Below are 72,089 nucleotides of genomic sequence, written 5' to 3' on the forward strand. Positions count from 1 at the left end.
CTAATCTTTATTATATATCTCGCACACGATTACATAGATAGATAGATTGATGGATAGATCGCTAAGCAAACACTCGAAGAGAAAAGATTCGAACTAAACTTTTATTCAACTAGTCCAAAAGATGACTAATGATTGAACCAAGATAAATAAAGGAAAAGTTAGTGGTGGTGATACGATACCGGGGCACCTCCCCCAAGCTTGGCACAAGCCAAGGGGAGTTCCCATACCGTGAACTCAAGTCTCCTTTGGTGGGGAAGATGATGATGGTGGTGGTGAAGTAGCGTGAGTGTTCTTCTTCCTCAGCTTATGCTCGAGGATGGAATTTTCCTCCCTCAAGTCACCGATCTCCTGCTCAAGCTTTAATATCTTTTTGCATAAGTCCTGTTTGTTTCTCGGCAAGAGACGAAAAGGGATAAACTGGATCTTAGGTTTCTTTGCTTTATTGGGGAGACTTGACTTCTTGAATTCCACATGCATATCCCTAGGTTGGGGTAATGGAACTTCATATTCATCTGAGCTTGTCTCTTCTTTCCCTTTCAGACCATAGTCTTCTTCTTCCTCCGTGGTCCAACCATAATGTTCCACGTCTCCGTAAACTTTGGGGTTTGCAATATAATCAGCAACATAGCTCTCACACTTTGAGTCTTGAGATGACATATTTTTAGATCTACCAGACAAACAACAAGAAAGAAGAAGATAAGATTTCTCCGTGATACGGTGGTCAATATGTTCGGGGGGTATATAAAGATTTTTTATCTTGGGAAACAAGCAAAATGAGGGGAAAACGGGCCGGGAAGGTTCCCGAGGTGGGCACGACCCACCTGGGCGCGCCAGGCAAAGGAGGCGCGCCCTGGTGTCTTGTGCCCTCCTCGGTTGTGTTGTTTCTTATTTTTCTAATTTTTGTAATATTCCAATACTGACAGAAAATAGTTTTACGGATTTTTTGGAGTCCGTTTACTTACCGTATCACGTACCTCCTCTTTTTTCACGATTCTGGAGTGTTCCAGAAGGTTTGTTTTATGTGTTCCTTTGGTGTCATGGTTTGAATAATATTGTTTTCAACATTAATAGGCATACCTGAGATATAATGTTTAATTCTTTGCCCATTAACCACCTTCGGGTTAGTACCTTCAGCATTATTTATTTTGATAGCTCTAGAGCGATAAACCTCTTCAATTATATATGGTCCTTCCCATTTAGAAAGAATTTTTTCTGCAAAGAATCTAAATGAGAGTTGTACAAAAGAACATATTCACCAACTTTGAATTCCGCTTTTGGATTCTTTTGTCATGCCATCTTTTAACTTTTTCTTTAAATAGTTTGGCATTTTCATAAGCTTGGGTTCTCCATTCATCTAGTGAGCTAATATCAAATAACCGCTTCTCACTGGCAAGTTTGAAATCATAGTTGAGTTCTTTAATTGCCCAATATGCTTTATGTTCTAACTCTAGAGGCAAATGAGAAGCTTTTCCATAAACCATTTTATAAGGAGACATACCTATAGGATTTTTATAAGTTGTCCTGTAGGTCCAAAGTGCATCATCTAGTTTCTTAGACCAATTATTTTGGGACCTATTGATAGTATTTTGTAGTATTAATTTTATTTCTCTATTGTACTCCCTCCGGTCCTTTTTTCTCTGCGTCTAAGACCAAACTCGCATACCAAGACGTGGGTCGCTGGCTGTTTTCTGAACGAGATTGCTCCTGTGGCCCTACACGCATGAATGAGATCAGCTGGTGCTAATAAATGTGCATGCAACCTTGATTGGCTCTCCTTCCTCCTCGCTCGTTCCTAGCGCTGCATGCAGACGTCTATCTCTTTCTCCGAGCTGCATGCGAGCCAGCAAAATTCCAGTTCCCTCCTAAACCGAGCAGGACGCCATGGAGTAGCTTCAAAAATTAGTTTGCCGCCACGGATTTGTAATTCCCTCCAAAACTAAGAGACCACTCCATAAATCAAGTCCCATGAAGAGAGCAAACTGCATGCTTCTCCTCTGTCTTGCCGCACTTCTCTTGTTCGCCACGAGCATGCATGGAACATGGATCACCGTCCTACACGAGCGGCGTCCTCCGTGAGTGCATGCCCTTCCAACGCAAGCGTCAGAGGATGATGTCCACTTCCTCTGCATGTTGTCCTTCGCTTCCACCTAGACGACACCGTCTTTCTCCTCTTGGCCGCCCACCATGAGCACGCCATCCTTCGCAAGCTTGCTGTCCTCAGCGTGCACGCAGACTGCCGAGAGGACGCCACCGGCAGCAAGCATGCCGTTCTCGATGTGCATGCCGACTGTCATGAGCACGCCATGGTCTGCAAGCTCGCCGTCCTCTGCGCGCACGCTGCCGCCGTGAGGATGGCACCAGCCGCGAGCACGCCGTAGTCCGCAGGCTCGCCGTTCTCTGTGTGCACGCCGCCGCCGTGAAGAGATGGCACCGGCCGCGAGCACGTCGTGGTCCGCAAGCTCGCCGTCCTCCGCGTGCATGCGGCCGCCGTGAGGATGCCACCGGCCGCGAGCACGCCGTGGTCCGTAAGGTCTCCGTCCTCTGCGTGCACGCCGCCGCCATGAGGATGCTACCAGCCAACAACACCCCGTGGTCTGCAAGCTCGCCGTCCTCTACGTGCACAACGCCCAAAGAAGTGGATCCATACAGACATGAGATGAGGAGGTGAAGTGATAGGACAACGAAGCACAACGCCCGAAGAAGTGGAGGGGCAAAGTTGGAAAGAAGCGGTGAAAAAGCCTCACGCGCAGAGCATTGCGGGAAAAACGGGAAAAAGTTAAACGCAAACTAAATAGGACCGGAGGGAGTAAGTTCAACTTGACCACTTGATTAAGGATGATAGGGTGATGCAATTCTATGGTTGACATCATATTTAGCAAGCATTTTACGGAGGGCATCGTGAATAAAGTGTGAACCACCATCAGTCATTAAATATCTAGGGACTCCAAACCTTGGGAAAACAACTTCTTTAAGCATTTAATGGAAGTGTTATGATCAGCACTACTAGTTGGAATAGCTTCTACGTACCCACTTAGTAACATAATCAACAACCAAAATACGAGTATACCCATTAGAGGAAGGAAAAGGTCCCATATAATGAAAAAACCCCAAACATCAAATGGTTCAATAGCAAGTGAATAATTCATAGGCATTTCCTGATGCTTATCGATATTACCAATTCTTTGACATTCATCACAAGATAAAACAAACTTACGGGCATCCTTGAAGAGAGCAGGCCAATAAAAACCAGATTGCAATACGTTGTGAGCAGTTCTATCTCCCGCGTGATGTCCTTCGTAAGCTTCGGAATGACATTTCCGTAGGAGTTGTTCCTATTCATGCTCAGGTACACAATGTCTAATACTACCATCTTCTCCTTCTTTATAAAGATGTGGGTCGTCCCAAAAGTAATGTCTTAAATCATAGAAGAATTTTTTCTTTTGTTGGTACATGAAACTAGGTGGTATGTGTTTAGCAACAATATAATTAGCATAGTCAGCATACCAGGGAGTGTTATGAGAAACATTTATTGCAGCTAGTTGCTCATTAGGAAAACTATGATCAATAGGTAGTGGGTCATCAAGAATATTTTCTAACCTAGACAAGTTATCAGCTACGAGGTTCTCATCTCCTATCCTATCAGTAATATGTTAATCAAATTCTTGTAGCAGGAGAACCCACCTAATGAGTCTAGGTTTAGCATCTTTATTTTCCATAAGATATTTAATAGCAACATGATCAGTGTGAACAATTACTTTGGAATCAACAGTATAAGATCTGAATTTGTCACAAGCAAACACAACTGCTAAAAATTCCTTTTCAGTAGTTGCATAATTTCGTTGGGCACTGTCTAGAGTTTTGCTAGCATAATGGATAACATTTAATTTCTTATCAACTCTTTGTCCTAGAACAGCACCAACATCATAATCACTAGCATCACACATAATTTCAAAAGGCAAGTTCCAATCAGGTGGTTGAACAATAGGTGCAGAAGTTAAGGCTTTCTTAAGTGTTTCAAAGGCTTCGACACAATTATCATCAAAAACAAAAGGAACATCCTTTTGTAAAAGATTTGTAAGAGGCCTAGAAATTTTAGAGAAGTCTTAAATTAACCTCCTATAGAAACCGGCATGACCGAGGAAACTATGAATACCTTTAATATCTTTAGGTCATGGCATTTTCTCAATTACATCAACTTTAGCTTTATCCACCTCAATACCTCGTTCAGAAATTTTATGCCCTAAGACAATACCTTCATTAACCATAAAGTGACACTTCTCCCAATTCAAGACAAGATTAGTTTGCTCACATCTCTGCAAAACTTGATCAAGGTTGCTCAAGCAATCATCAAAAGAAGTTCCATAAACATAAACATCATCCACGAAAACCTCAACAATCTTTTCACAAAAATCAGAGAATATAGCAGTCATATATCTTTGAAAGGTAGCAGGTGCATTGCATAAACCAAAAGGCATATGTCTCTAAGCATAAGTTCCAAAAGGACAAGTAAAGGTGGTTTTCTCTTGATCAGGTTGTGATACAGGTATTTGAGAGAAACCAGAATATCCATCAAGAAAGCAAAAGTGTGTGTGCTTAGATAATCTTTCCAACATTTGATCAATAAAAGGTAGAGGGTAATGCTTTTCTAGTTGCTTTATTTAATTTTCTAAAATCAATTACCATTCTATAGCCAGTAACAATTCTTTGTGGAATAAGTTCAATTTTATCATTAGGAACAATAGTAATACCTCTTGATGACCCACAAGTATAGGGGATCTATCGTAGTCCTTTCGATAAGTAAGAGTGTCGAACCCAACGAGGAGCAGAAGGAAATGACAAGCGGTTTTCAGCAAGGTATTCTCTGCAAGCACTGAAATTATCGGTGCTAGATAGTTGTATGATGAGATAATTCATAACGGGTAAAAAGTAACAAAAGTAAACAAGGTGGCCCAATCCTTTTTGTACCAAAGGACAAGCCCGGACGAACTCTTATATAAAGCAAAGCGCTCCCGAGGACACATGGGAATTGTTCTCAAGTTAGTTTTCATCATGCTCATATGATTCGCGTTCGTTACTTTGATAATTTGATATGTGGGTGGACCGGTGCTTGGGTACTACCCTTCGTTGGACAAGCCTCCCACTTATGATTAACCCCTTTCGCAAGCATCCGCAACTACGAAAGAAGAATGAAGATAAATCTAACCATAGCATGAAACATATGGATCCTAATCAGGCCCATACGGAGCAACACATAAACTAGGGTTTAAGCCTCTGTCACTCTAGCAACCCATCATCTACTTATTACTTCCCAATGCCTTCCCCTAGGCCCAAACAATGGTGAAGTGTCATGTAGTCGATGTTCACATAAAACCACTAGAGGAAAGACAACATACATCTCATCAAAATATCGAACGAATACCAAATTCACATGATTACTTATAACAAGACTTCTCCCATGTCCCCAGGGACAAACGTAATTACTCACAAAGCATATTCATGTTCATAATCAGAGGATTATTTATTATCATTAAGGATCTGAACATATGATCTTCCATCGAATAAACCAACTAGCATCAACTACAAGGAGTAATCAACACTACTAGCAACCCACAGGTACCAATCTGAGGTTTTTAGACAAAGACCGGATACAAGAGATGACCTAGGGTTTGAGAGGAGATGGTGCTGGTGAAGATGTTGATGGAGATTGACCCCTCACGATGAGAGGATCGTTGGTGATGATGATGGCTTCGATTTCCCCCTCTTGGAGGGATGTTTCCCCAGCAAAACAGCTCCGCCGGAGCCCTAGATTGGTTCTGCCCAAGTTCCGCCTCGAGACGGCGGCGCTTCGTCCCGAAAACTTCCTTCTTATTTTTTCAGGTCCAAACACACCATATAGCAGAAGATGGGCATCGGGGGCCTGCCAAGGGGCCCACAAGGACGGGGGGCGCGCCCTCCACCCTTGTGGATGGCAGGTGGCCCCCCTCTGGTACTTTCTTCGCCCAATATTTTTTATATATTCCAAAAATATTCTCTGTGAAGTTTCATGATTTTGGGAGTTGTGCAGAATAGGTCTCTAATATTTGCTCCTTTTCCAGCCCAGAATTCCAGCTGCCGGCATTCTCCCTCTTCGTGTAAACCTTATAAAATAAGAGATAAAAGGCATAAGTATTGTGATATAATGTGTAATAACATCCCATAATGCAATAAATATCAATATAAAAGCATGATGCAAAATGGACGTATCAACTCCCCCAAGCTTAGACCTCGCTTGTCCGCAAGCGAAAGCCGAAATCGAAAAATATGTCCACATGTTTAGAGATAGAGGTGTCGATAAAATAAAAATATAGACATGAGGGCATCATGATCATCTTTAGGACAATAACATATATTATCATATAATTTCTTATGTTAAAGTAACAATTCGTTCACAAAGTAAAGTATGAATCAGAAACTTCATTGAAAACTAACAAACTATGATCTTAGTCATTGAAACAATTGCAATTTATGATAACATCGGAAAGAGTCAATTCAAGAGCTTTTCAGCAAGTCCACATACTCAACTACCATTTACTCTTTCACAATTGCTAACACTCATGTGATACTTATGGGTTCAAAGCTTCAGTCGGACACAGAGAAAGACAGGGGCTTATAGTTTCGCCTCCCAACCTTTTACCTCAAGGGTAATGTCAACAATAATACTTTATGAAAACTTACATCTTAGTGGATATATAAGGGTAGAAAGGTGATGATCACCATGACTCTTGTATAAGGGTAGAAGATAAAAGTAAAAGATAGGCCCTTCGCAGAGGGAAACAGAGGTTGTCATGCGCTTTTATGATTGGATGCACAAAATCTTAATGCAAAAGAACGTCACTTTATATTGCCGCTTGTGATAAAGAACTATTATGTAGTCCGTCACTTTTATTTCTTCCATATCACAAGTTTGTATAAAGCTTATTTTCTTCACACTAATAGATTATACATGTTTAGAGAGAAATTTTTATTGCTTGCACCGATGACAACTTACTTGAAGGATCTTACTCAATCCATAGGTAGGTATGGTGGACTCTCATGGGCAAACTAGTTAAAGAGATGTTTGGAAGCACAAGTAGTATCTCTACTTGGTGCAAAGAATTTGGCTAGCATGAGAGGTAAAGGCAAGCTCAACATGTTGGATGATCCATGACAATATAACTTCTATTCGGATATAAGAAAACATAACCCATTATGTTGTCTTCCTTATCCAACATCAACTTTTTAGCATGTCATATTTTAATGAGTGCTCACAATTACAAAAGATGTCCAAGATAGTATATTTATATGTGAAGCCTCTCTTTCTTTATTACTTCCTATTAATTGCAACAATGACCAAAACTATTCTTGTCAACTCTGAACAAATTTTATTCATCATACTCTTTATATGTGAAGTCATTACTCTCCATAAGATCAATATATAATCTTTTATTCTTTGTTTTTATATAATTCCCTCAAGATCATAGCAAAAAAAAGCAAAGCCCCCAACTCAAAACTACTCTTTGTTATATCACTCAAGGACTCGATTACATAGATAGATCTCAAAACAAAACTCAAAGCTAGATCGTACTAAAATTTTATTCTACTAGATCAAGATATAACCAAAAGGATCGAACTAAGAAAAATGATAAAGATAAAAGTGTGATGGTTATACGATACCGGGGCACCTGCCCCAAGCTTGGCAGTTGCCAAGGTGTCGGGGGTATCGTGCGACATATGCCAAAGGATGGCTTATCATGGTGGGGGAGAGTAATACATCGCCGGTGCCTGGAAACGGGATAAGGCGTAAACATGTGCGTCGACGTATCTTACCTAGGTTTGGGGCTCTCCTAGGAGATAACACCACTAGTCCTGCTCTGCGGGGTCTCCTTATGATCACTATGTCAATAGAGTGGCTACGAGATTGCTCCTAGAGCTGTTTGGCTAGAGGAGGAAGAAGGGCAAGGCTAGCTCTACTCCTCTCTCCATGTGTGTGTGTAGTCTATGATGCTGAACCCTTTGCATGGGTGCCCTGGGGGGTTTATATAGGCCTACCCCCAGGGGTACAATGGTAACCCGGCTGGGTGTAGGACCCGACCGTCAGTGTCTCTGGTGGCCGGCTTCTCCGCCGGCTGCTGGGGCCCGCTGCCTAGTGGGTCCCGCCGGCTGTCTTGTACTTGGCCGACAGGCCGCACCCGCCACTGGCGGGTCCTGCCAGCTGCTTAGTACTGTGGCAGCGCCACTGATGATGCGTGCTTTGTCGGGGAGGGCATGGCTACAGTCCCGCCGCCTGGCGGGCGTTCACTGTAGCCATTCCCCGTCTCTTCTGATTAATGGCGCACATGCTTTGAGGGAGGGGGAGGTCCGCCTGCTAGGAGTTGGCCTCCCTCGTGCCGACTGGTCAGGGCTCACCGCCTTCTGGCTTCTCACGGACAGGTAGGGCCCGCCGCCTGCGGGCCGTACCGACAGCCCGTCGTGGGGGGCATGGCCTCTTCTGCCATGGGTGATGTCACAGGCTGCTGGCAACAGTGCCGTGCCAGGCGAGGGATGTACGCCCAGTATGCTACACTGTGGCCACGTTCTGCCCTGGATTCGGGGGTGGCAGGCTACACTGTGGTCGCACCCCGTCTTGTCGTTGTAATGAGGCGCTAACTTTGAGGGAGCGAGGGGCCGCCTGCTAGGAGTCGGCCCATCTCATGGCTGCCTTCTGGGCCTTTGCCGCCTTCCAGCAGCCGGCCGCTTGGACCATCCGGCCCTAAGAAGGCGGCCCTTTGTCTTTGAGGCTTGAGGGGCGCAGCCGGCCCCGATGTCTTGAAATACCATGGGGAGCAGATGAGGCTACCCGTGGTCATTTACTCCAACAGTAGTCCCCGAAGCTGGTGGGGCGCCGCGGCTGAAAAAGGCGAGAAGCCTCAGCAACTTCCTACTCCGAGTGGTCTGGTGGTCTTGCTTCACCCGTCTTCCAAAGTGCCGACTGGTAGGAGTCGGCTGTGACCAGGCTGGCCGCCTGGTGATTTCGAAACGTCGTGGCGGGAGCCAGGTGTCATGCCAGTCGGGCTCCAGGCTTGCCGCCCGCTATCCGCACGCCACGCGGTGCCAGCCAGCCGGGCCGGCCTGCCAGCCCACGTGCGCAATGGGACGTCGCCGCAGGCTGGGGCTCGCCACTACCGGGCCTCGGCACGCGCACAGATCCGCTGCGGCCGAGGCAGACGGTTGAGATTTCGGGGCACAGTTAATACACGCCGTTACTGCACGGTAATCATGGGATCGTGGGGGAGTGGGCACAGTTAATCCCACGACAGCCCACGTTCTCGCCCCCTCGCCTTTGCTGCCTGGGGCTATAAGTAGGGGGGAGGGGGGCAGACGCATGCATGCCCTCCTCTCCCCTTTCCTGCGCCATTCTTCTCCTCTCTCCGCTGCCGCATCGCCTCTTCCTCTCGTTGAAGTGCTGCCGCAGCTCTTCGCCGTTGAGCCTTTCCTCGCCGCGGCTTTCTCGCTCCGCCACGGCCTCGCCCGTTCGCCGCCGCGCCCCGCCTCCGACGAGCTCCTTCGTCCATAGCGTGCTTACGGGCTGGCAACTGGGACGGCTCCAACATCCACGACGAGCACCTCTCCTTCCTCCATCAAACGCGGTAGTTGCCCCGGGAGACGAACGTGAAGGTGCGTGCCCCCCCCCGAGGCAGAAATCTCGCCTGTGCCGGAGGACGACGAGCGTGTCGTCTTCCGGTCCCATTTCCTTCCCGGCTTTGGCCTTCCCGCAAGCGGCTTCTTGCGTTCCCTCAACTTCTACCGAGTCCAGCCGCACCACCTCACGCCAAACACGGTGGTGCTGCTGGCCGCCTTCGTTACCATGTGTGAAGGCTACCTTGGTACTCTCCCCACTCTCGAGCTCTGGGGAGAGTGCTTCTACCTCAAGCTCGGCACCACCGCGAAGGGCACGACAACCTAGTGTGGAGCCTGCATGGCCATGCGGCGTCCGGGTGCTGGGAATCGCTTCCCTCCCATCTCCCTGCTACAGTCGGCCAAGCTGTGGCAGAAATCCTACTTCTACATCAAGAACATTCATCCCACGAGGGACTACATCAACTTGCCGACTTATGTAGCCGGCCCGCCTGCAGAGCCGCGCGCCGACTGGAAGTACAAGCCAAGCTCCCTGTCGGCCGCCTCCTCCACCGCCCTCGCCCGACTTCAGGTGATGACGGAGTCGGAGGGCCTCAAGGGCTCGGACTTGCTGGCCGCCTACATGGCGCGCCGAGTGCTACCCCTCCAAGCCCGACCCCACATCATCAACAGCATGAGTGGGCACCGAGACCCGTGCCAGATGTGCATGCAGGAGCTGCCGGACGTGGAGGTGGTCCGGCTGGTCAACTACTTCTCCAACTGCAAGTTGAAGGAGAAGGATTGGCGGATTGGCAAGCCGTCGTACGACCGCGCGCACCCGCCGCCTGCGGTAAGCCTTGTAGTTCTTTTTCTTCTTTACTTGTCCGAGTTCTTGCCTTGCCGTCTGATCGGTCGGCAATGTCACAGGTCTTCTCGACCCAGTCGGCCACTAACGCTCAGGGGCCGGGCGACGTGTTCATGCCGGACTGGACGAGAAGCGAAGTGGACGACCCCGACTTGGGGGCGGCCGCCATGGAGGAGGACGATGCCACAAGTGGCGGTGGCGGAGCAGGCGGCTCCGGAGGAGGCGGCGTCAAGGATTGGCCGGATGACGACGAGGAGGAGGACGAGCCGCGCTGCCCGCACGGCGCCAACAAGGCGGGCGCGAGCCCTTCAGCCACGCCGACTGCACCAGGCGGCGCACCAAACCGCCGAGCCAGCTTATTGCTGTTTGGAAGCCGGCCGAAGAAGCCCAAGCACATGGCCACTGCGACCAGGCGGCAGGAGGCCGCCGCGAAGGCGGCCCAGTTCCAGAGAACTCCGAAGAAGCCCCCGCCGGTGTCCACATAAGTGCTTTATTTCTCTTGCGTTTTCTTTTCGTCTTTCTTGCAAATTCTTTCTGAGTTTCCTCTTATCTTGCTTGAACAGGGCCCCACTCTCTCTTGGACGATCCGCCTCTGCTTCCGTGATCGAGGCGGCGGAGGGCTTCGCCAACACCTGCCGCGTGGATCCGTTTGCCGACCTCCAGGAGGCGACGGAGAGGAACATGTGGGAGGCGCGCGAGGAGCGGGAGGAGGCGGAACGACAGAAGGTGGCGGCGACCAAGGCGGCGCAGGCGGACGCGGATGCAGCGGCCAAGGCCCATGCCGACGTTGCGGCCAAGGCCCATGCCGACGCTGCGGCCAAGGCCCATGCCGACGCTGCGGCCAAGGTCCAGGCGGACGCTGCTGCCAAGGCCCAGGCGGACGCTGCTGCCAAGGCCCAGGCGGATGCGGCCGCCAAGGCGCAAGCGGATGAGGCCGCACGCGGCCAGACTCCGCAACTCATCATCCCTCTGCGCGCCGCGCCACCGGCGCCAGAGACCCAGGCGCCGACTGGAGGAGCCGGCGGCGAACAGCCGGTCATGGAGAGGGGAGGGGGTGACGCCATCACCTTGGGGGCGGAGGTGCCCCCTCAAGCGCCATCTGTCGAGGCCCATGGCAGTCAACCTGACGTGCCACTGGCGCTGCCAGCCAGCGGCGAGCTGGTGGTGGGGGCGACTCCCGTGGTCCGCACTCCGGTGTGCCGGCGTGCGACAAAGGCGGTCTCAGCGCCACAGCCGCAGGAGATCGGGGCCGCAAGCTCGTCGGCCCCTGAAGCGGAGGCCACTAGTGCCGCCCCACCGGAGTGGACGCCTGGGGGCGGGACGGGTGTCCTGACCACGGCCGCGCATGACGTTCAGGCCCAGTTTCAGGCCCAAGGCGGCGCCCTCCAGCAGTATATGAAGGCGTTCTTGGCGACACGAGCGGCCGTCCGGGTATGTTTCTTGTGCTTTGTCTTTGCTTCTTGTAATCTTCCGTGGGGGAGTGCCAGCTGCTGAGCAGGCATCTCGGAACTTAAAGGTAAGTTCCGGGTGCTGACTTTTTATTTTCTTCTGTTGTCTTCTTTGCAGGATTACCACAACATTCGCGCGGCCGCCTTCAACTCCCAGGTCCAGGAGCTGGCCAAGCGGACCGCCGACCTGTCCGACAGCCGGAGTAAGCCTCTGTCTTTTCTTTCTTGCCGGGGCGCATCAGCACACCCGCTGGGTGTAGCCCCCGAGATTTAGGCCGACTGCTGAGCAGTCGGGCCGGGTTTTCCGGCAACCACTTTTCCCCTTTGTTGATTTTCTGACTGTCTTCTCTTTTTTTTCTTCTATAGGAGCGGCCGCGGACCTGCAGCAGCGCCTGGGCGAAGCCCAAACCGCACTTCACGCCAAGGAGGAGTGCCGCAAGGTGACCCAGGAGCATGACCGCCTGGTCAAGGAGTTGGTGGACCAGGCGGACCAGCACAAGACGGAGCTCTAGAAGGCGAGGGACGGCGAGGCCACCCTCCAGGCCGAGTTCGAGACTGACGCTCGGGCTGGGCCGAGAGGGAGAAAGCTCTGTCCGACGGCTACGGCGAGATCGAGGACATGCTCGATGGTGAGTTATCTTTTCCTTTCTTTCATCTACTGACTGTTATATGAGCTGGCTTCCGGCTTCATGCTTCTTTTTCCTTCTTGCGCAGAGTACTTCCCTGGTCACGCCGTTGCCGTCAGCCAAGCCATCGAGGCTCGCCGCAACGAGCGAAGACAGGCTAGTGTAGAAATCGCGTCCAACGCCCCTCGGACCCTCGGCGAGCAGCTTCTCACCATTCAAGCTCGTCTCCAGCCGGCTCATCGGGCGTTCTGCCGTCTGCAGCGCATCGGGGCCCAGGTGATTTCTGCCCACTGGCCAGGCATTCAAGCTCCGCGCACCCCCAGTCGGACTGCCGACTGGTTAGAGGTGGCTGTCGGCCGCTTCGAGGCATGGAAAGGCTCCGCAGCTCGGGCAGGCGCACGGCGGGCCTTGGAGTTCGTCAAGGCGTGGTATCCTGGGCTAAACCTAGCCCAGTTGTCCATGTTCCGGCAGGAAGCCAGCGAAGAGTTGGTGGCGGTGGGGCCTACGCTCTCTCAACGCGCGGCAGCGATCGCTGAGTACACCGATACCGGTGTCTTCCTCCCCGAGCTGGACGAGGAGGGTGCCGAGGTGCCACCCAACCGGTTCGGGCTGAACCCGGAAGACGGCGAGGACTCGGCAGAGGAGATCGCCTCCAGCGATGAGGGTGAGGACGAGGAAGGCGAGGATGGTGAAGACGACGCACCGGATGATGGAGCATATGGCCAGCCTCAGCACGATCGGGCCTCGAGCAATGAGCCGCGCGTGACCGCGCCGACTGTCACCGACGTTGACCAAGCTGAGACTCGCCAGGCGGCCTCTCCCCCAGCCGGCGCCGCCGACTCCACCAGCCTGCCGGACCCGCCTACTGCTCCTCTGGCCTAGGCTACCAATTTTATCTTATCTTTTCCTGCTTTTGTAGTCTCTCGAACAAACTTGTTAAATTTGCGCAATTCCACCCGCTGGGGGTGTATTCAAACTTTGTTGAATGCTGGCCGAGGGCCTTTTGCTATGTAAATTAATTCTCACACGAGTTGTGCTTTGCCGAGTTTCGTCTTGTCTAGCTTTTCCGTTCTTTTGGCTTTTCTCCTTTGCCGCCTTCCCTTGGCTACCACCTTGCCAGCCAGACGGCCGCTCTGCGGTCCGTGGCTGGGTCAAGTACTTAGCCATTTTGGGAAGACAAGTACTTTGGCTGTTTAGAAAGTAGCAAGTTAAGTAGGAAGCCGGCCGGCCGGCTGCTCAGCAGCCGGTTGGTGAGGCGAGGAGCCGACTTGGCCTATGTGAGTGCTTTGGTCCTTAGCCATTTTTCATGTGGGCACCATTTCCTACCTTTAACTCTTGCCAGCCGAAAGTTGCTCTACAAGCTACGGCCTATGGCAAGAGGGGGCTTAGATGCCGGCACACTACTTGTCCGACTGCAGGTAGCACCGACACATATAGTACAAGGCGGCAAGCCCTCGGGCCGACTGGTCGAACCCGGTGCCAGGAAGAAGAATGAAATAACACATTCATAGGCATAAAACTTATCATATAGATAAAAAGGGGAGCCCCCGAGTGCTCCTCGAGGGACCCGATGTCTTTGCGCTTAATACAAAAGGTAGCGTGGTACATACTGCATCAACTGTAAAATCTTTGGAGGAGGTTTGCACTCCATGGGCGCTCCTATTCTTTGCCAAAGTCGTCTCTCTTGCGCGCTCTGGGCTTCTGTGTGTCAATGAGGTAGTAGGAGTCGTTTCCCAAAGCTTTGCTGATGATGAAGGGGCCTTCCCAAGGGGCCGAGAGCTTGTGCTGGTCGGCTGTTCGCTGGATCAGCCGGAGCACAACGTCTCCCTCTTGGAAGGATATTGGCTTGACCTTTTGACTGTAGTAGCAGCGCAGGCTCTGCTGGTAGATGGTGGACTGGCCGAGTGCCAACAGCCGGCCCTCTTCCAGCAGATCGACACCGTCTTCTCGTGCTTCTTTTGCCTCCGCCTCCGTGTACATGGTGACACGAGGTGAGTCAAACTCAATGTCAGTTGGGATGACGGCCTCGGCCCCGTACACGAGGAAGAATGGAGTGAAGCCGGTTGACTTGTTCGGAGTGGTGCGGAGGCTCCAGAGGACGGCCGACAGCTCGTCGATCCAGCAGCCGGCCGTGCGCTCCAGCGGCTCGACTAGTCGGGGCTTGACGCCGGAGAGGATGAGGCCGTTTGATCGCTCGACTTGGCTGTTTGACTGCGGATGGGCAACAGACGCTAAGTCCAATCGGATGTGCTGTGTCGCGTAGAAACGGGCCAAGGCGCCTTTGGCAAAGTTTGTGCCATTATCGGTGATGATGCTGTGTGGTACACCGTATCGGACAGTGATGTCTGCGATGAAGGTCACAGCAGTCAGACCATTCAGTTTTTCGATTGGCTTTGCTTCAATCCACTTGGTGAATTTGTCCATGGCGACCAGCAGATGGGTCATGCCGCCGCGTGCTGTCTTGAATGGTCCCACCATGTCCAGCCCCCCACACGGCAAAAGGCCAAGTGAGGGGGATGGTCTTGAGTGTAGAAGCCGGCAGATGTTGCTTGGAGCTGAATTTTTGGCACCCCTTGCAATGCTTGACCAAATCCTTAGCGTCCTCCAAAGCAGTCGGCCAGAAGAAACCATGGCGGAAAGCTTTGGCGACAAGGGATCTGGAGGCCGCGTGGTGGCCACACTCGCCTTGGTGGATATCTTTGAGGATTGCTCGGCCCTTCTCTGGTTCTATGCAGCGCTGGAAGACCCCAGTCACGCTGCGTCTGACAAGCTCTCTATTTACTATCATGTAGGCTCCTGCTCGGCGCTGCACTTGCCGGGCCGAGATCTCATCAGTCGGCAGCTCTCTGTTTACCAGGAATTTGAGGATGGGCTGCGCCCATGATGGCGCTCCGACTTCATCTACTGTCATCACGGCCACTTGTACTAGGGCGGTTGGGTTGGGAGGCGGCGTGTTGGAGTCGGCCGCCGCTTGCTGCGTTGTTGGAGTCCCCGGGCCGACTGCTGGACCACCAAGTCTGAGTCGCCATAGCACAGGATCCGGCGGATGCCGATCTCTTTGGCCAGTCGGAGTCCGTGTACTAGCGCCTCATACTCGGCCACATTGTTGGAGGCGGCAAACTGAATTTGCAATGTGTATCTGAGCTTGTCACCTTTTGGGAGAGGTGAGGACAACGTCGGCTCCCAAGCCGGTGCGCATCTTCGAGCCATCAAAGTGCATCCACCAATGAGTGGAGTCCGGAGCTGGCGGCAGGTACTGGGTCTCAGCCCAGTCGACAAGGAAGTCGGCCAGCGCTTGGGACTTGATGGCGGTGCGTGGCTGGTAGAAGATGGTGTAAGGGGCCAGCTGGATGGCCCATTTGGCCATCCGGCCCAACGCATCTCTGTTGCCTATGATCTTAGCAAGCGGGGCAGTGCAAACAACCGTGATTGGGTGCTCTTGAAAGAATGGCTTCAGCTTCTTGGCGGCAAAGTGCACGCCATAGCACATCTTCTGGTAGTGGGGGTAGTTCTGCTTTGAGGTCGACAACACCTCGCTCAAATAGTACAGAGGCCTCTGGACCAGCTATGCTCTGCCGTCTTCTGGGCGCTCTACCACGATGACAGTGCTGACCACCCGGCTGGTGGCGGCGATGTAGAGGTACATGGGCTCCTTAGCAGCCGGGGCCGCCAGGACAGGCGGGGTAGTCAGCATCTTCTTTAACTGGAGAAAGGCCTCGTCCACCTTGTCGTTCCACTCGAAGTGAGTGGTTTTCTTCATGAGCTGGTACAGGGGAAGAGCCTTCTCGCTCAGCCGACTGATGAAGCGGCTAATGGATGCCAAGCAGCCGGTGAACTTCTGGACATCTCGCAGTCGGGTGGGTCTCTCCATCCTCTCGATGGCTTTCATCTTCACAGGGTTGCACTCAATGCGGCGTTCTGAGACCAGGAAGCCAAGGAGCTGGCCGGCTGGTACTCCAAAAACACACTTCTCCGGGTTGAGCTTGATCTAAAAACGGCGTAGATTATCAAAAGTTTCCTTGAGATCTTCCAAGAGAGTACCGCGCTTCTCCGTCTTCACCACAATATCGTCTACATAGACGTGGGCGTTTCTGCCGAGTTTCTTGAGGAGGCACTTCTACATGCAACGTTGAAACGTGGCACCGACATTTCTCAAGCCGAATGTCATGGTCTGGTAGCAGAAGGCTCCGAATGGTGTGATGAAGGCGGTCTTCAGGCGGTCGGCCGGGTTCAACTTGATCTGGTGGTACCCTGAGTAGGCATCCAAAAAACTCAGCAGCTCGCATCCGGCTGTGGAGCCTATCACTTGGTCAATCCGAGGCGAAGCAAACGGATCCTTGGGGCAGGCTTTGTTGAGGCTGGTATAGTCAATACACATGTGCCACTTGTTATTCTTCTTCAGTACAAGGACTGGGTTGGCAAGCCATTCTGGAAAAAACACTTCCATAATGAAGCCGGCTGCTAGAAGCCGGGCTATCTCTTCACCAACAATTCTTCTCTTCTCTTCCGACAGTTGGTTGAGGGGTTGTTTGACTGGTTTGGCATCTGATATGACATGTAGCTTGTGCTCAGCGAAATCCGTCGGAACACCCGGCATGTCTTTGGGAGACCATGCGAAGATGTCCCAGTTCTCATGTAGGAAATCAATGAGCTCGCTTTCCTATTTGCTATCGAGGTTGGTACCTATGATAGCGTGCCTCTCCGGGTGCTCTGGGTCCAAAGGGATCTTCTTTGTTTCTTTGGCCGTCTGGAAGGAGCCCTGGGTCTCCGACTCTTTGGGATATGGCGTCAGGTTCGGCTGCTTGCTGGCCATGGCCACCACCCGGTCTAGGAGCTTCTTCTCAGCAGCAATCACAAAGGGACTCGGCCAGCTGGCTGCTAGCCATAGCGCAGGCGGCCGACTTCTCGTAGTCTTTGGCTATTGTGATAATGCCCTTGGTTCCCGGCATCTTCATCTTGAGGTAGGCATAATGTGGCACCGCCATGAACTTGGCTAGAGCTGGCCGGCCTAGGAGTGCATGGTAAGGGCTCTCTAGGTCAACCACCTCAAACCAAATTGCCTCGCGGCGGAAGTGATCTTTGTCTCCGAAGAGGACGTCTATCTTGATCTTGCCGATTGGTGAGCAGGAAAGGCCGGGCACAATGCCATGAAAGACAGTCCAACTGGGCTGGAGCTGCTTCTCTTTGATGCACAACTTCTCCATGGTATCGCGGTAAAGGATGTTGATGCTGCTACCACCATCTATCAGAATCCGGGAGAAACGAGCAACTCGCCTCTCTGTTGCAAGGGTGGCATCCAACACCAGGGCATAGGAACCCGGAGAAGGCATCACCTCTGGGTGGTCTGCACGGCTCCAGCTGATAGGCTTCTCGGACTAGTGCATGAACTTTGGGGCATTTGAAGCAATGGCGTTTACTTCACGGTGCTGCTGACGTCGGCTGTGCCGGTCACCAGCCACACTGGTGAAGACGACATAAGCTCCATGTTCTTCGTGGAATTCATCCTGGATGGCACTGACTGCTGGACAGGCCGCCGGCTGCTGGGGAGGCAGAGCCGGCTGGCCAGCAGGCGGAGGCGGCAGTCCCTCGCCCTTGGCAATGTGGACGAGCCAATGGCATTTCCGGGTGGTATGGTTGGACGGCTTCGCGCCACTGTGGAACTTGCAGGGAGCATCAAGGGTCTGCTCGAAGGAGAAGGCGGGCAGCCAAGCCGGCTTGCCGCCCTTCTGACGCTTGGGGCTGGGTTGTCCCTTCGGCTGCTGGTCCTCAACTGTCGCCACCTGCCGGCTGGTGGAAGCCGGTTGCGAGGCCTTGCGCTTAATGTCGTTCTACCACTGGCGCCGACTGTTGTCTCCAGCCGGCATCCGGGGAGCCGGAGGGAGCACCTTCCTAGTCGCGTCCACTTGAAGCTCCGACTTCATGGAGGAGTCGGTTGTGGCGTACTTGTCTGCTATGATCAGCAGTTCGTCGAGTGTAGCCGGCTCGTCACAGATGATTCAGTGCTTGAGTAAGGTGCCCTCTCGGCACCCGGCGGTGAAGTACTCAATGGCTTGCACCTCGTGCACCCCTTCGCAGGAGTTGCGCAGTTCGGCCCACCGCGTCAAGTAGTCGCGGGTGGACTCGGTCGGGCCTTGAACACACAGCGAGAGCTGGCGAGGCTTGGGTGGCCGCTTGTAGGTGCTGGTGAAGTTGCGGATGAAGACTTCGGTGAAATCTACCCAGCTGTTGATGCTGCGGGGCTTCAGGCTATTCAGCCATGTCCGGGCCGTGCCCGGGAGCATGAGCGGAACGTATTTCACGGCAACACGCTTGTTGCCATTTGCTATGTTGACAGCCGTGGAGTAGTCCACCAGCCAATCCTCCGGCTTCACGGAGCCGTTGTACTTGGGAGTGTCTCGAGGGAGCGAGAACCCTTTGGGGAAGGGCTCGTTGCGAATGCGAGGGCCGAAACAGGCGGTCGATCCAGTGGCAGGCGTCGTTCTCTCTGACTCCTTCTCGGCGGCCCAGCCGGTCTTCGAGAGTCGGGTGCTCAACAGGCGGCGGGGAGGCGCGCCTCTCCCTGAGCGGGGGAGGCGGGCGATTGCTCCGCTGTTCCACCGCTTGCGGGTGGCCGTCTTGGTCGCGCTCGATGGTGATGCATGTCCGACTGCGGCTAGCAGCCGACTCTTTGTCTCTCTGGTCGCGGGCGCCGCCTGTCGGCGTCCGGGAGGCCGCACCATGCTCTCGGCGAGGGGGGAGGTTTTCGGCATGCTGGCCGTGTTCTTCCATGCGGCAACTGGCCTGTTGCTATGCGACTGCCGCGTCGATGAGCTGCTGAACGCGCTCCGTAATGCAGCGACACTCGTCACCCTCCAGGTGGTCCAGCTTGTCTGCTGCCGCCTGGGCAGCACGTATATTCTCCATGGGCGTGGCATAGACTGGGCGGTCTACCCCGGACATGCTGGCGACGGCAGTGCCGCACTGCTGCACCGTGCCCACATGGCTGGGCCCGCCAGCAGCCGGCATGCCGCCGACGGTGCGGTGATCTCGTGCTGGTAGGCCTCGGAGAGGCGTCTCATGGTGGCCAACTTCTTGGCATTCTCGACGAGCGAGACGCGACAGGCTTCTAGCGTCTGCTGCGATGGGCGTAGACAGGTCCCGCATTGCCGCCTGCAGGGGGTCCTGGGCGGCCCCGCCAGAGGCATCGTCATGGCTGATGACGAGCACCTCCGTGACGGTGCTGCCGCCGCTGTCCGCTCGAGGGAGCGGGTCATTGATGACCACCACGTTGGTGGGGAAGGCGTCGAGGGATGCCGTGTCGGAGTCGACGAGCATCGGGTCGATGGAGCCAACTGACTCTAGGTCAGAGGCTGGCTCGTTGGCGATGTGGAGCTTGCCAAGGAGGTCGACGAGGCAGCTCTCAGGGCTGGCTGCTTCCACGTCGGGTGCGGGCTCGTCGGAGAGGCGGACCTCGCCGATGAGATCAGCGAGGCAGCTCGCCGCGCAAGCGACTTCTGCACCATGCAGCGCGTTGGCGCAAATGCCATCGGGCGTGCCGGGCTGGCTGCGCTCGCTAGGGTGAAAAAGGGTTCCCGTCCAGAACAGATCTCTAGACGACGGTGCACCTAGCCCCACGGTGGGCGCCAAATGTCGGGGGTGTCGTGCGACATATGCCAAAGGATGGCTTATCATGGTGGGGGAGAGTAATACGTCGCCGGTGCCTGGAAACGGGATAAGGCGTAAATATGTGCACCGACGCATCTTACCCAGGTTCGGGGCTCTCCTAGGAGATAACACCCCTAGTCCTACTCTGCGGGGTCTCCGCATGATCACTATGTCAATAGAGTGGCTACAAGATTGCTCCTAGAGCTGTTTGGCTAGAGGAGGAAGAAGGGCAAGGCTAGCTCTACTCCTCTCTCTCTATGTGTGTGTGTAGTCTATGATGCTGAACCCTTTGCATGGGTGCCCTGGGGGGTTTATATAGGCCTACCCCCTAGGGGTACAATGGTAACCCGGCTGGGTGTAGGACCCGGCTGGCAGTGTCTCTAGTGGTCGGTTTCTCCGCTGGCTGCTGGGGCCCGCCGCCTGGTGCGTCCCGCCGGCTGTCTTGTACTTGGCCGGCAGGCCGGACCCGTCACTGGCGGGTCCTGCCGGCTACTTAGTACCGTGGCAGCGCCACTGATGATGCGTGCTTTGTCGGGGAGGGCATGGCTACAGTCCCGCCACCTGGCGGGCGTTCACTGTAGCCATTCCCCATCTCTTCTGATTAATGGCGCACAGGCTTTGAGGGAGGGGGAGGGCCGCCTGCTAGGAGTCGGCCTCCCTCGTGCCGACTAGTCAAGGCTCGCCGCCTTCTGGCTTCTCACGAACAGGTAGGGCCTGCCGCCTGCAGGCCGTACCGACAGCCCGTCGTGGGGGCATGGCCTCTTCTGCCATGGGTGATGTCACGGGTTGCGTGGCAACAGTGCCGTGCCGGGCGAGAGATGTCCGCCCAGTACGCTACACTGCGGCCATGTTCTGCCCTGGATTCGGGGGTGGCAGGCTGCACTGTGGTTGCGCCCCGTCTTGTCGTTGTAATGAGGCGCTAACTTTGAGGGAGCGAGGGGCCGCCTGCTAGCAGCCGGCCTCCCTGGAGGCCGCCTACTAGGAGTCGGCCCATCTCATGGCTGCCTTCTGGGCCTTGCCGCTTTCTAGCAGCCGGCCGCTTGGACCAGCCGGCCCTAAGAAGGCGGCCCTTTGTCTTTGAGGCTTGAGGGGCGCAGCCTGTCCCGATGTCTTGAAATACCATGGGGAGCAGATGAGGCTACCCGTGGTCATTTACTCCGACACAAGGGGAGTGCCCATACCCATGTATTTATGTCTCTTTCTTCAGAAGTGGTGATGTTGGAGTTGTTGATGTAGTAGGCTTCTTCCTCAGCTTGCACTTGAGGATAGAATTTTCCTCCCTTAAATCATCAATCTCCCGCTCAAGCCTTAATATCTTTTTACATAGTTCCTATTTGTTTTCCTGCAAAAGACGAAAAGGGATAAACTCGATCTTAGGTTTCTTTGCTTTGTTAGGAAGACTTGACTTTTTGAACTCAACATGCATGTCCCCAGGTTGGGGTAGTGGGACTTCTTCTTCATCAGAACTTGTCTCTTCTTTTCCTTTCGGATCATAGTCTTATTCTTCCTCCGTGGTCCAACCATAGTGCTCCAAATCCCCGTAGACCTTGGGGTCTGCAATGTAATCAGCTACATAGCTCTCTGCCTCTCTCCCTCCGAATCTTGGGATGACATATTGCTCTAATTCTGCTGCAGAAACAACTCAAAACAAAAACATGAGATTTTGTCGTGGTATGGTGGTCAAATCCTTCGGGTGATTATATAATGAATTTTTACTGACCAAAAGAAGTATCGTGCAAGAAAACGGAGTCCGGAGGGCACACGAGGTGGCCACAAGGCAGGGGGCGCGCACAGGGGGGTAGGGCGTGCCCTCCACCCTTGTGGATGCCTCGTGTCTCTTTCGGACTACTTTTAATTTTCCTAATTTTTTATTCCAAAACGGAGAAAAATTGCCATTAGAACAGTTTTGGAGTTGGTTTACTTACCGTACCACATACCTATTCTTTTTCGGAGTCTGAAACGTTCTGGAAAGTGTCCCTTAAGTACTCCTCCGGTGTTACGGTGTCAATTATATTGGTCTCAACATTTATGGGATTACTTGAGATATAATGTTTTATTCTTTAACCGTTCACCACCTTCGGATTCGTGCCTTCGGCATTGTTGATTTTGATGGCACCGGAACGATAGACCTCCTTGATAATGTAAGGACCTTCCCATTTAGAGAGAAGTTTTCCTGCAAAAAATCTTAAACGAGAGTTGTATAAAAAAACATGATCACCTACATTAAACTCACACTTTTATCCTCTTGTCATGCCATCTTTTAACCTTTTCTTTAAACAACTTGGCATTCTCATACGCTTGGGTTCTCCATTCATCAAGCGAGCTAATGTCAAATAACCTCTTCTTACCGGCAAGGTTGAAATCATAATTGAGCTCTTTAATAGCCCAATATGCCTTATGTTCTAATTCAAGAGGTAAGTGACATGCTTTTCCATAAACCATTTTATACGGAGGCATACCCATGGGGTTTTTATAAGCAGTTCTATAAGCCCATAATGCATCATCAAGTTTCTTAGACCAATTCTTTCAAGATCTATTAACAATCTTTTGCAAAATCAATTTAATCTCTCTATTGCTCAATTCTACTTGACCACTAGACTGAGGATGATATGGAGATGCAATTCTATGGTTAACATCATACTTAGAAAGCATTTTATGGAAAGCACCATGAATAAAATGTGAACCACCATCAGTCATCAAATATCTAGGGACTCCAAACCTCGGAAAAATAACTTCTTTAAGCATCTTAATAGAAGTGTTATGATCAGCACTACTAGTTGGAATAGCTTCTACCCACTTAGTAACGTAATCAACAACAACTAAAATATGTGTATACCCATTAGAGGAAGGAAAAGGTCACATATAATCAAAGCCCCAAACATCAAATGGTTCAATAACAAGTGAATAATTCATAGGCATATCCTGACGTCTACTAATATTGCCAATTCTCTGGCATTCATCACAAGACAAGACAAACTTAGGAGCATCCTTGAAGAGAGTAGGCCAATAAAAACCAGATTGCAATACCTTGTGTGCAGTTCTATCTCCAGCGTGGTGTCCTCCGCAAGACTCAGAGTGGCACCCGCGTAGGATCTATTCCTGTTCATGCTCGGGTACACAACGTCTAATAACACCATCTACTCCTTCTTTATAAAGGTGTGGGTCATCCCAAAAGTAATGTCTTAAATCATAGAAAACTTTTTCTTTTGCTGGTATGTGAAACTAGGTGGTATAAATTTAGCAACAATGTAATTAGCATAATCAACATACCATCGAGTATTATGAGAAGCATTTATGACAGCTAATTGTTCATCAGGAAAGCTATCATCAATAGGCAGTGGGTCATCAAGAACATTTTCTAAGCTAGACAAGTTGTCAGCAACGGGGTTCTCAGCTCCCTTTCTATCAATAATATGCAAATCAAATTCTTGTAACAAGAGTACCCATCTAATAAGTCTAGGTTTAGCATCTTTCTTTTCCATAAGATATTTAATAGCAGCATGATCTGTGTGAATAGTTACTTTGGAATCAACAATATAAGATCTGAACTTATCACAAGCAAATACAACTGCTAAAAATTCCTTTTCAGTAGTTGCATAATTTCTCCGGGCACTGTCTAGAGTTTTACTAGCATAATGAATAACATTTAATTTCTTATCAACTCTTTGTCCTAGAACAACACCAGCAACATAATCACTAGCATCACACATAATTTCAAAGGGTAAATTCCAATCAGGTGGCTGAACAATAGGAGCAGAAATTAAGGCTTTCTTAAGTATTTCAAATGCTTCTACACAATCATCATAAAAAACAAAAGGAACATATTTTTGCAAGAGATTAGTGAGAGGCCTAGAAATTTTAAAGAAGTCTTTAATAAACCTCCTATGGAAACCGGCATGACCAAGGAAACTTCTTATACCTTTGATATCTTTAGGACATGGCATCTTTTCAATAGCATCTACTTTAGCTTTATCAACTTCAATACCACTTTTAGAAATTTTATGCCCCAAGACTATACCTTCATTAACCATAAAGTGGCACTTCTCCCAATTCAAGACAAGATTAGTTTCTTCACATCTCTGCAAAACTCGATCAAGGTTGCTTAAGCAATCATCAAAAGAAGTTCCGTAAACGGAGAAATCATCCATGAAAACCTCAACAATCTTTTCACAAAAATCAGAGAATATAGCAGTCGTACATCTTTGAAAGGTAGCAGGTGCATTGCATAAACCAAAAGGCCCACGTCTATAAGCAAAGGTACTAAAAGGGCAAGTAAAAGTGGTCTTCTCCTGATCATCTTTTGACACAGGTATTTGAGAAAAACCAGAATAACCATCTAGAAAGCAAAAATGTGTATGTTTGGATAGTCTTTGTAGCATTTGATAAATAAAAGGTAATGGGTAATGATCTTTCCTAGTAGCTTTATTCAATTTGCAAAAATCAATTACCATTCTATAACTTGTAACAATTCTTTGTGGAATCAATTCATTCTTATCATTAGGAACAACAGTAATACCTCCTTTCTTAGGGACACAATGAACATGACTTACCCATCTACTATCAGCTATAGGATAGATTATACCTGCCTCCAGAAGCTTTAATATTTCATTTCATACCACTTCCTTCATCTTGGGATTTAACCTTCGTTGATGATCAACAACTGGTTTAGCATCATGCTCCAAATTAATTTTGTGCAGACATAGAGTGGGACTAATGCCGTTAAGGTCATCAAGAGTATATCCAATAGCAGCACGGTGCTTCAGAGTTTTCAATAATTTCTTTTCTTCATGCTCTGAAAGGTTAGCACTAATAATAACATGATATATCTTCTTTTCATCGAGATAAGCATATTTCAAAGTATCAAGTAATTGTTTAAGCTCAAACACGAGATCACCCTTGGGTGGAGGAGGATCTCCAAGGATTTCAACAGACAAATTGTGTTTCAAAATAGGCCCTTGATTAAAGAATATTTCATCTATTTCCCTTCTTTCATTCATAAACATATCATTTTCATGGTCTAGCAAATATTGTTCTAAAGGATCAGTAGGAGGCACGACAATAGAAGCAAGACCAATAATTTAATCCTTAATAGGCAATTCTTTATCATTGGGTTGTCTATGAAATTTAGAGAAATTAAAATCATGGGACATATCCCCTAAACCAATAGTATCAATATCTTTCTCGTAGTCTATCTTAGCATTAACAGTATTCAAGAAAGGTCTACCAAATATAATGGGACAAAAATTATCTTGTCGGGAACCAAGGACAAGAAAATCAGTAGGGTATTTAATTTTCCCACACAAGAACATCTCTAACAATCCCAATTGGTTGATGGAAATAGGCCCTAGAGGCAATAATAAAATGGTTATTATTATATTTCCTGAATCATGATAAAGGTTTATTATTCATGCTACACAAGCCAAGGATTGTGCCTTCTGCCTCCGCTGCTACGATCTCTGATAACATTGAAGACACAACAGCTACTGCACCACCACCGCCTACCCCAATCCAGGTGATTTAGCATATTGGCACAACTCTTTGTGCCATCCCGGCTTCGGAGCTCTCGGAGGAAGCTCTCCTTTCTGATAAGGAGACGGGGCCATCTTCGGCCTCTGTCTAGCCTTTCTTTTCTTCTACTCTCGCTACCTTTTATGGTTCTGTCAGTCAATTGGAACGTTCTCTGCTGGAATGTCCGGGGTTTGAACTCAGCTGCTAAGCAGCTTGCCCTGACCAACGCCATACACTCTAGTGGGTGTGCTGTGATTTGCTTGCAAGAAACTAAAATGGCCTCTTTTGATAATGCGTTCATTAAATCCTGCTGTCCAAGACGCTATGATAAATTTGCTTGTGTTCCCTCCAGGGGAGCCTCTGGCGGTCTCGTTACAATATGGAACAACTCCATTTTTCACGCAGATATTGTTTCCTCTGATGATTTCGCTCAGGTCATCACTTTCAAATCAATGCAATCCGCTCACCGTTGGACTCTTGTGAATGTATATGGACCTTGCCAGGGGGAACAGAGACTTGCATTCATCCAATGGCTTGTCCAATTAAACATCCCTCACCATGAGGATTGGTTGTTAGTCGGCGATTTTAATTACATCCGCAGCCCCGACAACCGCAATAAACCAGGTGGTAATCTTAATGACATGATAACGTTTAATGATTTCATTCGTTCACAAGCCCTCATCGAATTACCTATTAAAGGTCGATCATTCACATGGAGCAATATGCAGTCCGACCCCCTCCTAGAGCAACTAGATTGGTTCTTTACTAGCTCCAATTGGACTGCTTCTTTCCCCAAAACCATGGTTAAACCTCTAGGGAGACCAGTTTCGGACCATATACCTTGTGTTGTCACAATTGAGACCTCCATTCCACGATCAAAGGTGTTTCGTTTTGAATCTTATTGGGTACAGCATCAGGGTTTCTTTGATATTGTCCAGAAAGTTTGGGGCAGACAAATTCGGTCTGATAATATGGCCACGGTGCTTTGCAGAAAGCTAAAGGCTCTCAGACATGCTCTTAAGACTTGGAGCAGAGGGATTTCTAGACTTTCTATTGCCATTGAAAATTCCAATAAGGCACTTCTTGAACTTGATGAGTTGGAAAACAAACGCCCACTATCATTACCAGAAGCAAACTTTAGGAGGATTCTCAAGTCACATATTCTTCGTCTCCTCTCTTATCAGCAGCAATATTGGAAAAAACGTTGCACTATACGTTGGGTTAAATTCGGAGATGAGAACTCCAAGTTCTTTCAAGCAATGGCCTCTGAAAGGATGAGATTTAACAACATTGCCTCCCTGACCAATGACAATGGCACCATCATGGAGGATCATGCTGGAAAAGAGGCACTCATTTTTAATACCTTCAGGCAAAGATTGGGCTCGGCATCACATCATGAGATGAAATTCGATCTGGACAGAATTATCAAGAAAGTTGATGGGTTAGAGGAGCTCACTGTTCCATTCACCACGGATGAGATTGATAATGTTATTAAGCTCATGCCTGCTAATTGTGCACCTGGCCCGGATGGATTTAATGGTGCGTTTCTGAAATCTTGTTGGCACATTATCAAACATGACTTCTATAAGCTCTGCTACCAATTTTTTGATGGTAATCTTAATCTTGAATGCATTAATGATGGCTTCATCATGTTAATACCCAAAAATAATGCCCCATCATCAATCAATGATTATAGACCAATCACTTTGCTAAATTGCTGTCTCAAAGTCATAACAAAGCTTCTTGCCAACCGACTGCAAAGAGTGATCCTACGTATAATTCATCGAAACCAATATGGATTCCTCAAAGGCCGCACTATCCAAGATTGCCTTGCTTGGGCATTTGAATATATTTACCAATGCCAGGCCTCTAAGAAAGATATTGTATTACTCAAGCTTGATTTTGCCAAGGCGTTCGACACTATTGATCATACAGCCATGCTTACAATAATGAAGAATATGGGCTTTAATGACAAGTGGCTTGGTTGGGTGCAATGCATCTTTGGGTCTGGTAAATCTGCGGTTCTCTTGAACGGTGTACCCGGACGGCAATTCCATTGTAAATGCGGAGTCCGGCAAGGCGATCCCTTCTCGCCTCTGGTATTTGTATTGGCGGCTGATCTCCTGCAAGCAGCAATCAACGACGCCTACACTAGAGGAGCAATCCAGCTGCCTTTCCCCTCGACCATTCAGACGGATTACCCTGTCATTCAATATGCGGACGACACTATTCTCGCCATGCCAGCATGCACAACGCAAGCAAGGATCATCAAAAATATTCTCTCGGACTATGCTACCTCTATCGGTCTCAAAATAAACTTCCACAAGTCTACCTTGATCCCCATAAACTGTCATGAAGCCACGTATAACTGCATTGCAACTATCTTCGGGTGTGTGGTGGGTAAGATGCCCTTCATATACCTTGGTTTGCCTATGGGGACGACCAGGCCAACTGTGCTAGACTTGTTCCCTCTTGTTTGTCGGGTGGAACGAAGGCTCTCTGCTACACTCAACATGATCTCGTATGGGGGGAAACTATCACTACTCAACTCGGTCATCACCTCCCTAATCATCTTTGGTCTTTGTACTCTCAAGCTGCCAGTGAGCATTATTGAGCTTTTGGACAAAATCAGACGCAAATGTTTATGGACTAAAACAACGGATAATGGGGATTCTTGCAACTCTCTCGCGGCTTGGGACATGGTCTGCCAACCCAAGGCTTCGGGAGGCCTCGGTGTCATTAATATCAAGGTACAAAGTGATGCCCTCCTGCTAAAATACCTCCACAAATTCTATAACCGATGGGACTTGCCCTGGGTATAGCTCATTTGGAACACGTATTATAGCAACAAGATCCCCCATGCAACTGATCCCTGCGGGTCCTTTTGGTGGAGAGATGTGATGAGATTAATGCCAATCTATCGAGGGATTACAAAAGCCCAAGTTCACACGGGGAATGACATTCTCTTCTGGAAGGATCATTGGATGGATGGTATTCTGGCAGAAACACACCCGCGGGCTTTTTCGTTCGCCACCCAGGAGGATATTTCGGTTAGAGATTTCTTGGGGGCCACGACTTTGCGCGTATCGTTTCATCTACCGCTTTCGGTACAGGCGCATGCAGAGACTAGGGATCTCCAACGTCTTGTACGTGACATTCAGCTGCACGATAGCCTCTCGGGGAATGATAGCTGGAACTGCACTTGGCTGACTCAGAAGTACTCGGCCAGCAAATACTACAACTTCTACTTCAGGGAGGTCCGGGCCCATCAAACCTATACCTGGCTTTGGAAGTCCAAGGTTACAATGAAAATAAAGGTTTTTGGGTGGCTGCTTCTTTCTGATAGACTTAACACAAGAAACATGTTGAAGCAAAGGCACTACAACATTGGCAACGACTATACTTGTCCTCTCTGCGAGTCCAACGTGGAAGAAACACTTGAACATCTTTTCTTTGATTGTGCTTTCAGCAAGGATTGCTGGTCTGATATTGCCATTTGCTGGAGTTCTCAGGGCTCACGATTGGATTGGATAAGCACAGCAAAAACTGTATGGAACAAGCCAATGTTCATGGCAATATTTTTACAAGCTGCTTGGAGCATCAGGAAGGAACGAAATAATAAAGTCTTCAGAAGAATAGCACCCAGAAAAACATCCTGGATCTCAAGATTAAAGGAAGATCTATCTCTCCTAACTCATAGGGTAGGAGACAAACACATCTCCTTTCTAACCTCCTTTGTAGCTACCCTTTGAATTGTTTCTTTCCCAACCCCCACCCATACCCAAATGGGATGGCATGTACAAATCCATATGTAAATCCCCCCCCCATTTATTAATTTAATTACACAGTAGGAGACTCTCCTACTGTTTCAGGTGTCAAAAAAACAATTGTATTGATCGGAAACTTAAATACATGTGTGAATACATAAACAAACACTATGTCCCTAGTGAGCCTCTACTAGGCTAGCTCGTTGATAAAAGATAGTTAAGGTTTCCTAACCATGGACAGAGTGTCATTTTATAACGGGATCACATCATTAGGAGAATGATGTGATGGACAAGACCCATCCGTTAGCTTAGCATAATGATCATTTAGTTTGTTGATATTGGTTTCTTCATGTCAAATACATAGTCCTTCGACTATGAGATTATGCAACTCCCGGATACCACAGGAATACCTTGTGTGCTATCAAACATCACAACGTAATTGGGTGATCATAAAGATGCTCTAAAGGTATCTCTGAAGGTGTTTGTTGAGTTGGCATAGGTCGAGATTAGGATTTGTCACTCCGAGTATCGGAGAGGTATCTCTAGGCCCTCTCGGTAATACACATCATAAGCTTGCAAGCAAATGACTAAGGGGTTAGTCACAAGGTGATGTATTATGGAACGAGTAAAGAGACTTGCCAGTAACGAGATTGAACTAGGTATGAAGATACCGACGATTGAATCTCGGGCAAGTAACATACCAATAGACAAAGGGAATTACGTATGTTGTCATAATGGTTCGACCGATAAAGATCTTCGTAGAATATGTAGGAGCCAATATGAGCATCCAGGTTACGCTATTGGTTATTGGCCGGAGAGGTGTCTCGGTCATGTCTACATAGTTCTCGAACCCGTAGGGTCCACACGCTTATCATTTGTTGACGATATATTGCTATATGAGTTATATGATTTGGTGACCGAATTTTGTTCGGAGTCCCAGATGAGATCATGAACATGACGAGGAGTCTTAAAATGGTCGAGAGGTAAAGATCAATATATAGGACGTTGGTATTTGGACACTGGTAGTGTTTTGGGATGTACCGGGAAGGAATCGGGTCACTGGAAGGGGTTCTGGGCACCCCCCGGCAAGTTATAGGCTTAATGGGCCAAAGGGAGGGACAGACCAGCCCGCTAAGGGGCTGGTGCACCCCTCCACTTGTTTGGACAGCCCCAGGGAAGGAAAAGGGGGAGGGATAGCCCCTCCTGCCTTTCCCTCTCATGGGAGAATGGAAAGGGAGGGGCGCCACCCTCCCCTGCCTTTCCCCGCACTCCAAATAAGGAAAGAAGGGGACGTGGCTTGGGAGGGACCCCAAGTAGGATTCCTCCTACTTGGGCGTCTCCTTTGGCTGCTCCTCCCTCCCTCCCACCTATATATATGTGGGAGGGGCGCCTAGCACACACCAGACAGTTGCCTAGCTGTGTGCGGCGCCCCCCTCCACCGTTTACACCCTCGGTCATATTTTTGTAGTGCTTAGGCGAAGCCCTGTGGAGATCACTTCACCATCACCATCACCACGCCGTCGTGCTGACGGAACTCATCTACTTCCTCGGCGTCTTGCTAGATCAGGAAGGCGAGGGACGTCACCGAGTTGAACATGTGCAGAACGCGGAGGTGCCGTGCGTTTGGTACTTGATCGGTTGAAGCGCGAAGAAGTTCGACTACATAAACAACGTTGTGAAATGCTTCCGCTTATGGTCTACGAGGGTATGTGGACACACTCTCCCCCTCGTTGCTATGCATCTCCATGGATAGATCATTGTGTGTGCATAGAATTTTTTTTGTTTTCCATGCAACGATTCCCAACAGTGGCATCCGAGCCAGGTCTATGCGTAGATGATATGCACGAGTAGAACACAAAGAGTTGTGGGCGGTGATAGTCATACTGCTTACCACCAACGTCTTATTTTGATTCAGCGGTATTGTGGGATGAAGCGGCCCGGACAAACCTTACATGTCCACGTACATGATACTGGTTCCACCGACTAACATGCAAGTAATTTTGCATAAAGGTGGCTGGCGGGTGTCTGTTTCTCCTAATTTAGTTGAATCAAATTTGACTGTGGCCGGTCCTTGAAGAAGGTTCAAACAGCAAACTTGATAATTCACCGTTGTGGTTTTGCCGTAGGTTAGAACGGTTCTTGCTAGAAACCTGTAGCAGCCACATAAAACTTGCGACAACAAAGTAGAGGACGTCTAACTTGTTTTTGGAGGGTATGTTGTGATGTGATATGGTCAAGACATGATGTGATATATGTTATTGTATGAGATGATCATGTTTTTAATTTATCGGCAACTGGCAGGAGCCTTATGGTTGTCTCTTTATTGTATGAAATGCAAGAGCCATATAATTGCTTTACTTTATCTCTATGCGTTAGCAATAGTTGTAGAAGCAATAGTTGACAACACGACCACGATGCAACGATGGAGATCAAGGTGTCGAGCCGGTGATGATGGAGATCATGACGATGCTTTGGAGATGGAGATCAAAAGCATGAGATGATGATGGCCATATCATGTCACATATTTTGATTGCATGTGAGGTTTATCTTTTATGCATCTTATTTTGCTTAGAACGACAGTAGCATTATAAGATGATCCCTTCACTAAATTTCAAGATATAAGTGTTCTCCCCAAGTATGCACCTGTGACGCCCGGATAATTAAGCTACAGTAATTCCCTAATAATGATGCCCCATCATCATGATTACTATTGTTAAACTCGCGTTGGTTCGAATCCGGTCAAAATTGAAAATCAAATTAAAGGCCAAATTCAAATTTCTCAAACATGCAAACTAAAATGTTCTAAGTATGGAAAATTTTCCATAACTAATTATGGTAGTGACCAACACTTTTGTAAAATATTTAAATGCCCTTTTGTGAATATAACATTGGCTAGAAAGAATTATTAAATGCTTTTTAATTACTAAACAATTTCAATCTATTTTAAATCCCTCCCCAAACTTTTGTGGCAATGCCTAAAGCTGGAATGTGATTTATGGACAAAGTTTCATATTACATAAAAGTCTTTTGCTCTCTAAAATAATTAAAAAACAGAAACTATAAAAGAAAAAGTAAATGAAAAAGATAAACAGAAAAGGGACCCCCCCTCTGCCTTGGCCTTAGCCCACCCAACCTCCTGGCCCAACCAGGCCGCGCACCAAGCCGGCCCACCCCCTTCCTACTAGCATACCCCCACCGGCCGCCTCCTTCTCCCCACTATGCGTGCGACCGAGGCACGCGACCGAGCTGTCCCCGTTCGACCCCCATGCCGGCGCCGCCCCGATGGATAAGGTCGAGCCTCCCTCGGCCTCGTCAGCTCCCCAGGATCTTTTCCCCCCTCCCACTCGCATTCGCCCCTCTCCTCGCTCCCTGCTCTCGATCTGGTCGAGCCCGACGCCGTCGTCGCCATGGCCTCCGCCGTCCATGCGCCCACGGTCACCCCCACGCCCTGAGCTTGTGCCCACGAGCCCCGTCTACCTCCGCTACATCGTCTACGACCGCGGGGTTGACCTCAACGCCTCCGTTTCGCGCAGTGCTCGTTGATAACCCACAAGTATAGGGGATCAATTGTAGCCTCTTTCGATAAGTAAGAGTGTCGAATCCAACGAGGAGCTAAAGGTAGAACAAATATTCCCTCAAGTTCTATCGACCACAGATACAACTCTACGCACGCTTAACGTCCGCTTTACCTAAAACAAGTATGAAACTAGAAGTACTTTGTAGGTGTTGTTGGATAGGTTTGCAAGATAATAAAGAGCACGTAAATAAAATCTAGGGGCTGTTTAGATAAAGACACAATAAAGTTAGTATAGCGAGTGTGGAAAAGTGGTGGCAGGAGTTGCGAAATTGTCCCTAAGCAATTGACTACTTTACTAGACCGATAGCAAGTTTTATGTGGGAGAGGCCACTGCTAGCATGTCATCCCTGACTTGGAATTCTACGCACTTATGATTGGAACTATTAGCAAGCATCTGCAAGTACTAACGTTCGTTAAGGTAAAACCCAACCATAGCATTAAGATATATTGGTCCCCCTTCAATCCCGTATGCATCAATTTCTATGCTAGGTTGAAGCTTCTGTCACTCTTGCCCTCCAATACATAGTCCTATCAACATACAACTAACCCTATGGTGTGATCCATGCGCGCGCTCATATGATGGGCACCAAAGGACAACAACATAACCACAAGCAAATTAAATCAATCATAGAAATTCACCAATTACCGATAGGACAATGAAAATCTACTCAGACATCATATGATCACAACACATCATTGGATAATAATATGAAGCATAAAGCACCATGTTCAAGTAGAGGGTACAGCGGGTTGCGGGAGAGTGGACCGCTGTAGATAGATGGGGGAAGGTGATGAAGATGTTGGTGAAGATGATGGAGGTGTTGGTGTAGATCGTTGTCACGATGATGGCCCCGACAGTGTTCCGGCGCCACCGGGAGAGAGGGGGAGAGAGCCCCCCTTCTTCTTCTTCTTCCTTGACCTTCTCCCTAGATGGGAGAAGGGTTTCCCCTCTGGTCCTTGGCTTCCATGGCATGGGAGGGGCGTGAGCCCCTCTGAGATTGGATCTATCTCTCTGTCTCTCTCTGTTTCCGTGTTCCCCGATTCTGTCCTTTCACCGTTTCTTATATTCCCGGAGATCCGTAACTACGATTGGGCTGAAATTTGGACACGATTTTTATCCGGATATTGGCTTTCTTGCGGCGAAAGAAGGGTACCAACCGCCTTACGGAGCGGCCACGAGTGCCCAGGGCATGCCTGACCCCCTGGGGCGCGCCCCTCACCCTCGTGAGCCCCTCGGGCATCGTCTCGCATTGATTCCACTTCCCAAAATTCACATATATTCCAAAAAAAATCTCCGTCAGTTTTATCCCGTTTGGACTCCGTTTGATATGGATTTTCTGCGAAACAAAAAACATGCAACAAATAGGAACTGGCACTGGGCACTGGGTCAATATGTTAGTCCCCAAAATACTATAAAAAGTTGCCAAAAGTATATGAAAGTTGTATAATATTAGCATGGAACAATCAAAAATTATAGATACGACGGAGACGTATCAACATCCCCAAGCTTAATTCCTGCTCGTCCTCGAGTAGGTAAATGATAAAAAAGATAATTTTTGATGTGGAATGCTACCTAGCATAATCTTGATCATGTAACCTAATCATGGCATGAATATTAAGACACGAGTGATTCAAAGCAATAGTCTATCATTCGACATTAAGACAATAATACTTCAAGCATACTAATAAATAAATCATGTCTTTTCAAAATAACATGGCCAAAGAAAGTTATCCCTACAAAATCATATGGTCTGGCTATGCTCCATCTTCACCACACAAAATATTAAAATCATGCACAACCCCGATGACAAGCCAAGCAATTGTTTCATACTTTTGACGTTCTCAAACCTTTTCAACTTTCACGCAATACATGAGCATTCGCCATGGACATAACACTATAGGTGGAATAGAATATGATGGTGGAGGTTGTGTGGAGAAAAAAAAAGGAGAAAGTCTCACATCGACGCGGCTAATCAACGGGCTATGGAGATGCCCATCAATCGATGTCAATGTGAGGAGTAGGGATTGCCATGCAACAGATGCACTAGAGCTATAAATGTATGAAAGCTCAACAAAAGAAACTAAGTGGGTGTGCATCCAACTTGCTTGCTCACGAAGACATAGGGCATTTGAGGAAGCCCATTATTAGAATATGCAAGCCAAGTTGTATAATGAAAAATTCCCACAAGTATATGAAAGTGACAAAAAAAGAGACTCTCTATCATGAAGATCATGGTGCTACTTTGAAGCACAAGTGTGTAAAATGGATAGTAGCATTGTCCCTTCTTTTTTTTTCTTTTTTTGGGCCTTTCCTTTTTTTGGCCTTTCTCTATTTTTTTATTTGGTCTTTCTTTTTATTTGGCCTTTCTCTTTTTTTTTACGGGACAATGCTCTAATAATGATGGTCATCACACTTCTATTTATTTACAACTCAATGATTACAACTCGATACTAGAACAAAGTATGACTCTATATGAATGCCTCCGGTGGTGTACCGAGATGTGCAATGATCTAGCGTAGCAATGACATCAAAAAACGGACAAGCCATGAAAACATCATGCTAGATATCTTAGGATCATGCAAAGCAATATGACAATAAATGCTCAAGTCATGTATATGATGATGATGGAAGTTGCATGGCAATATATCTCGGAATGGCTATGGAAATGCCATGATAGGTAGGTATGGTGGCTGTTTTGAGGAAGATATAAGGAGGCTTATGTGTGATAGAGCGTATCGTATCACGGGGTTTGGATGCACCGGCGAAGTTTGCACCAACTCTCGAGGTGAGAATGGGCAATGCACGGAACCGAAGAGGCTAGCAATGATGGAAGGGTGAGAGTGCATATAATCCATGGACTCAACATTAGTCATAAAGAACTCACATACTTATTGCAAAAATCTATTAGTCATTGAAACAAAGTACTACGCGCATGCTCCTAGGGGGATAGATTGGTAGGAAAAGACCATCGCTCGTCCCCAACCGCCACTCATAAGGAAGACAATTAATAAATACCTCATGCTCCAACTTCGTTACATAACGGTTCACCATACGTGCATGCTACGGGAATCACAAACTTAAACACAAGTATTTCTACAATCCACAACTACCCACTAGCATGACTCTAATATCACCATCTTTATATCGCAAAACTATTGCAAGGAATCAAACATATCATATTCAGTGATCTACAAGTTTTATGTAGGATTCTATGACTAACCATGTGAATGACCAGTTCCTGTCAGCTCTCTAAATAGATATAAGTGAAGCAAGAGAGTTTAATTCTTTCTAAAAAAGTTATGCCCACGCTCTAACAAATATAAGTGAAGCAAAATAGCATTCTACAAGTGGCGGTTTTCTATGTGTAGGGAAATAGGCAATCCATACTTCAAATGATATAAGTGAAGCACATGAAGCATTCTATAAAGCCATACTCAAAAAATATAAGTGAAGTGCAATGAGCATTCTATGAATCAACAAGGACTATCTCATACCAGCATGGTGCATAAAATAAAAGTGAAAACTAAATGCAAAAGACGCTCCAAGATTTGCACATATCACATGAACGAAACGAATCCGAAAACATACCGATACTTGTTGAAGAAAGATGGGATGCCTTCCGGGGCATCCCCAAGCTTAGACGCTTGAGTCTCCTTGAACATTTACTTGGGGTGCCTTGAGCATCCCCAAGCTTGATCTCTTGCCTCTCCTCCTTATCCTCATATCGAGACATCCTCGATCTTCGAACACTTCATCCACACAAAACTCAACAGAAAGCTCGGTAAGATCCGTTAGTATAATAAAGCAAATCACTACTCTAAGTACTGTTGCAAACCAATTCATATTTTGTTTTTGCATTGTAGCTACTGTAATATAACTTTTCCATGGCTTAATCCACCGATAGAAACTGATAATTTCATCAAAACAAGCAAACTATGCATCAAAAACAGAATCTGTCTTAAACAGGACAGTCTGTAGTAATCTGAACATTCACCATACTTCTCGCACTCCAAAAATTCTCAAAAATTTAGGAAAAATAAAAAATTTGTATAGAAAGATAGTGCAAAAAGTTTCAGATCCGTTTGACGTTCCAGTAAAAAATGTAAAATCACGCACTACAGCCAAAGTTTCTGTCTTGCACCGCAAAAACCAACAAGCAATGTAAACATCCTAAAGGCAAATCTTGGCACATTATTTCTATTTTTAAACTTTATAAAAGCACACAACAGAAATAAATGACTCTCTAAAACTTCCGGGTTGTCTCCCTGACAGCGCTTTCTTTAAAGCCATTAAGCTAGGCATATAGTGCTCAAGTAATGGATCCACCCGGATCCCAAGGTATATCAAAGCCAATTTTAATTAACAATGATTTGTGATTTAGTAGTGAGCACAAAGTAACATATATCATGCAACAACGAAGTCTAACTCTCTTCCAATGCATCGGCATGTCATAAAAGAAAAATTCATGCACACATAGTAAAGGCCAATGCATAGTATAAACAGTTTCTTGCAATTTTATCATATTGGAAACATAGAGAGGTTGAGATATAGTTCCTATCTCATAATAATTGCAAGTAGGAGCAGCAAGCACATGCATATTATATTCATCAAAATCATCATGTGCAATGGTAAAAGGCAACCCATCAATATAATCCTTAATAAGTGCAAACTTCTCCGATATAGTGTAGTTTGGAGAATTCAAAAAGATAATAGGACTATCATGTGTGGGTGCAATAGCAACAATTTCATGTTTAACATAAGGAACTATAGCAAGTTCATCTCCATAAGCATAATTCATATTGGCATCTTGGCCACAAGCATAGCAGACATCATCAAAAGGGATATTTCAAAAGAATCAAAAGGATCATAACAATCATCATAGCAATCATCCTTCGGTAAGCACGAAGGGAAATTAAACAATGTATGAGTTGAAGAGTTACTCTCATTAGAAGGTGGGCACGGGTAGCTAATCCACTCTTCCTCCTTTTGTTCTTCGCTCTCCTCACCATCTTTTTCATCCAATGAGCCCATAGTTTCATCAATTTCTTCTTCCATAGACTCCTGCAAAATATTAGTCTCTTCTTGGACAGCGGAGACTCTCTTAATAAAATCATCAATATCGGAATTGAATTCATAATTCTCATAGCAATGTTTAAGTATAGCAATGTTTAAGCATAGCAAAATTTTCAGGTTTGTAAACAGCATCATCAAGATTTTCACTCTTTAAACAAAGATTCAATTTCATAAGCACCCATAAAAGCAACAAATTCTTCTATTTGTTCCACATCATAGTAATCATATATACCATTAGCATAAGAAGCCAAGGTTTCATCATCATTAAATTTGCATGAAAAGGGAAGGTGTGGAGCCTTCATCCTAGAGCAACAAGTGTAATCATATCTCAAGCATAGTTCCCGAGCATACCACATCAATATATGAATTTGATCCCATAATAGTTTCCCTTTTTGAGTCAAGCGATAAACCCTAAAGTATTCACGTTGATCCAACATTACTCCCATTATAAAGTTGAATGGGGTTTTCTCAGGATTATCAAAGTAGTACATAATATCTTTCACATAATGAGCATCGACGGTTTTAGGAGGTTCCCCATCTCCATGAGTAGCAAGTAAACCTTTTTTTTTGGTATTTTGTGTTCCATACCCATAACTAAAGATAGAAAACAAGAGCACAAAATAAAAACTACTTAGTGACAAAGCAAACAAGCACACATGAAAATATTCACCCCACGCTATTGCTCCCCGGCAACGGCGCCAGAAAAAGGTCTTGATAACCCACAAGTATAGGGGATCAATTGTAGCCTCTTTCGATAAGTAAGAGTGTCGAACCCAACGAGGAGCTAAAGGTAGAAAAAATATTCCCTCAAGTTCTATCGACCATCGATACAACTCTACGCAGGCTTAGCGTTCTCTTTACCTAAAACAAGTATGAAACTAGAAGTACTTTGTAGGTGTTGTTGGATAGGTTTGCAAGATAATAAAGAGCACGTAAATAAAATATAGGGGCTGTTTTGATAAAGACACAATAAAGTTAGTATAGCGAGTGTGGAAAAGTGGTGGTAGGAGTTGCGAAATTGTCCCTAAACAATTGACTACTTTACAAGACCGATAGCAAGTTTTATGTGGGAGAGGCCACTGCTAGCATGTCATCCCTGACTTGGAATTCTTTGCACTTATGATTGGAACTATTAGCAAGCATCCACAATTACTAACGTTCATTAAGGTAAAACCCAACCATAACATTAAGATATATTGGTCCCCCTTCAATCCCGTATGCATCAATTTCTATGCTAGGTTGAAGCTTCTGTCACTCTTGCCTCCAATACATAGTCCTATCAACATACAACTAACCCTATGGTGTGATCCACGCGTGCGCTCATATTATGGGCACCAAAGGACAGAAACATAACCACAAGCAAATTAAACTAATCATAGCAATTCACCAATTACCGATAGGACAACAAAAATCTACTCAGACATCATAGGATGGCAACACATCATTGGATAATAATATGAAGCATAAAGCACCATGTTCAAGTAGAGGGTACAACGAGTTGCGGGAGAGTGGACCGCTGTAGATAGATGGGGGAAGGTGATGAAGATGTTGGTGAAGATGATGGAGGTGTTGGTGTAGATCGTTGTCGCGATGATGGCCCCGGCAGCGTTCCGGCGCCACCGGGAGAGAGGGGGAGAGAGCCCCCTTCTTCTTCTTCTTCCCTGACCTTCTCCCTAGATGGGAGAAGGGTTTCCCCTCTGGTCCTTGGCTTCCATGGCATGGGAGGGGCGAGAGCCCCTCCGAGATTGGATCTGTCTCTCTGTCTCTCTCTGTTTTTGCGTTCCCCGATTCTGCCCTTTCACCCTTTCTTATATTCCCAGAGATCCGTAACTTCGATTGGGCTGAAATTTGGACACGATTTTTATCCGGATATTGGCTTTCTTGCGGCGAAAGAAGGGCACCAACCGCCTTACGGAGTAGCCACGAGGGCCCAGGGCGCGCCCCTCACCCTCGTGGGCCCCTCGGGCATCGTCTCGCGTTGATTACACTTCCCAAAATTCACATATATTCCAAAAAAATCTCTGTCAGTTTTTTTCCCGTTTGATATGGATTTTCTATGAAACAAAAAACATGTAACAAACAGGAACTCGCACTAGGCACTGGATCAATATGTTAGTCCCAAAAATAGTATAAAAAGTTGCCAAAAGTATATGAAAGTTGTATAATATTGGGATGGAAAAATAAAAAATTATAGATACGACAGAGACGTATCACTCCTTCGACGAATCGCTCGCCACTACTGCTCCTAAGCCACTTGACGGGCCTCCTTGTGCCTGCTCGGTGAGCATCACTCTCGCTCTCCTTCTCCCCGCCTCGAAACGCCGCCGTAGGTCGTTATCACCCCGCGCCCGGAGCCACCGCATCTCGCGTTTGCCACGGCTCTGGCCGCGCTCGCCGCCCTGCCTACTCTCTGGTAGTTCTTGGTCGCCCCCGCCACTCGAGGCTGCGCTCCCGCGTGCCCTGTCCTTCCCCTACCGCCGCTCGCCTGTTGTGTGCTGCTGTTGTGCTGCGCGTGCTGCTGCTGCTCCGCTGCCATCGCCACTGCCCACCGTTGCGTCTGGCCCCGACCGGCCTCGCCGTGCAGCCCTACTCACCTGCCCTACCGCGGTTGCCGCCCACCCGCGCCGCTGCGCCCCGTTGGCCGCCGCCGCCCCTTCCGCAAAACGCTCATCGCGCCCGCCCCGCACCTCCGGCTCCTGCCGCTGCCTAGCACATGCCGCCCCACAGTCCCGCATGCGTGCCAGGCCCCGCCCGGCTCTCTCGCTCCTGCCCAGCCCGCTCGCCGCCCGTGCAGCCTCTCGATGCCGAGCTGCTGCTGCTACGGCCGGCTACCGCGCCGGCCGGCGCCCGTCGGCGCCCCGAGCCATGGGCGCCCCGCCGTTGCCCTTGACTGCCCGCTCCAGCCACCGCGGCCCCTCCCGCCTCCGGCCGCCGCAAGTCCCAGCCGCGGCCCTACCGCGCCCCGGCAGCATTCATCAGCCGCACTAGTGCGTTCGGGCGGGCGCCCATGCCCGCACCCGTCCGCCCGATAACCCGCCCTCTAGGCCCTGGGCCACCGCCCAGTGGGGCCCCCAGCCCTTTTTCTTTAAAAAATGTGCAAAATAGATTACCAAAAATAATTATTAAATTAGTTAAATGATTAATCAACTTAATTAATTAAACTTAATTAGCCTATTCACCTAGTTTAGTTAACTAAACTGTTAGACTAGACTAATCAGTGTATGACAGGAGGGCCTCACCCCTTGTTGACCAGTCAAACGTTGACTGGTCAACTGGGTACCCTGGACCACATGTCATCCTCCGTGTACACTACTGTGTACATAGAGCTGGGTACACGTAGCAATTTGTTATTTAATTTCGAATTAATAACAATTTCAAAATATTGCTAAAACTTGAAAAAATCATAGAAAATAATCCGTAACTCGGATGAAAAAGTTTTATACATGAAAGTTGCTCAGAAAGACGAGGCGAATCCGAATACGCTGTCCGTTTGTCTACCACACGTCCCTAGCATAGCGAACATGCAACCATCCCCCTGCGGTCTGTCTGTCCGAAAATGCCAAACTTCGGGAAAGCATTCCCGGCTGTTGTCCCCCTTCGCCGGTAGCATGAAGTGCCATGTTAGAACACCCCTAGAACCGCTTATTGTCATGTCATGCATCTTTGTGCTTTGTATTTAATGTTTCTTCCCCCTCTTCTCTCCGGTAGCCCCGAGACCGCTGCTGATGCCGCTGTTATCGACTACGTCGACGTCGACTCTTCTTCCCTTTCAGCGGAGCTTCCAGGCAAGCCCCCCTTTGATCATCCCGATATCGCCCATTCCATTCTCTCATGCTTGCATTAGATTTTTCTACTATAATTCATTGCTCCTATTCTGATGGATAGCCTGCTTTTGTAGCCTGCTTATTGTTACCTACCTGCTTATCCTAAACTGCTTAGTATAGGTTGATTAGTGATCCATCAGTGCCCCCACCTTGTCCTTGTTGCCCCTACTTCATCATTGATGACTCGATCAACGTGATCGACGACCAGAGCCTGACACCTCACATCACATCACGCCCCTTTTGTTGGTCAACTCTACAGAGCTACTATCAAGTGTCGAGGGTGATACCTCGCAACGCACTCCTGATGATGACTCTGTAGTGTAGCTATTCGATCGTGGTCATCGTGGGTGACTCCTCCTTTACCACTCCCAATACGACTATGTCGTGCAACCCCTCAAGTGTGAACCTCGAGGGTGGTTCCTCTTACGTTCACCTTGATGATTACATCGAGTGGAATCCACCGAGGGTGATTCCTCGGGTTTTCCTCCTTGATGTTATGGACACACGGTTACCTAGACTTTACTTGAGACCATTATTGAAGTAGGGTCAGCCCTGAGGGGTACCCGTGAGTTGATGTGAAAGTCAGGCGGGCCCGTAGAGCACTCGCAAGTTTTCTACGTGGCACGGCCAGGCATTCTAGGCCCTTGCCGTAAGTCCATGAGACGGGGCGACGGGGTCACATTATCGTGAGTCTCTGCTCGTCTTCGCGAGCCCCCAATGCACTAACAGGTTTGGGTATTTGTTCTGAGTTGGCCTTTGGCCTTTACGCACTAAACACCACGCGAGAATAGTTATGGGCCTCGACGTCGTAGTATCAGCTGAAGCTTTGTCAGACGTCGAGTTCAGCATTGTGGCACGGTCGGATCGTGCTGGCCATCCGAGGTGGTGCTAGTATCCACCCTGCACACAACGACCCGTAGTGCAACGGGCGATGGGCCCAAGACCCCCGAGTGCTTAGGATGTAGACTAGCGGGGACCTCTCTGCTGAGCCTAGGTAGGGCTGCGACATGTTGATCTTCCGAGGCCAGGCATGACCCAGGAAAGTGTGTCCGGCCAGAGTAATCAAGCGTGTTGGCTAACGTGGTGCACCCCTGCAGGGAAGTTATCTATTCGAATACCGTGTCCACGGTAATGGACGTTCAGACTTGTATCCTGATCTATTATAACTAGAACTGGTTACTTGAGATATGTGATGGATATGTTGGCCCCTGGATTGCTTTCTCGTAGGGAGTCGAGGAAGGATCTGGGCGTTAATGCTACAACATGTTTGTTAAATATAAACTACTATTGTTTACTCTTCTACATGCTGCAAGATGCTTGGAGCTGCTTGAAGATGCTAGTCTTCGATAGGCTAGGCCTTCCCCTCTATGCTGGCATTCTGCAGTTCAGTCCACAGATACATACCTTCCTTTGATACCAATGCATACTTAGTATAGATCTGATGCTTGTGAGTACTTTGGATGAGTACTCATGGTTGCTTTGCTACCCCTTTCCCCCTTATTCCTTCTTTCCGGTTGTTGCAACCAAATGGTGGATTCCTGGAGCCAGATGCCACCGCCGACGAATACTACTACATGGAGACCATCGACGACCAGGAGTAGTTAGGAGGTCCCAGGCAGGAGGCCTTGCCTCTTTGATCGTTGATGTTTGTGCTAGCCTTCTTAAGGCAAAACTTGTTTAACTTATGTCTGTACTTAGATATCGTTGCTTCCGCTGACTCTTTTGTATCGAGCTTATGTATTTGAGCCCTCGAGGCCCCTGGCTTGTAATATAAAGCTTGTATTATTTTATTTGTGTCTAGAGTTGTGTTGTGATATATTCCCGTGAGTCCCTGATCTTGATCACACATATTTGCTTGTATGATTAGTGTACGGTTGAATCGGGGGCGTCACAAGTAGGTATCAGAGCCGACTGCCTGTAGGAACCCCCTTTCCAACTCCTTGGCCGAAGTTGAGTCTAGTCTTTGAAAAACTGTTTACTAACATGGTTGTGTGGTTTACGGGCCCACGTCGCCATTGGGTGGTATTAGGATCTTTTACTCCTCGTCTATACTCTGGGACTCTGATCTCTCTTCTATTTGGGTTAAATGATTCTGTTAATTCTAACTCTAGGTTCTCGTAAATACTTTCTCTCGGAGAGCCCCTCACTCCAGATGATTGCTTGGTGCACCAGAAGATTATGAAGACACTCTCTGATGTTTCCCTGAGACCCTCGTGCCCTTCGCCGTTGCGATCCCTGCCACTGATAAATCCTTATGGGTAACTACCTACATGGTCATTCATACCTTCATCACCAGTTGCTCTTGTTATTACAAGATGTCCTGAAATACTTTCTGATGTTCCGAGAATCCTTTATGCTTACTGCCTTGCAGTTCCTTGCCGCATGAATACCCCTACGGATAATTACTCGCGCTTGCCGAGTATCCGTTCGTCCACAATCGCTCGTGTTTCACAAAATTCTTTGGAATGCTATTGGATCTTCCGAAAATCCTTAGTAGCCTATTACTCTTGTTCCTCCTTACGTGCTTACATTATGGTTACTTCCATGTGTCTAGCAATATTTTTTAAAATCCTTTATGATTGACATCCTTACCCTATTGTTTCAACATGTTTGTGAATGCACCCAATCATCAGTTGTTCTCTGTAATTGTCCTTCTGACTCAGACGTCACCCCTGACATGAGTTGGTGTTTGACAAATCAAACCTTGATTGATTGCTGACCTATGTCTGTTCAACTTGTCTTTGATCAGAGCCTCTGCCTCTGATCCCCCCATTTGGGAATCATGATTCCATTGCATTTAAGCTTTGAGTTAGTCAGTTGTTTCTATAATCTGATATTCTTACATTCCTTCTTCTTCTGGTGAAGTACCGATACTCACATAAGATCCTTTGTTGGATTTTATCCGACAACATCTTCCATTTTCAACAACCTTGTGAGCTTTTCCTCGGATACAAGATGCCTCTGGTAAATGGTATCCCCTGCTCTTGTCAACCATACTCTGCTTCTGGGCTTGAGTTATTTACTTGTGAAGTTTGTGGTATATGCTCCTAAGTTGCCCCGATGGGTTGAACCTATGTCTTCCCTAAATCCGCGTGAACCCGAAGATTATGCGGGTTATATCTACTAGCGTTTCTTCAGATAACATTTCAACACTACAACTTCTTCGAAGACGAGAAGTAAACGGAAGGTTATGCATTGATGAAGTCGGAGTCGACCTTAAACCTTTGTGTTCATGCCCATGGACCCGATGTGGAACTTATCATGGAAGCTTCTTGTAATAATAATAATCCCCTTGTGATAAGTTCATCTAGTATCTATGTTTGGTCCTTTGCAACTGGGTTCCGACCATATTGTTCTTCTTTGATCCCATTTCTCGGGCAAGTTAAAGTACTTGTCTTCTGTAGATCTTTTCACCTGTCCAACCTCTATGCTGTTCTACCTCGAGTATTACCCTATGGAATCTCGAGAATATCACAGAACTACTTAACTTCTTATGAGTTCTTCATCAACTATTATTTCTCGCCGTTTACAATTTTTCACGGGTTCTGAGTTTAGACGCTCGACAACACCGATAGCTGATTCGAGCCTACACTTTCCTTTCCATTGTTTTGTTTAACCTTTCTTGTAACCTAACATATCTCAGCAGTGATAATTCCCTGCTTATGTAAACACCTCAGTGTACAAACCCTGTCAGTAAGACCTTGTTACTATTGTTGATGACATTTTGGTAGCCACCGATGGACGAGAACTTTGCCTATTGGTCCGCCTCATCTTAACGAGTAGGAAAATGGTTCTCTTTGTCCCTCGCCCTTGGTACCAACGTTATTGCCAACATAACTGGCAGGCTACTCTCTGACATGCCTTGCTATCATGACTGTGCAAAATGTTAACGCCTTCTAGCTTTTAACCCACATAGTGGGTCCATAACCCACAGTTCCATAGGATCGAAACCTAACTCTCCTGTACACCCTTGTTTCTAAAGTTATTCCTCACGCTTGGCTTCGTATGAAAATCATGAGCCACCTTGCTAGTGATCTATTCTGGTATCAGACGCAATACTTATTCCCATTGCTCTGAACCCCTTTCACCCTCTGTTTCAGGCAACGAACAATTGCCTACCCACTTGAAGCTTCTTATTGCACCTTCTTACCTTGCTCTCGATCACTTTCTTGAATTTCAACTCGAGAGATACCTCTATGCCACGTTCACCGAGATAGCCCCCAGGTACCTATCTTCTGTTGAACTTTGTCCTTCCCAAGTCTTTCCCCCTTACTCTACCTCCTAAATCTCAGGACGAGATTTCTTGTAGTGGAGGAGAATTGTGATGCCCGGATAATTAAGCTGCAGTAATTCCCTGATAATGATGCCACGTCATCACGATTACTGTTGTTAAACTCGCGTTGGTTCGAATCCGGTCCAAATTCAAATTCAAATTAAAGGCCAGATTCAAATTTCTTAAACATGCAAACTAAAATGATCAAAGTGTGGAAAATTTTCCATAACTAATTATGGTGGTGACCCAACACTTTTGTAAAAATATTGAAATGCCCTTTTGTGAATATAACAGTGGCTAGAAACAATTATTAAATGCTTTTTAATTATTAAACAATTTCAAACTATTTTAAATCCATCCCCAAACTTCTGTGGCAATGCCTAAAGCTGCAATGTGATTTATGGACAAAGTTCCATATTACATAAAAGTCTTTTGCTATCTAAAATAATTACAAAATAGAAAACTATAAAAGAAAAAGTAAATGAAAAAGATAAACAGAAAAGGGACCCCCCTCTGCCTGGGCATTAGCCCACCCAACCTCCTGGACCAACCAAGGTGCGCACCAGGCCAGCCCACCCCACTCCTACTAGCCTCCCTCACCGGTTGCCTCCTCCTCCCCACTGTGCGTGCGACCGAGGTACGCGCCCGAGCTGTCCCCGTCCGACCCCCTCGCCGGCACCGCCCCGATGGATAAGCCCGAGCCTCCCTCGGCCTCGTTAGCTCCCCAGGATCTTCCCCCCTTCCCACTCGCGTTCGCCCCTCTCCTCGCTCCCTGCTCTCGATCTGGTCGAGCCCGACGCCGTCGTCGCCATGGCCTCCGCCATCCAGGCGCCCACGAGCCCCGTATACCTCCGCTACGTCATCTACGACCGCGGGGTTGACCTCAACGCCTCTGTTTCGTGCGGATCGACTGCTTCTTCCTCCCCCCATCGCCGACACTCCTTCGACGAATCGCTCGCCACTACTGCTCCTAAGCCACTCGACGGGCCTCCTTGTGCCTGCTCGGTGAGCATCACTCTCTCTCTCCTTCTCCCGGCCTCGAAACAGCGCCGTAGGTCGCTATCAGCCCGCGCCCGGAGCCATCGCAGCTCGCGTTCGCCCCGGCTCTGGCCGCGCTCGCCGCCTCGTCTACTCTCTAGCCGTTCTTGGCCGCCCCGCATCGCGAGGCCGCGCTCCCGCGTGCCCTGTCCTTCCCCTACCGCCGCTCGCCTATTGTGAGATGTTTCTGCACTGCGCGTGCTGCTGCTGCTCCGCTGCCATCGCCACTGCCCACCGCTATGTTTGGCCCCGACCGGCCTCGCCGTGCAGCCCCGCTCCCCTGCCCTGCTGCGGTTGCCACCCACCCGCGCTGTTGTGCTACGCTGGCCGCCGCGCCCCCTTCCGCACGACGCTCGTCGCGCCCGCCCCGCGCCTCTGGCTCCTGCCGCTGCCTAGCGCACGCCACCCCACAATCTCGCATGCGCGCCAAGCCCCGCCCGGCTCTCTCGCTCCTGCCTAGACTGCTCGCCGTCCATGCAGCCTCTCGATGCCGAGCTGCTGTTGCTACGGCCGGCTACCGCGCCGACCGGCGCCCGATGGCGCCCCGCGCCATGCGCGACCCATGAGCCACTGCTGCCCCTCGCCGCCCGCTCCAGCCATCGAGGGCCCCTCCCCCCTCCGGCTGCCACAAGTCCCAGCCGCGGCCCCGCTTCCCCCTAGCTGGGGCCCGCTGCGCCCCGGCGGCCTTCATCAGCCGCGCCCGTGCATTCGGGTGGGCACCCACGCCCGCACCCGTGCGCCCGACAACACGCCCGCTAGGCCCTGTACCACCGCCCAATGGGGCCCCCAGCCCCTTTTTCTTAAAAAAATGTGTAAAAAAGATTACTAGAAATAATTAATTAATTAGTTAAATGATTAATTAACTTAATTAGCCTAATCACCTAATTTAGTTAACTAAACTGTTAGACTAGACTAATCAGTGTATGAGAGGAGGGCCTCACCCCCTGTTGACTAGTCAAACATTGACTGGTCAACTGGGTCCCCCTGTCCCACCTATCATCCTCTCTGTACACTACTGTGTACACAGAGCTGGGTACGCGTAGCAATTTGTTATTTAGTTTCGAAATAATAATAATTTCAAAATATTGCTAAAACTTGGAAAAATCATAGAAAATAGTCCGTAACTCGAATGAAAAAGTTTTATACATGAAAGTTGCTCAGAAAGACGAGGCGAATCCGAATATGTAGTCCGTTTGTCTGCCACATGTCCCTACTATAGAGAACATGCAACCATCCCCCTCTAGTTCGTCTGTCCAAAAATGCCAAACTTCGGGAAAGCATTCTCGGCTGTTGTCGCCGGTAGCGTGAAGTGCCGCGTTAGAACACCCCTAGCACCGCTTATTGTCATTTCATGCATCTATGTGCTTTGTATTTGCTGTTTCTTCCCCCTCTTCTCTCTGGTAGCCCCGAGACCGCTGTTGATGCTACTGTGATTAACTACATCGACGACGACTCTTCTTCCCTTTCAGCGGAGCTTCCAGGCAAGCCCCCCCTTTGATCATCCCGATATCGCCCATTCCATTCTCTCATGCTTGCATTAGATTTTGCTACTATAATTGATTGCTCATGTTCTGATGCATTGCCTGCTTTTATAGCCTGCTTATTGTTACCTACCTGCTTATTCTAGACTGCTTAGTATAGGTTGATTAGTGATCCATCAGTGACCCCCACCTTGTCCTTGTTGCCCCTGCTTCATCATCGACGACTCAATCACCTAATCCACGACCAGAGCCCAACACCTCACATCACATCACGCCCTTTTGTTGCCCGACTCTGCAGAGCTACTATCGAGTGTCGAGGGTGATACCTCGCAACGCACTCCTGATGATGACTCTGTAGTGTAGCTATTCGGTCATGGTCATCGAGGGTGATTCCTCCTTCACCACTCCCAATATGACTCTGTCGTGCAATGCCTCAAGTGTGAATACTTGGATTAAACTTGACGAGCCTAGCATGTACATACATGGTCTCGGAACACTGGAGACCGAAAGGTCAAACATGAGTTATATAGTAGATATGATCAACATAGAGATGTTCACCATTGATGACTACCCCATCTCACGTGATGATCGGACATGGGTTAGTTGATTTGGATCACGTATCACTTAGATAACTTGAGGGATGTTTATTTAAGTGGGAGTTCATTAGTAATTTGATTAATTGAACTTAATTTATTATGAACTTAGTCCTAATAGTATTTGCAAATCTATGTTGTAGATCAATATCTCGCGATATATCTTCCCCATTTTTGATATGTTCCTAGAGAAAAATATGTTGAAAGATGATAGTAGCAATGATGCAGACTGGTTCTGAGATCTGAGGATTATCCTCATTGTTGCACAAAAAAATTATGTCCTTGATGCACCCGCTAGGTGACAGACCTGTTGTAGGAGCAGATGCAAACGTTATGAATGTTTGAGAAGCTCGATATGATGACTACTTGATAGTTTAGTGCGACATGCTTTACTGCTTAGAACCGGGACTTCAAAAGCATTTTGAATGCCACAGAGCATATGAGATGTTCTAAGAGCTGAAATTGGTATTTCGGACTCATCCCCATGTCAAGAGGTATGAGACCTCTAGCAAACGCTTTGCCTACAAGATGGAGGAGAATAGCTCAGCCAGTGAGCATGTGCTCGGAATGTCTGGGTACTACAATCACTTGAATCAAGTGGGAGTTAATCTTCAAGATAAGATAGTGATTCACAAAATTTCTCTAGTCACTATCACCAAGCTACTAGAACTTCGTGATGAACTATAATGTGCAAGGGATGATGAAAACAATTCCCAAGCTCTTCGCGATGCTGAAATCGACGAAGGTAAAAATCAAGAAAGAGCATCAAGTGTTGATGGTTAACAAAACCACTAGTTTCAAGAAAAAAGGGCAAGGGACAGAAAGGGAACTTCAAGAAGAACAGCAAACAAGTTGCCGCTCCCATGAAGAAGCCCAAAGCTAGACCCAGGCTGAACTTGAGTGCTTCTACTGCAAAGGAAATGGTCACTTGAAGTGGAACTGCCCCTAATACTTGGCGGATAAGAAGGATGGCAAACTGAACAAAGGTATATTTGCTATACATGTTATTGATGTATACTTTACTAGTGTTCGTAGTAGCCCCTGGGTATTTGATACCGGTTCAGTTGCTAAGTTTAGTAACTCAAAACAGGAGTTGCAGAATAAACAGAGACTAGTTAAGGGCGAGGTGACGATGTGTGTTGGAAGTGATTCCAAGGTTGATACGATCACCATCTCACACTCCCGCTACATTCGGGATTAGTGTTGAACCTAAATAAATGTTATTTGGTGTTTGCGTTGAGCATGAATATGATTTGATCATGTTTATTGCAATACGATTATTCATTTAAGTCAGAGAATAATTGTTGTTCTGTTTACATGAATAAAACCTTCTATGGTCATACACCCAATGTGAATGGTTTATTGAATCTCGATCGTAGTGATACACATATTCAAATATTGATGCCAAAAGATGCAAAGTTGATAATGATAATGCAACATACTTGTGGCACTGCCGTTTAGGTCATATTGGTGTAAAGCCCATGAAGAAACTCCATGCAGATGGACTTTTGGAATCACTTGATTATTAATCATTTGATACTTGCGAACCATGCCTCATGGGCAAGATGACTAAAACTCCGTTCTCCGGAACAATGGAGCGAGCTAATGACTTATTGGAAATAATACATACTGATGTATGCGGTCCGATGAGTGTTGAAGCACGCGACGGGTATCGTTATTTTCTGACCTTCATAGATGATTTGAGTAGGTATGGGTATATCTACTTAATGAAACACAAATCTGAAACATTTGAAAAGTTCCAAGAATTTCAGAGTGAAGTGCAGAATCATCGTAACAAGAAAATAAAGTTTCTACGATCTGATCGCGGAGGCGAATATTTGATTTACGAGTTTGGCCTTCATTTAAAACAATGTGGAATAGTTTCACAACTCACGCCACCTGGAACACCACAATGTAATGGTGTGTCCGAATGTCGTAACCGTACTTTATTTGATATGGTGCGTTCTATGATGTTTCTTACCGATTTACCACTATCATTTTGGGGTTATGCATTAGAGACAACTGCATTCACATTAAATAGGGCACCGTCTAAATCCACTGAGATGGCACCCTATGAACTGTGGTTTGGCAAGAAACCTAAGGTTTCATTTCTTAAAAGTTTGGGGATGCGACACTTATGTCAGAAGGCTTCAGCCTGATAAGCTCGAACCTAAAATCGGGGAAGTATGTCTTCATAGGATACCCTAAAGAAACTATTGGGTACACCTTCTACCACAAATCTGAAGGCAAGATCTTTGTTGCCAAGAATGGAACATTTCTTGAGAAGGAGTTTCTATCGAAAGAAGTGAGTGGGAGGAAAGTACAACTTGATGAGGCAATTGTACCTTCTCTCAAATTGGAAAGTAGCAGATCAGATAAATCCGTTCTCATGATGCCTACACCAACTAGAGAGGAAGTTAATGATGATGATCATGAAACTTCGGATCAAGTTACTACTGGACCTCGTAGGTCGAACAAAGCACGTTCTGCACCAGAGTGGTATGGTAATCCTGTTCTGGAAGTCATGTTACTAGACCATGACGAACCTACGAACTATGAAGAAGCGATGATGAGCCCAGATTCCGATAAATGGCGTGAGGCCATGAAATCAAAGATAGGATCCATGTATGAGAACAAAGTGTGGACTTTGATGGATTTGCCCGATGATCGGCAAGCCATAGAGAATAAATGGACCTTCAAGAAGAAGACTGTCGCTGATGGTAATGTTACTATCTACAAAGCTCGACTTGTCACGAAAGGTTTTCGACAAGTTCAAGGAGTTGATTATGATGAGGCTTTCTCACCCGTAGCAATGCTTAAGTCTGTCCGAATCATGTTAGCAGTTGCCGCATTTTTATGAAATCCGCCAAATGGATGTCAAAACTGCATTCCTTTATGGCGTTCTTAAAGAAGAATTGTATATGATACAACCAGAAGGTTTTGTCGATCCTAAAGGTGCTAACAAAGTGTGCAAGCTCCAATGATCCATCTATGGATTGGTGCAAGCATCTCAGAGTTGGAATATACGCTTAGATGAGGTGATCAAAGCATATGATTTTATACAGACTTATAGTGAAGCCTATTTACAAGAAAGTGAGTGGGAGCTGTGTAACATTTCTGATATTATATGTGGATGACATATTGTTGATTGGAAATGATATAAAATTTCTGGATATCATAAAAGGATACTTGAATAAGAATTTTTCAATAAAAACCTCAGTGAAGCGACTTACATATTGAGCATCAAGATCTATAGGGATAGATCGAGACACGTAATAGGACTTTCACAAAGTACATACCTTGGCAAAATTTTGAAGAAGTTCAAAATAGACCAGTCAGAGAAAGTGTTCTTGCCTGTGTTGCAAGGTGTCAAGTTGAGTAAGACTCAAAGCCTGACCACGGCAGAAGATAGAGAGAGAATGAAAGTCATTCCCCATGCCTCAGCCATAGGTTCTATAAAGTATGTCATGTTGTGTACTAGGCCTATTGTGTACCTTGCCATGAGTTTGACAAGGGGGTACAATAGTGATCTAGGAGTAGATCACTGGACAATGGTCAAAATTATCATTAGTTGCCTAAGAGGACTAAGGGAATATTTCTCGGTTATGGAGGTGATAAAAAGTTATTTGTAAAGGGTTACGTAGATGCAAGTTTTGTCACCGATTCGGATGACTATGAGTCTCAATCTGGATACATATTGAAAGTGGGAGCAATTTGCTAGAGTAGCTCCATGCAGAGCATTGTAGATATAGAAATTTGCAAAATACATACGGATCTGAATGTGACAGATCCGTTGACTAAACCTATCTCACAAGCAAAACATGATCACACCTTAGTACTCTTTGGGTGTTAATAACATGGTGATGTGAACTAGATTATTGACTCTAGTAAACTCTTTGTGTGTTGGTCACATGGCGATGAGAACTATGGGTGTTAAATCACATGGTGATGTGAACTAGATTATTGACTCTAGTGCAAGTGGAAGACTGATGGAAATATGCCCTAGAGGCAATAATAAAATGGTTATTATTATATTTCCTAAATCATGATGAAGTTTTATTTTTCATGCTAGAATTGTATTGATCAGAAACTTAAATACATGTGTGAATACATAAACAAACACCGTGTCCCTAGTGAGCCTCTACTAGGCTAGCTCGTTGATCAAAGATGGTTAAGGTTTCCTAACCATAGACATGAGTTGTCATTTTATAACGGGATCAAATCATTAGGAGAATGATGTGATGGACAAGACCCATCTGTTGGCTTAGCATAATGATCGATCAATTTGTTCCTATTGTTTTCTTCATGTCAAATACATATTCCTTCGACTATGAGATTATGCAACTCCCGGATACCGCAGGAATACCTTATGTGCTATCAAACATCACAACGTAACTGGGGGATCATAAAGATGCTCTACAGGTATCTACGAAGGAGTTTGTTGAGTTGGCATAGACCGAGATTAGGATTTGTCACTCCGAGTATCAGAGAGGTATCTTTGGGCCCTCTCGGTAATGCACATCATAAGCTTGCAAGCAAATGACTAAGGAGTTAGTCCCAAGGTGATGTATTACGGAATGAGTAAAGAGACTTGCCGGTAATGAGATTGAACTAGGTATGAAGATACCGACGATCGAATCTCGGGCAAGTAACATACCGATAGACAAAGGGAATTACGTATGTTGCCATAACGGTTCGACCGATAAAGTTCTTCATAGAATATGTAGGAGCCAATATGGGAATCCAGGTTCCGCTATTGGTTATTGACTGTAGAGGTGTCTCGGTCATGTCTACATAGTTCTCGAACTTGTAGGGTCCGCACGCTTAACGTTCGTTGACGATATAGTGTTATATGAGTTATATGATTTGGTGACCGAATGTTGTTCGGAGTCCGGATGAGATGACAGACAAGACGAGGAGTCTTGAAATGGTTGAGAGGTAAAGATTCATATATAGGACGATTGTATTTGGACACCGGAAGTGTTTCGGGACGTACCGGGAAGGAATCGGGTCACTGGGAGGGGTTCCGGGCACCCCCTCGGCAAGTTCTGGGCTTAATGGGCCAAAGGGAGGGACAGACCAGCCCACTAAGGGGCTGGTGCGCCCCTCCACTTGTTTGGACAGCCCTAGGGAAGGAAACATGGGAGGGCTAGCCCCTCCTGCCTTTCCCTCTCATGGGAGAAAGGAAAGGGAGGGGCGCCACCCTCCCCTGCCTTTCCCCGCACTCCAAATAAGGAAAAAAGGGGGCGCGGCTTGGGAGGGACCCCAAGTAGGATTCCGCCTACTTGGGCGCCTCCTTTGGCTGCTCCTTCCTCCCTCCCACCTATATATATGTGGGAGGGGGGCGCCTAGCACACACCAGACAATTTGCCTAGCCGTGTGCGGCGCCCCCCTCCACCGTTTACACCCTCGGTCATATTTTCGTAGTGCTTAGGCGAAGCCCTGCGGAGGTCACTTCACCATCACCGTCACCACGCCGTCGTGCTGACAGAACTCATCTACTACCTTGACGTCTTGCTGGATCAAGAAGGCGAGGGACGTCACCGAGCTGAACGTGTGCAGAACATGGAGGTGTCGTGCGTTCGATACTTTATCGGTTGAAGCGCGAAGAAGTTCGACTACATCAACCGCGTTGTGAAACACTTCCTCTTATGGTCTATGAGAGTACATAGACACACTCTCCCCCTCGTTGCTATGCATATCCATGGATAGATCATTGTGTGTGCATAGAAATTTTTTGTTTTCCATGCAACGATTCCCAACATTGGTGATATAGTATATCTATTGGCAAGCTTAATAGTAACATCAATATCTTCTATCTCAGCAGGTGCAATATCATTCATAATTTCTTGATACAAGGTATAAGGAATTGCACTCACACTAGCACCCACATCACATAAGCCATGATAACAATGATCTCCTATTTTAACGGAAACAACAGGCATGCCAACAACATGTCTATGTTTATCTTTAGTATCGGGTTTAGCAATTCTAGCAGCTTCATCACAGAAATAAATAACATGCCCTTCAGTATTATCGACCAAGAGATCTTTAACCATAGCAATACTAGGTTCAACTTTAATTTGTTCAGGGGGTGTAGCTGTTCTAGTATAACTTTGCAAACCACAGTTGAAGTTTTAGCATGATCCTTTATTCTAACAGGAAAAGGTGGTTTCTCAATATAAGCAGTAGGAACTATAGGATCAACATTACGTTTCTTCTTCAACTTTAATAGGTTCTACTACTTTCACTTCAATGGGAGGATGATATTTAAACCACCTATCCTTAGGGAGATCAACATGTGTAGCAAAAGATTCACAGAAAGAAGTATCTCAGAGTGAAGTCCATATTTAGTGCTAAAATCATGAAAAGCATCGGTATCCATAAAAGATTTAACACAATCAAACTTAAGGTTTATACCTGACTCCTTACCCTCGTCGAGTTCCCAATCTTCAAAGTAGCGTTTCATTCTTTCCAATAAATCCCATTTGAATTCAATATCCTTCTTCATCAAAGAACCCGTACAAGAAGTATCGAGCATGGATCGATCATTATGAGAAAGTCGAGCATACATTTTTTGAATAATAATTTCTCTTGAGAGCTCATGATTGGGGCATGAATGTAACATTGACTTAAGCCTCCCCCAAGCTTGAGCGATACTTTCTCCTTCACGAGGCCAAAAATTATATATATAATTCCGATCACGATGAACCAGATGCATAGGATAAAACTTCTGATGAAATTCCAATTTCAATCGGTTGTAGTTCCATGATCCAATATCATCACATAGCCTATACCATGTCAATGCCTTTCCCTTCAAATATAAAGGGAAGACATTCTTCTTGACAACATCCTCGGGCATACCTGCAAGCTTAAATAATCCACAAACTTCATCCACATAGATTAAGTGCATATCAGGATGTAATGTTCCATCTCCTGCATAAGGATTAGCTAGCAGTTTATCTATCATACCCGAAGGAATTTCATAATAAATATTTTCAGTAGGTGCAGTAGGTTGAGGAGCAACTCTTTGCTCCTCCGGTTGAGGTGAAGATACCCCAAACAAGCCCCTCAGAGGATTATTTTCCGTAGTAACAAGTGACAGTAAATGTCAGCACACTATATAAATGTTTCCTTACCAAATGCGCTTCACTCCCCGGCAACGGCGCCGGAAAAGAGTCTTGATGACCCACAAGTATAGGGGATCTTTCGTAGTCCTTTAGATAAGTAAGAGTGTCGAACCCAACAAGACGCAGAAGGAAATGACAAGCAGTTTTCAGCAAGGTATTCTCTGCAAGCACTGAAATTATCGGTGACAGATAGTTGTATGATGAGATAATTCGTAACGGGTAACAAGTAACAAAATTAAACAAGGTGCAGCAAGGTGGCCCAATATTTTTTGTAGCAAAGAACAAGCCTGGACGAACTCTTATATAATGCAAAGTGCTCCAGAGGACACATGGGAATTGTTGTCAAGTTAGTTTTCATCATGCTCATATGATTCGCGTTCGTTACTTTTATAATTTGATATGTGGGTGGACCGGTGCTTGGGTGCTGCCCTTCCTTGGACAAGCCTCCCACTTATGATTAACCCCTCTCGCAAGCATCAGCAACTATGAAAGAAGAATTAAGATAAATCTAACCATATCATGAAACATATGGATCCAAATCAGCCCCTTACGAAGCAACACATAAACTAGGGTTTAAGGTTCTGTCACTCTAGCAACCCATCATCTACTTATTCCTTCCCAATGCATTCCCCTAGGCCCAAACAATGGTGAAATGTCATGTAGTCGATGTTCACATAACACCACTAGAGGAAAGATAACATACATCTCATCAAAATATCAAACGAATACCAAATTCACATGATTACTTATAACAAGTCTTCTCCCATGTCCTCAGGAACAAATGCTACTACTCACAAAGCATATTCATGTTCATAATCAGAGGAGTATTAATTATCATTAAGGATCTGAACATATGATCTTCCACCGAATAAACCAACTAGCATCAACTACAAGGAGTAATCAACACTACTAGCAACCCACAGGTACCAATCTGAGGTTTTGAGACAAAGAACGGATACAAGAGATGAACTAGGGTTTGAGAGGAGATGGTGCTGGTGAATATGTTGACGAAGATTGACCCCCTCTCGATGAGAGGATCGTTGGTGATGACGATGGCTTCGATTTCCCCCTCCCGGCGGGATGTTTCCCTGGCAGAACAGCTCTGTCCGAGCCCTAGATTGGTTCTGTCCAAGTTCCGCCTCGAGACGGCGGCGCTTCATACCGAAAACTTCCTTCTTATTTTTTCCAGGTCAAAACACACCATATAGCAGAAGATGGGCGTCGGGGGCCTGCCAGGGGACCCACTAGGACGAGGGGCGCACCCAGGGGGTAGGGCGTGCCCTCCACCCTTGTGGATGGCAGGTGGCCCTCCTCTGGTACTTTCTTCGCCCAATATTTTATATATATTCCAAAAATATTCCCCTTGAAGTTTCAGGACTTTTGGAGTTGTGCAGAATAGGTCTCTAATATTTTCTCCTTTTCCAGCCCAGAATTCCAACTGCCGGCATTCTCCCTCTTCGTGTAAACTTATAAAATAGGAGAGAAAAGGCATAAGTATTGTGATATAATGTGCAATAACAGTCCATAATGCAATAAATATCAATATAAGAGCATGATGAAAAATGGACGTATCACCTCCCTTCTTAGGGACACAATGAACAGGACTTACCCATCTACTATCAGCTATGGGATAGAGTAAACATACTTCCAGAAGCATTAGTATTTCAGCTCTTACTACTTCTTTCATCGTAGGATTCAAACGTCATTGATGATCAACAACGGGTTTATCATCAGGTTCCATATTAATCTTGTGCTGACAAAGAGTGGGACTAATGCCCTTAAGATCATCAAGAGTATATCCAATGGCAGCCCGGTGCTTCTTCAGAATTTTCAATAATCTTTCTTCTTCATGCTCTAAAAGGTTAGCACTAATAATAAACTTATATATCATTTTCTCATCAAGATAAGCATATTTGAAAGTGTCAGGCAACTGTTTTAATTCAAACACTGGATCACCTTTAGGTGGAGGAGGACCTACTAGAGTTTCAATAGGAAAATTGTGTTTCAGCAGGGTTCGTTGTTCAAAGACAATTTTATCTATTTCATTCCTTTCATGCATATGCATATCATTTTCATGGTCTAGCAAATATTGTTCTAGTGGATCAGTAGGAGGCAGGGCAATAGAAGCAAGACCAATTATTTCATCCTTATTAGGTAACTCTTTCTTATGAGATTGTCTACTAAACTTGGAGAAATTAAATTCATGAGACTCATCATCAAAGTTAACACTGACAGTTTGTTTATGATAATCTATAGTAGCATTGACAATGTTCAAGAAAGGTCTACCAAAGATAGTGGGATAAACGCCATCTTGTGGGGAACCAAGGAACAAGAAAATCATTAGGGTATTATATTTTCCCACACAAGACTTCAACATCTCTAACAATCCCAAGTGGTGTGATAGTGTCTCTATTAGCAAGTTTAATAGTCATCTATGTCTTCTATTTCACCGGGTGCTATGTCATTCATAATTTCTTGATATAAGGTAAAAGTAATGGCACTCACACTAGCACCTAAGTCACATAAACCATGATAACAATGATCTCCTATTTTAACTAAGACAACAGGCATGCCATTAACACGTCTATGTTTATCTTTTTTTATCGGGTTTAGCAATTCTAGCAGCAGCATCATAGAAGTAAATAACATGCCCATCAATATTTTCTGCCAGGAGATCTTTAACCATAGCAACACTAGATTCTACTTTAATTTATTCAGCAGGTTTAGGTGCTCTAATATTGCTTTTGCGAACCACAGTTGAGACCTTAGCTGAAGGAAATATGCCCTAGATGCAATAATAAAGTATTATATATTTCCTTATATCATGATAAATGTTTATTATTCATGCTAGAATTGTATTAACCGGAAACATAATACATGTGTGAATACATAGACAAACAGAGTGTCACTAGTATGCCTCTACTTGACTAGCTCGTTAATCAAAGATGGTTATGTTTCCTAGCCATAGACATGAGTTGTCATTTGATTAACGAGATCACCTCATTAGGAGAATGACGTGATTGACTTGACCCATTCCGTTAGCTTAGCACCCGATCGTTTAGTATGTTGCTATTGCTTTCTTCATGACTTATACATGTTCCTCTGACTATGAGATTATGCAACTCCCGTTTACCGGAGGAACACTTTGTGTGCTACCAAACGTCACAACGTAAATGGGTGATTATGAAGGTGCTCTACATGTGTCTCCAAAGGTACTTGTTGGGTTGGTGTATTTCGAGATTAGGATTTGTCACTCCGATTGTCGGAGAGGTATCTCTGGGTCCACTCGGTAATGCACATCACTATAAGCCTTGCAAACATTGTGACTAATGAGTTAGTTGCGGGATGATGTGTTACGGAACGAGTAAAGAGACTTGCCGGTAACGAGATTGAACTAGGTATCGAGATACCGACGATCAAATCTCGGGCAAGTAACATACCGGTGACAAAGGGAACAACGTATGTTGTTATGCGGTCTGACCGATAAAGATCTTCGTAGAATATGTGGGAGCCAATATGGGCATCCAGGTCTCGTTATTGGTTATTGACCGGAGACGTGTCTCGGTCATGTCTACATAGTTCTCGAACCCGTAGGGTCCGCACGCTTAACGTTACGATGACAGTTTTATTGAGTTTTGATGTACCGAAGTAGTTCGGAGTTCCGGATGAGATCGGTGATATGACGAGGAGTCTCGAAATGGTCAGGACGTAAAGATCGATATATTGGACGACTATATTCGGACTTCGGAAAGGTTCCAAGTGATTCGGGTATTTTTCGGAGTACCGGAGAGTTACGGGAATACGTATTGGGCCTTATTGGGCCATACGGGAAAGAAGAAAAAGGGCCACAAGGGTGGCCGCACCCCTCCCCTTGGTCTGGTCCGAATTGGACTAGGGAAAGGGGGCGCCCCCTTCCTTCCTTCTCTTTTTCCCTTCCTCTTTTCCTATTCCATATGGGAGGTGGAATCCTACTAGGACTAGGGAGTCCTAGTAGGACTCCACACTTGGTGCGCCCCCTCCTAGGGACGGCCTCCTCCTCCCTTGCTCCTTTATATACGGGGGCAGGGGGGCACCCCAGACACACAACAATTGATCCTTGAGATCTCTTAGCCGTGTGCGGTGCCCCCCTCCACCATATTACACCTCGATAATACCGTTGCGGAGCTTAGGCGAAGCCCTGCGTCGGTGGAACATCATCATCGTCACCACGCCGTCGTGCTGACGAAACTCTCCCTCAACACTCGGCTGGATCGGAGTTTGAGGGACGTCATCGAGCTGAACGTGTGTAGAACTCGGAGGTGCCGTACGTTCGGTACTTGATCGGTCGGATCGTGAAGACGTACGACTACATCAACCGCGTTGTGATAACGCTTCCGCTATCGGTCTACGAGGGTACGTGGACAACACTCTCCCCTCTCGTTGCTATGCATCACCATGATCTTGCGTGTGCGTAGGAATTTTTTTGAAATTACTACGTTCCCCAACAGTGGTATCAGAGCCTGGTTTTATGCGTTGATGCTATGCACGAGTAGAAGACAAGTGAGTTGTGGGCGATATAAGTCATACTGCTTACCAGCATGTCATACTTTGGTTCAGCGGTATTGTGAGATGAAGCGGCCCGGACCGACATTACGCGTACGCTTACGCGAGACTGGTTTCACCGTCGCGAGCACTTGTTGCTTAAAGGTGACCGGCGGGTGTCTGTCTCTCTCACTTTAGTTGAACCGAGTGTGGCTACGCCCGGTCCTTGCGAAGGTTAAAACAGCACCAACTTGACAAATTATCGTTGTGGTTTTGATGCGTAGGTAAGAACGGTTCTTGCTAAGCCCGTAGCAGCCACGTAAAACTTGCAACAACAAAGTAGAGGACGTCTAACTTGTTTTTGCAGGGCATGTTGTGATGTGATATGGTCAAGACATGATGTGATATAATGTGTTGTATGAGATGATCATGTTTTGTAACCGAGTTATCGGCAAATGGCAGGAGCCATATGGTTGTCGTTTTATTGTATGCAATGCAATCGTCATGTAATGCTTTATTTTATCACTAAGCGGTAGCGATAGTCGTAGAAGCATAAGATTGACGAGACGACAACGATGCTACGATGGAGATCAAGGTGTCGCGCTGGTGACGATGGTGATCATGACGGTGCTTCGGAGATGGAGATCACAAGCACGGTGCTTCGGAGATGGAGATCACAAGCCCAAGATGATGATGGCCATATCATATCACTTATATTGATTGCATGTGATGTTAATCCTTTTTGCATCTTATCTTGCTTTGTTTTGACGGTAGCATTATAAGATGATCCTTCACTAAATTATCAAAGTATAAGTGTTCTCCCTGAGTATGCACCGTTGCGAAAGTTCTTCGTGCCGAGACACCACGTGATGATCGGGTGTGATAGGCTCTACGTTCAAATACAACGGGTGCAAAACAGTTGCACACGCGGAATACTCAGGTTAAACTTGACGAGCCTAGCATATAACAGATATGGCCACGGAACACGGAGACCGAAAGGTCGAGCGTGAATCATATAGTAGATATGATCGACATGGTGATGTTCACCATTGAAACTACTCCATCTCACGTGATGATCGGACATGGTTTAGTTGATATGGATCACGTGATCACTTAGAGGATTAGAGGGATGTCTATCTAAGTGGGAGTTCTTAAGTAATATGATTAATTGAACCTAAATTTATCATGAACTTAGTCCTGATAGTATTTTGCAAATTATGTTGTAGATCAATAGCTCGCGTTGTTACTTCCCTGTGTTTATTTTTGATATGTTCCTAGAGAAAAATTATGTTGAAAAATGTTAGTAGCAAAGATGCGGATTGGATCCGTGATCTGAGGATTATCCTCATTGCTGCACAGAAAAATTATGTCCTTGATGCACCGCTAGGTGACAGACCTATTGCAGGAGCAGATGCAGACGTTATGAACGTTTGGCTAGCTCAATATGATGACTACTTGATAGTTTAGTGCACCATGCTTAACGGCTTAGAATCGGGACTTCAAAGACGTTTTGATGTCATGGACCATATGAGATGTTCCAGGAGTTGAAGTTAATATTTCAAGCAAATACCCGAGTTGAGAGATATGAAGTCTCCAACAAGTTCTATAGCTGAAAGATGGAGGAGAATCGCTCAACTAGTGAGCATGTGCTCAGATTGTCTGGGTACTACAATCGCTAGAATCAAGTGGGAGTTAATCTTCCAGATAAAATAGTGATTGACAGAATTCTCTAGTCACCATCACCAAGTTAGTAGAACTTCGTGATGAACTATAGTATGCAAGGGATGACGAAAGTAATTCCCGAGCTCTTCGCGATGCTGAAATCGACGAAGGTAGAAATCAAGAAAGAGCATCAAGTGTTGATGGTTAACAAGACCACTAGTTTCAAGAAAAGGGCAAAGGGATAGAAGGGGAATTTCAAGAAGAACAGCAAACAAGTTGCTGCTCAGGAGAAGAAACCCAAGTCTGGACCTAAGCCTGAGACTAAGTGCTTCTACTGCAAAGGAACTGGTCACTGGAGGCGGAACTGCCCCAAGTATTTGGTGGATAAGAAGGATGGCAAAGTGAACAAAGGTATATTGGATATACATGTTATTGATGTGTACTTACTAGTGTTTATAGCAACCCCTCAGTATTTGATACTGGTTCAGTTGCTAAAGAGTAGTAACTCGAAACGGGAGTTGCAGAATAAACAGAGACTAGTAAAAGGAGAGGTGATGATGTGTGTTGGAAGTAGTTCCAAGATTGATATGATCATCATCGCACACTCCCTATACTTTCAGGATTAGTGTTGAAACTAAATAAGTGTTATTTAGTGTTTGCGTTGAGCAGGAATATGATTTGATCATGTTTATTGCAATACGGTTATTCATTTAAGTTAGAGAACAATTGTTGTTCTGTTTACATGAATAAAACCTTCTATGGTCATACACACCAACGAAAATGGTTTGTTGGATCTCGATCGTAGTGATACACATATTCATAATATTGAAGCCAAAAGATGCAAAGTTAATAATGATAGTGCAACTTATTTGTGGCACTGCCGTTTAGGTCATATTGGTGTAAAGCGCATGAAGAAACTCCATACTGATGGGATTTTGGAATCACTTGATTATGAATCACTTGATGCTTGTGAACCGTGCCTCATGGGCAAGATGACTAAAACGCCGTTCTCCAGAACTATGGAGAGAGCAACAGATTTGTTGGAAATCATACATACAGATGTATGTGGTCCGATGAATACTGAGGCTCGTAGCAGGTATCATTATTTTCTGACCTTCACAGATGATTTGAGCAGATATGGGTATATCTACTTAATGAAACAGAAGTCTGAAACATTTGAAAAGTTCATATAATTTCAGAGTGAAGCGGAAAATCATCGTAACAAGAAAATAAAGTTTCTACGATCTGATCATGGAGAAGAGTATTTGAGTTACGAGTTTGGCCTTCAGTTAAAACAATGTGAAATTGTTTCACTACTCACGCCACCTGGAACACCACAGTGTAATAGTGTGTTCGAACATCGTAACCTAATTTATTAGATATGGTGCGATATGTGATGTATCTTACCGATCTACCACTATCGTTTTGGGGTTATGCATTAGAGACAGCTACATTCACGTTAAATAGGGCACCATCAAAATCCGTTGAGACGACGCCTTATGAACTGAGGTTTAGCAAGAAACCAAAGTTGTCATTTCTTAAAAGTTTGGGGTTGCGATGCTTATGTGAAAAGGTTTCATCCTGATAAGCTCAAACCCAAATCGGAGAAATGTGTCTTCATAGGATACCGAAAGGAGACAGTTGGGTACACCTTCTATCACAGATCCGAAGGCAAGACATTCGTTGCTAAGTATGGATCCTTTCTAGAGAAGGAGTTTCTCTCAAAAGAAGTGAGTGGGAGGAAAGTAGAACTTGATGAGGTAACTGTACCTGCTCCCTTATTGGAAAGTAGTTCATCACAGAAATCTGTTCCTGTGACTCCTACACCAATTAGTGAGGAAGTTAATGATGATGATCATGTAACTTCAGATCAAGTTACTACCAAACCTCGTAGGTAAACAAGAGTAAGATCCGCACCAGGGTGGTACGGTAATCCTGTTCTGGAGGTTATGTTACTAGACCATGACGAACCTACGAACTATGAGGAAGCGATGATGAGCCCAGATTCCGCGAAATGGCTTGAGGCCATGAAATCTGAGATGAGATCCATGTATGAGAACAAAGTGTGGACTTTGGTTGACTTGCCCGATGATCGGCAAGCCATAGAAAATAAATGGATCTTCAAGAGGAAGACGGACGCTGATAGTAGTGTTACTATCTACAAAGCTAGACTTGTCGGAAAAAGGTTTTTGACAATGTTCAAGGTGTTGACTACGATGAGATTTTGTCACTCGCAGCGATGCTTAAGTCTGTCCGAACCATGTTAGCAATTGTCGCATTTTATGAAATCTGGCAAATTTATAAACAAAACTGCATTCCTTAATGGATTTATTAAAGAAGAGTTGTATATGATGCAACCAGAAGGTTTTGTCAATCCTAAAGGTGCTAACAAAATATGCAAGCTCCAGCGATCCATCTATGGACTGGTGCAAGCATCTCGGAGTAGGAATATACGCTTTGATAAGTTGATCAAAGGATATAATTTTATACAGACTTGCGGTGAAGCCTGTATTTACAAGAAAGTGAGTGGGAGCACTACAACATTTCTGATAAGTATATGTAAGTGACATATTGTTGATCGGAAATAATGTAGAATTATTCTGCAAAGCATAAAGGAGTTTTTCAAAGAAAGACCTCGGTGAAGCTGCTTACATATTGAGCATCAAGATCTATAGAGATAGATCAAGACGCTTGATAAGTTTTTTCAATGAGTACATACCTTAACAAGATTTTGAAGTGGTTCAAAATGGAACAGTCAAAGAAAGAGTTTCTTGCCTGTGTTACAAGGTGTGAAATTGAGTAAGACTCAAAACCCGACCACGGCAGAAGATAGAAAAAGAATGAAAGTCATTCCTTATGCCTTGGCCATAGGTTCTATAAAGTATGCCATGCTGTGTACCAGATCTATTGTATACCCTACACTGATTTTGGCAAGGGAGTACAATAGTGATCTAGGAGTAGATCACTGGACAACGGTCAAAATTATCCTTACTGGAATAAGGATATGTTTCTTGATTATGGAAGTGACAAAAGGCTCGTCGTAAAAGGTTATGTCGATGCAAGTTTTGACACTAATCTAGATGACTCTAAGTCTCGGTCTAGATACATATTGAAAGTGGGAGCAATTAGCTAGAGTAGCTCCATGCAGAGCATTGTAGACATGGAAATTTGCAAAATACTTACGGATCTGAATGTGACAGACCCGTTGACTAAAATTATCTCACAAGCAAAACATGATCACACCTTAGTACTCTTTGGGTGTTAATCACATAGCAATGTGAACTAGATTACTGACTCTAGTAAACCCTTTGGGTGATGGTCACATAACGATGTGAACTATGGGTGTTAATCACATGGTGATGTGAATTATTGATGTTAAATCACATGGCGATGTGAACTAGATTATTGACTCTAGTGCAAGTGGGAGACTGAAGGAAATATGCCCTAGAGGCAATAATAAAGTATTATATATTTCCTTATATCATGACAAATGTTTATTATTCATGCTAGAATTGTATTAACCGGAAACATAATACATGTGTGAATACATAGACAAACAGAGTGTCACTAGTATGCCTCTAATTGACTAGCTCGTTAATCAAAGATGGTTATGTTTCCTAGCCATAGACATGAGTTTTCATTTGATTAACGAGATCACCTCATTAGGAGAATGACGTGATTGACTTGACCCATTCCGTTAGCTTAGCACCCGATCGTTTAGTATGTTGCTATTGCTTTCTTCATGACTTATACATGTTCCTCTGACTATGAGATTATGCAACTCCCGTTTACCGGAGTAACACTTTGTGTGCTACCAAACGTCACAACGTAAATGGGTGATTATAAAGGTGCTCTACAGGTGTCTCCAAAGGTACTTGTTGGGTTGGCGTATTTCGAGATTAGGATTTGTCACTCCGATTGTCAGAGAGGTATCTCTGGGCCCACTCGGTAATGCACATCACTATAAGCCTTGCAAGCATTGTGACTAATGAGTTAGTTGCAGGATGATGTGTTACGGAACGAGTAAAGAGACTTGCCGGTAACGAGATTGAACTAGGTATCGAGATACCGACGATCAAATCTCGGGCAAGTAACATACCGGTGACAAAGGGAACAACGTATGTTGTTATGCGGTCTGACCGATAAAGATCTTCGTAGAATATGTGGGAGCCAATATGGGCATCCAGGTCCCGCTATTGGTTATTGACTGGAGACGTGTCTCGGTCATGTCTACATAGTTCTCGAACCCGTAGGGTCCGCACGCTTAACGTTACGATGACAGTTTTATTGAGTTTTGATGTACCGAAGTAGTTCAGAGTCCCGGATGATATCGGGGATATGACGAGGAGTCTCGAAATGGTTGAGACGTAAAGATCGATATATTGGACGACTATATTCGGACTTCGGAAAGGTTCCAAGTGATTCGGGTATTTTTCGGAGTACCGGAGAGTTACGGGAATACGTATTGGGCCTTATTGGGCCATACGGGAAAGAAGAAAAAGGGCCACAAGGGTGGCCGCACCCCTCCCCTTGGTCTGGTCCGAATTGGACTAGGGAAAGGGGGCGCCCCCTTCCTTCCTTCTCTTTTTCCCTTCCTCTTTTCCTATTCCATATGGGAGGTGGAATCCTACTAGGACTAGGGAGTCCTAGTAGGACTCCACACTTGGTGCGCCCCCTCCTAGGGCCGGCCTCCTCCTCCCTTGCTCCTTTATATACGGGGGCAGGGGGGCACCCCAGACACACAACAATTGATCCTTGAGATCTCTTAGCCGTGTGCGGTGCCCCCTCCACCATATTACACCTCGATAATACCGTTGCGGAGCTTAGGCGAAGCCCTGCGTCGGTGGAACATCATCATCGTCACCACGCCGTCGTGCTGACGAAACTCTCCCTCAACACTCGGCTGGATCGGAGTTCGAGGGACGTCATCGAGCTGAACGTGTGTAGAACTCGGAGGTGCCGTACGTTTGGTACTTGATCGGTCGGATCGTGAAGACGTACGACTACACCAACCGCGTTGTGATAACGCTTCCGCTATCGGTCTACGAGGGTACGTGGACAACACTCTCCCCTCTCGTTGCTATGCATCACCATGATCTTGCATGTGCGTAGGAATTTTTTTGAAATTACTACGTTCCCCAACATTAGCATGTTCCTTTATCCTAACAGGGAAAGGTGGGTTTTCAATATAAGCAGTAGGCACAACTGGATCAACATTGTAAATGATAGTTTCATCTTTAACTACGACTGGTTCTTTAATTTCTTCTTTAATAGGGGGATGGTATTTAAACCACTTCTCTTTAGGGAGATCAACATGAGTAGCAAAAGATTCACAAAAGGAGGCTACTATCTAAGAGTCAAGTCCATATTTAGTGCTAAACTTATGAAAAGCATCGGTATTCATAAAATATTTAACACAATCAAACTCAAGCTTAATACCTGACTCTATACCTTTGTCGAGTTCACAATATTCAGAGTTGCATTTAATTCTTTCTAAAAGATCCCACCTGAATTCAATAGTCTTCTTCATAACAGAACCAGTAAAAGAAGTATCGAGCATGGATTGATCATCACGAGAAAGCTAAGCATAAAAGTTCTGAATAATAATTTCTCTCAGGAGCTCTTGATTGGGGCATGAATATAACATTGACTTAAGACTCCCCCAAGCTAGAGTGATACTTTCTCCTTCACGAGGCCAAAAATTATATATATAATTCCAATCACGATGAACTAGATGCACAGGATAATGTTTTGATGGAATTCCACTTTCAATCGATTCCAGTTCCAAGATCCAATATCAACGCATAGCCTATACCATGTCAATGCTTGTCCCTTCAAAGATAAATGGAAGAACTTCTTCTTAGCTTCATCAATGTATAAACCTGCAAGCTTAAATAATCCACAAATTTCATCGACATATATCAAGTGCATATCAGGGTGTTCAGTTCCATCTCCTGCATAAGGATTAGCTAGCAGTTGTTCTATCATACCCGAAGGGATTTCATAACCTATATTTTCAGTAGGTGAAGTAGGTTGAGGGGCAACTAATTGTGGTTCTGGTCGAGGTGAAGATACCCCGAACAAACCCCTCAAAGTATCATTCTCCATAGTAACAAGCAACAGTAAATTTCGACACGTAGTAATAATTTTCCCTTACGAAGAGCGCTTCACTCCCCGGCAACGGTGCCAGAAAAGAGTCTTGATTACCCACAAGTATAGGGGATCAATCGTACTCCTTTAGATAAGTAAGAGTGTCGAACCCAACAAGGAGCAGAAGGAAATGACAAGTGGTTTTCAGCAAGGTATTTTCTGCAAGCACTGAAATTGTCGGTAACAGGTAGTTCTATAGCAAGATAATTTGTACAGAGCAAGTGACGGTAACGGCAAATAAAGTGCAGCAAGGTAGCCCAATCCTTTTGTGGAAAAGGACATGCCAAAACAGTCTCTTATGATAAGCAAAGCATTCTTGAGGGTACACGGGAATTTCATCTAGTCACTTTCATCATGTTGGTTTGATTCGTGTTTGCTACTTTGATAATTTGATATGTGGGTGGACCGGTGCTTAGGTGTTGTTCTTACTTGAACAAACCTACTACTTATTATTAAACCCCTCGCGAGCATCCGCAACTACGAGAAAGGTATTAAGATAAAATCTAACCATAGCATTAAACTTTTGGATCCAAATCGGACCCTTACGAAGTAGCGCATAAACTAGGGTTTAAGTTCTGTCACTCTAGCAACCCATCATCTAATAACTACTCCACAATGCATCCCCTTAGGCCCAAATATGGTGAAGTGCCATGTAGTCGACGTTCACATGACACCACTAAGGGAATCACAACATACATATCATCAAAATATTGAACACATATCAAGTTCACATGATTACTTGCAACATGACTTATCCCGTGACCTCAAGAACAAAAGTAAGTACTCACAAATGATAATCATGCTCAAGATCAGAGGGGTATTAAATACCATAATGTATATGAACATATAATCTTCCACCAAATAAACCATATAGTAATCAACTACAAGATGTAATAAACACTACTAGTCACCCACAAGTACCAATCTGAGGTTCCGGTACAAAGATTGAACACAAGAGATAAACTATGGTTTGAGAGGAGATGGTGCTGTTGAAGATGTTGATGGAGATTGCCCTCCCAAAGATGAGAGGGTTGTTGGTGATGACGATGACGATGATTTCCCCCTCCGGGAGGGAAGTTCCCCCGGCGGAATCGCTCCGCAGAAGGGTAAAAGTGCTCCTACCCAAGTTCCGCGTCGAGACGGCGGCGCTTCATCCCGAAAGTCCCCCTCTGATTTTTTCTAGGTCAAAATGACCTATATGCAAGAAGATGGGCACCGGAGGTGGGCCGAGGAGGGCACAACCCACCAGGGTGCGCCTGGGGGCCAAGGCGCGCCCTGGTGTCTTTTGCTCACCAGGGTGGCCCCCTCCGATAGTTATTTGCTCCAGTATTTTTTATATATTCCAAAACAATTCTTCGTAAATTTTCTGGCTCATTTGGAGATGTGCAGAATAGGTAACTCTGACATAGCTTTTTTAGGTCCAGAATTCCAGCTACCAGCATTCTCCCTCTTTGTGTAAACCTTGCATATTATGAGGGAAAAGGCATTATAATTACTCCATAAAGCATTATTATGCATAAAAACATTATAATAATAGTAGTAAAACATGATGCAAAATGGACGTATCATGACTCCTTCCATCATCGATGATTCATCACACTTTCGACTTCATAATTGGTAACTGAGACATCGTCGGGATCCTCTGGAAGCTGGTCTGTGGCAGGGACCTCTGCAGTACCTCCAACCCTTGCCGGAGACCTCGGCTTAGGATTACTACCTGGCACCTCTTTGACGTCCTCAGACGAGGATGGCTGTACACGTATCCTGCGGATGTCAACAAAGATTACGAGTGCTTACAGTGGCTATAACAGTGACAAAATTATCATCTCAAGGTATTACCTCTGAGTCGAGGGCGCGGTTGATGTAGATCCCATAGCCGACGCACATTTGGGAGCTCTACCGTCGTTTGGCGCTAACGCAGCCATCATCGCTCTCGTCGGTGTTCGGCGTGTGGTGCGACGGTCATTAAGAGTGGAAGTTAGCATACTTGGAACGACGGGAGATGAACGCCCCTTTCGGGAAAAGGCCTTCTTGTTACTTAAAACGGATGAAGGGAGTGTCCTAGGGTGATCGGCCAAGAGGGCCACCTTAGAGTCATCAAGACTCTCCTGGTAAAAGATTCCGTCTTCAAAATCAATCGACGTCTCCAGATCGTCATGGAATCCTGGGTCGACATCACGGGAATAGCTCTCCGGTTGAGGAGAGGGGCAGCTGACTGTCTCGATCCAGCGCCTCCAGTTCTGTTTGGAAGGTTCAGAAGTTCGATCAAACAAAAAAATGAACATACCATCCGAACTATGAAAATGGATCTGAACTCACCCATTCAACGGGATTATAGCTCGAATAGCCATCCCTGTTCTTAAGGCGGGCTCCTTCTTCTCCTTTGAAGAGATCGGCCAGTATGTCTGCCATTGCTGCCTGGTTGTCAGGCCCCTTTCGTTTATAACGAGTCGCGTCATTTGTACCATTATAACACCATAGGGGGTGCATCCTTTGTTGAAGAGGTTGAACACATCGGTAATGGCGGCGGCCATCAAGTCAATGATGGTTAACTTACTGCGAGCTAACAACCTCACCTTAGCGGCCAGATGCTGTACTTCGGTACTTTCCTCTTGAGAAGGGCTTTTTGGCAGCTAATTAAACTGCTTCTTTAAAGGAGCATCTAAGTATTCGGGCAGACCCCTCTGAGCTAGCTCGAATAGGGGGGCGTCTTCAATATAAAACCACTTCGAGGTCTATTCTTTGGAGTCCTTTGGGGTCCCAATAGGGTACCCCATCCCGGCTATGCGCCATACTTCGACCCTGCCTACTTCAAAGATTGTCCCTCCTCTGGTGCGGGGGACGAGGCAGAAATACTTTATCCATAATTCGTAATGGGCCTCGCAGCCCAAAAACATCTCGCAAAGGGCGACATAGCCCGAGATATGCAGAATGGGTCCAGGGGTGAGGTGATGGAGCTGGATCCCGTAAAACTATAACAAACCCCTTAGGAAAGGGTGAATGGGAAAGCCCAGGCCTCGTAAGAGGAAGGGCATGAAACATACCCTCTCTTCCTTGCTTGGAGCAGGGAAGTTCTCTACAAGGGTTTCGCCGTTCATGGAAGTTAATCCGGGGCGAGTGGATGTGAGATCTGAAGTGGGAAGATATCCTTGCATCTCAAGTCTGCTAAGTTGAAGGTGGGAGACTGAGCAGCTTTCCCAGTCGCCCGGGAGAGGACCGTGGTGGCGTGAGGAGGAGCTTGGGGCGCTCGCCATTTTTCCAGAATTTTTGATTTGGGGATGGAATGGGCTACCCGC

The sequence above is a fragment of the Triticum aestivum genome, chromosome 7D, assembly GCF_018294505.1.
Source record: "Triticum aestivum cultivar Chinese Spring chromosome 7D, IWGSC CS RefSeq v2.1, whole genome shotgun sequence".
Classification (NCBI taxonomy): domain Eukaryota; kingdom Viridiplantae; phylum Streptophyta; class Magnoliopsida; order Poales; family Poaceae; genus Triticum; species Triticum aestivum.